Source organism: Pinus tabuliformis, chromosome 6 (genome assembly GCF_031772625.1).
Source record: "Pinus tabuliformis cultivar Carrire ecotype Pingquan chromosome 6, CPIR1, whole genome shotgun sequence".
NCBI lineage: Eukaryota > Viridiplantae > Streptophyta > Pinopsida > Pinales > Pinaceae > Pinus > Pinus tabuliformis.
Window position 1 is genome coordinate 1,233,243,339 of NC_142292.1, and position 72,089 is coordinate 1,233,315,427.

At 38.4% G+C, this 72,089-nt stretch overlaps 1 protein-coding gene across 1 annotated transcript; it reads left to right on the top strand.

Moving 5' to 3' along the window:
* The first annotated feature begins 27,827 nt into the window (after positions 1-27,827).
* On the top strand, positions 27,828-28,400 carry LOC149263148 (uncharacterized). Its single transcript, XM_089386578.1, has one exon. It carries the CDS (start codon positions 27,828-27,830, stop codon positions 28,398-28,400), a length of 573 nt encoding a protein of 190 aa, XP_089242704.1.
* The last annotated feature ends 43,689 nt before the right edge of the window (positions 28,401-72,089 follow it).

Genomic DNA, 72,089 nt, shown 5'->3' on the forward strand with positions numbered 1-72,089 from the left:
GGGTTAACTAGTTGATTACTCAGGACTCATTTTTTTTAAATAGCAACAAAAATGTATGTGTTTTCTTTTGTGGTACCTTTTAGTTTCCAAATATAATTTTCCATGTTGAATTAGTTTCACTAAATTTTAATTTGGATCATAATTTTATTATGGAGTATGACTTCCCTCCAGTTTAAAATACATAGGGATTCTATCAGGAATTTTCTCTCCAATTCTACCCCCACTGAAGGTTAACTATGGCACAAATGAGAGGAGTTACAAAGTGAATTCATGGCTTGAGCCAATAATAGGAGAATCGAATTCCATGAAGGAGGAGTTACTTGAGGAGAAGTGTAACTCATCCCAAGAATAGAGAGAGAGGTACACTTGTCTTGAGAAGTTACAATTCGAATTAGGGAGAGAGAGAGTTACACTTAGACATGAGAGAATGTTTGGTGAGAGTTACAAATAGAATTGAATGAGGAATTACAAGTGAATTTAATAAGGAGGAGTTACACTTTTTCCATAAATTGAATTAGTGACGGAGACTTGCATTCTTTTAAGTTTGGAGTCATTATTTTATTCCAAGAGAGAGCTTTGAGTTTCCAAGTAAGAAATTCTCAATTTAATTTACTTATTCCATGGGAGAATTTATTTTTATTAATCTATTAAAGGTGAATGACTTTGGATTATTTTATAAATAATAGTATCATAATAATAATAATACTAGTAAGGATAAAAGTAATAATTATTGACTTGTATAATCATAATTGACTTTATTTTAAAGTGGATTTCATATGTCGAGACCATCCTTATCATTTATACATTACTTTCTATTTTTGGAAAGTCACTTCCAAATTGAGATGTGAATTACTATTTTTGGAAAATCATATTAGAATTGTGAGAAATGAAATTTTATTATAGGTGGTTCAAACAGAACTGAAAGATATGATTTCTTCTAGGAGAAATTCATCCCTAAGCTGCCAAATTTTAACACTCGCTCTCAGTTAGGGAGGAATTTCTTTCTGCATCAAAAATTTATGCTTCATCTTATCTCTTTCATTCATCTCAACTCAACTCTGCTCTATAACAAATGATGTCACAATCTAAGGAAGAATCATCCACTTGAAACAAATTTGGAAAGGAATGGATCATCACATGTCATATAGACAAGGATTACACTCAAGTAATTTTCATCTAAAAAATTAGGTGATAGAACGCATTCATCCCATATACAAAACTCAAATAAGTCACATAGACAAGAATAAAACACAACCAAGTGTCAAGTGGTGGAACACCTGCATCCTAGACAAGTCACACATACAATTCTCACTACACCTATTGGCCAGATAGGTGGCTCTTCCCATGTCCCAGACTGTGGGTCGGATACATACTGATGCCTACTCTTGTGGCACACACTACATAAGAAGTCCTTCATCCTCAGGAGCTTTCCAACATCATTCCCTAATCCTGTGAGCTTTGGCAAGGGGGAAAGGCATCTCAGTGTTCTCAATCAGCTGTGACAGCTTCCTAGAAGGGTCACGTCCAAAATTCCAATTTGATCTCTAAAAACAAAGAACTTTCCTTTCGGTAAAGGCTTGGTAAGAATGTCAACTATTTGATAATCAGAGGAGATGTGATAGAGCCTCATTGCTCCTCTCTACACCATATCCTAGATATAGTGATACTTTATCTCCATATGCTTCGATTTGTCATGAAACACAATTTTTTTTGCAAGACAAATCCCACTCTTATTTTCACAATGTATAATTGTTGTGTCTAGAACTTGCTCAAATATTTACCCAAAAATATTTCTCATCCAAACTGCCTCACAGCTAGCCATGCTAGCAGTAATGTACTCAACGTCATTCGTACTCAATAAAACAAAATTTTTCTTTCTGCTTATCATGGAAGATCCCAAGCTAAAGCAACACCCAAAAGTTCTCTTTTTATCAGCATAGTTACCAGCCCAATCAACATCAATATATCCATGAAGTCTTGCATTTTTAGCAATGTATTTCAATCCTAGATTGATAGTTCCATGCAAGTATTTGAGTACACGTTTTGCAGCAATACAGTGGGCATGGATGGGATCAATCATATGTTGACTTAAAGTGTTTATAGAAAATCATATGTCAAGCCTAATGTTTACCAAAAGTATCAAGGCACCAATGAGCCCTTTATACTTTGTGGGATTTTCCATATTAGGTCTTGCAGCTTTACCACATAATTTCTTAAATTTCATGATTTGAAATGGAGCATATTAGTAATGTTGTGCTAATTCCCCATTCAGAATAAAACCCAAGATGATTATTATTTTCTTGTAAAGTTCTTAAAGATTCACCATGTTTTCTTAATTAATTGATTCTCGTGAGAGTTTCTTATGTAATTGTTATAAACATTTTAACATAAAACATATTCTAAAAAGCAGCAAAATAACATAAAAGAACATCAAAATACAACACACAACACAGAGATTTGATGAGGAGTTCACCCCTCCTAAGCTACGTCTCCATAGTCCAGCTTCTAATGCTTGGGCCTCTCTATTATGCTTAAAATTACAATAAAAGTGTGTTTACAACGCTCAAATGCCTCTGAAAATTGTCTCAATGAGTTCATAATACTAAAAAATGGCTATCTAGCCTCTTTTTGCATCCAATTTGGATAAGAATTGAAGAAGTTATGAATTCTCCTAGTTCTCCCACTATTTGTTCCACAAAATACTCCAAAACTAGCAGAAACCCACATTTCCACCCCAAAATGCGCTAATCAGGCGAATATTTTGTCGCTCCACAGGCCATAACCTATCGGTCGTATCTCAAATTACAATCGGCATAAAAACCCAGCAGATGGTATTGTAAACAAAGCGACGATTGTGTGATGCGATATCAGTGGACCCGAAGGGAACTTAAACTGTGGCTCATAAATGTATCGCGTCCTGGAACTTATCACTCATCGCAATCGGCGGAGAACCGGGGTCTCAAACTTTATGGCCTTATTTTTCCTGCGATATGTGATTGCAATATCGCGTCGCAACCCAACCTATCGGGGATCTATTTCCGTAATACCTTCCCCTCGCCAATTGCGCTTGCGATTTTTGATTGCCTTATCGCATCGCAACCCTAGTTGTTCTAGGGCTGATTTTGTAATGCCTTTTCGACTGGGACTACGATTAGTGAAATGCAGGGGCTAATGGAAGCCTGGCACTTGGCACCTCCTCATTCATTGAAGACCTTGCCACATCATCCCAATCCTGCCATGTAGACAAGTCAAACTTGAACTTTGACTTGCTCTAACTTCTACATACGAGCTCGGATTTGAGTGTCATTTGCACCATTGGATTTAGAATGAAGCTCTTCAATCTGGAGCTAAGCTTAACAAAATTCTAACACTTTCATTTTTTAGCATAAACTTGACCACCTAATCACTCCTCGCCACTAGAAGCCTTTTGGACCCCAAAAGATTATATTCAGTTATTGAACAGATGAGGGTACTTTTCCCTCACCTTCCCCTCTTTGATCCATTTGGCCTTTGATGGATTTGTACCTTTGAGACCCACTCAAAGATAATCAACATTTACCCTCTTTGATGACCTCATTCTTTTGTTAAGTATGGTGTCTTGCTGAAGCTCATCAAGAAATTCTTGAGAAGAATATTCAATTGATGGAATTTGTACACTTTCTCCTTGATCTTCAATCAAAGGAGGCTCATACAATCTCAAAATTTCAACAATAACAATGGAATAAATTTGCATATATGAAGGCAAATCAAGCTTGAAAACATTATTACCAATCTTTTCCAGAATTTTAAATGGACCATAAAGGATTGGTTTTAGATTTTTACCTTCAACTTGAAGCCTTTCCTTACTAATGTAGAGACAAACTTCATCACCTACTTGAAATTGATGATCCACATGATGCTTATCGTGCCTTGTCTTATACTTGCCTTGACTCTTTTCTAGTTGTTCTTGAACTGTTTGGTGAATCAACTGAACTTTCTCAATTAATTTATTTGCTCTGTCTATGTCGCTATGTCCATCTATAGCTACATCTTTCTCAAACATGAAATCCAAGGCGATTTAGGAAAATAACTAAGACATGCCTCAAAAGGCGGAGTTAGAGTAGAAGAGTGTTTTGCTCAGTTGTAAGCATCCAGAATATAATGCAACTGTTCATCCCACAACTTAGGATGTTTGTTGCAATATCCTCTTAGCAAATGAATAACTGTCATGTTAACCACTTTAGTTTGACCATCTATTTTCGGATGGAAGGTTGTACTTTTATTCAACTTGGTGCCCATCAAGTTCCATAAACTTGACCAAAAATTCCCAACAAATTGGGAATCAAGATCACTTACAATAGAAGTAGGTAATCCAAAATGAACCCATACATTTTGAAAGAAAATTTGAGTTGTTTATTCAGCTGTAATTTGTTTCTTACTAGGCATTAATATGCACATATTGCTGAACCTATCCACATCTATGTACAAATAGTCATGACCTTTTCTTGATAAAGGAATACCTCCTACAAAATCCATAGAAACACTCTCCCATGGACGTGAAGGCACTAGAAGTGGTGTGTACAATCCTAGTTTCCTATTACTAGGCTTACTAACTGCACACAATGAACAACCTCTGATAAAATGTGACACACTTTCAAACATAGAAGGCCAGTAAAAATACCTTTGAAGATTTTCCATTGTTTTACTTACATTGAAATGTCGAGCAATAAGAGAAGTGTGTGCTTCCCTGGTGACTTTTCCTCTCTCTCCCTATGGAACACAAATTTTCCCAATTGATACAACATATTATCATGTACATGGTAGTCTAATTCGTCAACTTGGTGGCCTTGACTCAAGTTTGAATATACCTCTTCAAACTCAACATCATGTGCATATTGTTCAACATAACTTTCAGGAAAAATAGAATTATTCTTGAGTAAAACAGCTACATTAACAACCGATCTAGAAAGCATATCAACAACTCTATTATAAATACCTTTCTTATACTTGATTACCAAGTGGAATTGTTGTAATAATCTCATCCAACGAAAGTGCCTTGATTGCTGCAATTTTGTTTGAGATTGTAGATATTGCAAAGGTTGATGATCGACGTGAATAATGATTTCTTTTCCCATTAAATAATGCTTCCATTTCTTCACACATTGCACCGATGCATAACACTCTTTATCATATGTAAGATAGTTAATAACAGTGCCATTAAAAATCTCAAAATGAAATGAAATGGGCTTACCATGATGTACAATAAATGCACCCATGTCGTAGTCACTTGCATATGTTTGTATTTCAAATGGTTGTTTCAAATCCGCTAATGCTAAAATTGGGGCTGCACTGATCTTTTGTTTTAAAGCATCGAATTCTTTTTGCTATTTTCATCCCCACTGGAAGACAACCTTCATGTTGTTCAAAGCATGTAGTGGAGCTACTATGGAAGAGAAATTGGCAATGAACTTCCTCCAATATTGCACTTCTTCCAGAAAACTCCTTACTTATGTGACTGGTATTGGCTAATTCACAATGATCGAAACTTTAGATGGGTCAATCTTCAACTCAAATCCTCCAACTATGTGACCCAAATACACTAAGGAAGTTTTCCCGAATTCACATTTAGACATATTCAGAAATAATTGTTCTTTTCTCAAGAAATCCAACACTTTCCTCATATGCTTGACATGCTCTTCTCGTGATTTGTTGAATATCAAAATATCATCTAAATAGACAATTACAAATTCATCAAGAAAGGATCTTAAAACATCATTCATAACTCCCGTGAATGTAGCTGGAGCATTGTAAAGATCGAAAGGCATAACCAACCACTCAAACAATCCTTGTTTGGTTTTAAAAGCAGTCTTCCAAATATCCTCCTCAACAATTCTAATTTGATGATATCCACTTCTCAAGTCTAATTTAGTGAAATTTTTTTCATTCTTCAATTGATCTAGAAAATCATCTATTATGGGCAGTGGGTATCAATTATTTATGGTAATTTTATTCAAAACTCAATAATCTACACACATGCGCCAGGTTCCATATTTCTTGAGTACCAAAACAATTGGTGAAACACATGGCAAAGTAGAGGGACGAATTACACCTTTATCTAACAATTCCTAGACTTTTTTCTTAATTTCTAAGCTTTCAAGAATTGGCATTCGATACATACCGATGTTTGGGAGTGTACAGTCTTGTTGTAGTTGAATTTCGTGTTGAATTCCCCTTTTTGGTGGCAATCCCTTTGGTTCTTGAAACATGTCTCCATATTGATTGAATAGATCAACCAATTCAGCTTTCAGCTTCACGTCACAGCCTGCAAAGGATTCATGCTCCATGTCATTCTTCTTCTTGATCATAAGGAGCACAAGACTCTTGTTGGAATTGACTAGTCGCTTCATTTTCCCTACACTTGCCAAAGACAAATTAAGCTTCCTACGATGGGCTCTCACAATATACTCCACTCCGTCTTTGAAAAAATTATATTTGTTCTCAAATCTATGGAAAATGGATTTCCTGTCATACAAATACGGGCTTCCCAACACAATTCCAGAACAATCCAGTAGCACCACATCTAATTCGACTTCATCAACAAAATTGGTAATAATTGAAAACTTGAAAACACATTTCCATGTGACCTGAATATTGGCATCCTTGGTTATCCAACCCAACAGATATGGTTTATGATGAGATATTGTTTCTAGATTCAATTTCTTGATGAAATATTTAGAAATTAAATTGGCCTGCGATCCACTGTCAAACAGTGTATCAATCTTGGTGTGTTTGGAAATAACTTGGATATGGAAAAACTCAATTCTGTTTTCCTCATTTGAAACGTTTTTGGAGTTATTTTCTACACTAGTGCTTGCCACAACTTTCTCTTTGCTTGCTTTTTCCAAAGGTTTTCCTTTAGTGACTATGGTTGCAATCTTGGTTTCATCACCTGAGTCAGAACCCAAGTCTTGTTGTACAATAGTGTTGGTCTTTTGTTTCCCTTTATTTCTAAATTTCTTCCGTCGTAATCCAAGATGAAGCTTCCAGCAATGCACTTCATCATGGCACTCTTTGGAACAATTCTTGCACATGGGTTTCTCCCTTTCTTTCTTGATAGAATCATTTTTCGTCTGCTTTCCTTTAAATCTCTTTCCTTTTTCACCACTCTGGAATGGCTTCTTCTTACCTTCTTCTTGTGCATTTTTCCCTCTTGCTTCGAGGTGTATATCTTGAACATAGACCTCATCAAGATTCATGGGAATAAACATAAGAATGGTGTGTCGAAGATAGCTATGTAAACCTCCTATATATTTCAGCAAAGTATCTTATGATTGCAAGCCTACTCCTAGCATAAAAGCTCTTCTCCTAAACTCTTGAGTATACTCTTGCACATTTTTACCCTTTAACTGTCTGAAATTTTTCCAATTCACGATAGCTTTTTTCATATGGGCTAAAGGGTAGAATTGTCTTTTTATAGTAGCAATGAAATTAGGCCAAGTAATAGAGATCTTACCATGTTTTTTTATCTCCTCTTGAGTCCTTGCTGCTGACCAAATGAGTGCTATACCCTCCATTCTCAATGAAGCCAACTAAATTTTGATATCATCCTCTTGAAGGTTCTGAATTCTACAATACACCTCCAACTGATGAATCAAGGTATCTGGCTTTTCTGCATTAACTTCTCCATTGCACATAGGCAACTCGAATTTAACATAAAGCTTTAGAAAAGGTTATTTACCAAATCCTTTTACAGAATGATGATGAGTATGAGTAAGGGTTGTTTTAGTGGAAGAGTGTGAAGATGCTTGTGAAGTGGAAGATGAAGAAGATGGTGGAGAGGGTGGAGGCTTGTCTCCATTCCCATTACCTCCTTTTCCATTACTTCCTCCTGAAGATCCTTCTCCTTTGGGAGGTTTGGAACTTTCTCCTTGTAATCTGCTATTCCTTTCTTCATAAAGTACCTTCACCATCTCTATCATATCAAGGAAATCCTTTGTGAAGGTCTTCTCATCTTCTAGCATGATAGGTTCTCCTTCATGATACATGGTCTCTAAAGACGTAACAACAACTTCTGCAACTTGAGGATGTACTAGTGTAAAGGACTTTGGCAACCTTTCTCTTCTTCCCCTTGAGCCAACTTCAAGGCTTCCAACCAACTTCCCTTCTCCTCTTTTGAGTTTTAACCTTGTTAGCATCACACAAACTTGCAAACAACTAAATCCTTCTTTCACAAAGAAAATCTAGTAAGAAAAAACTAGTGCTATGATACCAACTTGATCTGAAATGGAGCATATTAGTAATGTTATGCTAATTCCCCATTTAGAATAAAACCCAAGATGCTTATCATTTTCTTATCAAGTGCTTAAGGATTGACCATGTTTTCTTAATTAATTTATTCCCATGAGAGTTTCTTATGTAAATGTTATGAACAATTTAACATAAAAAAATTTATGCTAAATAGAAGCAAAATAAGAGTAAAGAACATCAACATACAACACACAACATAGAGATTTGATGAGGAGTCTGCCCCTAATGGGCTACGTGTCCTTGGTCTAGCTTCCAATGCTTGGGCCTCTCTATTATGCTCAAAATTACAACAAATGTATGTTTACAATCCTCAAATGCCTTTGAAACCTGTCTCAATGAGTTCAGAATACTCAAAAATGGCTATCTAGCCTCTTTTTTCATCCACTTCAAATAAGAATTGAAGAAGTTTTGACTTCTCCTAGTTCTCCCACTATTTGTTCCACAAAATGCTCCAAAACTGGCAGAAACCCACATTTCTGCTCCAAAATCTGCTAACCGGGCGAATATTTCACCATGTCATGGGCCATAACATGTCGATTGTATCATAAATAGAAAGCAGTGTAAAAACCTGTTGGATGGTCTTGTAAACAAAGCAGCGATTGTGTGATGTGATAACGGTGCACCCGACGGGAACTTAAATTGTGGCTCATAAATGTATCGCATCCGGGAAATTATCACTCATCGCAATCAGTGGAGAACTGGGGTCTTAAGGTCTGTGACCTTGTTTTTCTTGCAATATGAGATTGCAATATCGCATTGCAATCCAACCTGTCAGGGGTCGATTTCCGTAATACCTCCCCCTCGCCGATTACGATTGTGATTTCCAATTTCCTTATCCCATCGTAACACTGGATGTTCTAGGGCCTATTTTATAATGCCTTTCCACCTATGACTGTGATTAGAGAAATGTGGGGGCCAATGGAAGCTTGCCACTTGGCGCCTCCTCATTCACTAAAGACCTTGCCACATCATCCCAATCCTGTCATGTAAACAAGTCAAACTTGAACTTTGACTTGCTCTAACTTCTGCATACAAGCTTATATTTGAGTGTAATTAGCACCGTTGGATTTAGAATGATGAGCTCTTTGATCTAAATCTAAGATTAACAAAATTCTTACACTTTGATTTTTGAGCATAAACTTGAGCACCTGATCAAGACTTACATTCAACCATAGGAAATATTTCAAGAAGCTTAACAATATATTTTCCTTAAGGATAAATTTCACCAGGTCTTTGCCAAACCTCTAGACCCAGAAAGTCATTCACCAAACCAAGGTATTTCATTTCAAATTCAGAAGATAACTCCCTCTTACACTAGAGGATAAGAGATTCTCCTCCTGTCAAGAATAAATCATCAACATACAATACCAAAATAAAAGGTACTTGGACTATATTGAAGTAGAGGTTTGGGTTTGCACTTCTTCTTATGAAACCAACCTTTATCAGGTAGCTATTAATGCGAGCATACCAACCTCTTAGAGCTTTCTTCAGCCCATATAAGGCATTCTTCAGTCTACATACATGAGTTTCCCTACCATGCTCTTTAAATCATTGTGTTTATTCCACAGATACCTCTTTCTTGAGTGAGCCATGTAAGAAAGCAATTTTCGCATTCATTTGGTGAAGAGTCCGTCATTGGCTAGCAGTTAAGGAAACAATAGATCAAATAGTAGTATATCGAGCTACAGGTGTAAAAATATCATCATAATATATTGCCTCTTTCTAAGAGAAAACTCTAACTACAAATCTAGCCTTTTATTTTTTAATACTACCATATGCACCATGTTTAATCTTAAACAACCATTTGGAAGTGACAACAGATTTACCTTGAGGTCTAGGAACCACTTCCCAAACGTCATTCTGGATGATGGACTCATATTCTTCAGTCATGGTACCTTTCCAAACTTTTTTTTTACAACTTCTTCAAAGGTGCATGGTTCTTCCTGGATGATGTTTCTCATGGAAACAACATACCCTTGAAACCGACTTGGCTTCTTACTTTCTATGAATGTTCCTCTTTGGGTAGCATGTTGTTCAACATCTTATAAGGTATCTCGCATCCATAATGGTCTCTTTTTGGTAGGAGGATCATGTGGTGGAGGATCTAGAGGATCCATGGAACCCATTGGAATATCAACAAGCTCATTCTCAAGTTCCAGTTCAAACTCAGATGCGACCTCTTTTTCATTAACAGCTTATCAGCAATGATGGGAGGAGGAGGGTCTCTTGCTTTTCTAAGAGTTGCATATTCACCAAATGTTACATCTTTGCTAAATTATATACATCTTTTTCCAAGTACATAAATTCTATAAGCTTTTGAATAATCACAATAACCAATAAACATACCTTTCTTACCTAAATCTTCTAGTGTGTTCCTTTCCTTTTGGAACATGGAAGTAAATAGGACAGCCAAAGATTCTCAAATGAGTCACCTCAGACCTTTTACTAGTGAAGACTTCTTCAGGAGTCTTAATTTTTAAGGCATGATGAGGAGTTATGTTTTGCACATAAAAAATAGTATTTGCATCTTCTCCCCACGAAAACTTTGGTATCTTTTGATCATGCAACATGGAATTGACTCCTTCCATAATGGTTATATTCTTCCTCTCAGCCACACCATTTTTTGTGGATTGTACAACACAGTGGTTTCTTTCTTTATTCTGACATATTTGAAAATATCATTAAAATCAATGGAGGTGAACTCTCCCCCGTTATCAGATATGAAAGCTTTAATCAACTTTCCAATTTGATTTTCAATTAGAGCCTTGAAATCTTTGAACACGTCAATTTCTTCCCCTTTCTTTATCAAAAGGAATATCCATGTCTTGCAAGAAAAATCATCAACAAAAATCATGAAATACAAGTAGCCACATAGAGAAGTACAGACATAGGTCCACATAAATCAAAATGTATGAGTTGAAGTACCTGGATAGTTTTTATTTTGCTTAAAGCGATTGGTCCCTTTATATGATTTCCACTTGCACATCCTAAGAAAACTTCTTCATGACCCATTATGATCTCAAGAATTCTAGAAACCATCTTCCTTACATGAGGTAAGGCTTTATAGTGTAGGTGAGAAAATATTCTATACCATAGCTCACATTGAAGATCGGTATCATGGACCAGTGCATGAATGGGTTTACCATTGACTTTATGAATCCCTTCAAATCTTGATCCAAGAGTGAAGGATTCTCTCATACTTAAGTTCAAAGGCCATGGTAAAACTTTTCCATCATTAAAAGCAACTTTCATTCCTTTATCTTATAGAGCATATATGGATTCAAGATTATTTTTCAAACTAGGTACATACAAAACTTCTTGCATAAAAATATATTTTACATCACCTAACTGAAATGAAACTGAACCATAACCTTTAACTTGGTGAGTAAAATTATCTCCAAGAATAACATTTAAATTAGTCTCCGTCTCAACTAGATTAGAGGGTGCTTCTTTGTAACCAGTAAAATTTTTGGAAGCACCACTATCAACTAACCAACTATCAAATGAATATGCAGAAGAAGAATTGGAAAGAGGAGAAACAAGAAAATATTTTGATTGTGTTTCCGTTGCATTAGTTATATACATTGGATTTCTTGTTTTCTTAGGATTTCATTTTCTTTGATTTTCAAAAATGTATTTTCTATAATCATATGTGATTTTGAATCTAGGTGATCTTCTTCTTTCTTTATAGTCAGAGCAACGTGACCATGCTTTTGATAGTTAAATCATCTAACTTTTGACATGTCTAGATTCCCTTTATTTGATTTGAAAGCGATTTCGTTTTATTACCTTTCTTTCTGTTGTCATAGGCTGAAAATGCAGTAAGTTCCCCTTCTTCATGATGTGAAATTCTCCCTCTGGAGATCATTATGGCCCCTATTGGATACACTTTCCTAGGAGCTCATCAAATGTGGGAATATGTTCATATTGTTGATGGTGATGATAAAAGTCTCCTAAATAGGAGAAAGGCCTCCAATCGTAATCAACACCATTTCTTTATTGGATACAACTTCACCAATTGTTGAAAATTGATTCCTGATTTTGGTCATTCTTAAGAAGTATGCTTAAACCATCTCTCATCTATTCTTCTTGACGTCCTTCAGCTGATTCTTCAAGGAAATAATTTGGTTCAAGTTACTAATTTCAAACATGTCAATTAGTGTGTCACACATTTCTTTAGCTTTGCTCAAACCAAAAACATAAGTAATGAGATTGTCACTAAGAGAATAAAGGATAATTTTTCTAGCTTTATTCTCACCCTTTTCATATTTGGATTTGACAATAACACTTGCATTCTTTGGTGGATCAGCTATTGTGTCTTCAACATAGTCCAGAACTTCGTGTTCTTCAAGAGTGATATCTAGCCTTGATTTCCATGGACCAAAGTTTGACTCAACATTCAACTTCTCCTCTACCTTAAGAAGGATGATGCATCATTCAGTTTCTCCTCTACCTTAGGATGACACATCATTCAACTTCTCATCTTTAGGTGATCTCTAGTCTCCTTGGACTTGTCTTCACCAAGGCTCTGATGCCATGTTAAAAATCTGAAAGTTATATGCAGAAATTTAAAAATTATTTGCATAAACTTGAAAGTTCTATGTAAGAAATAGAACGTACTTTGTAGAAATATGAATGGAACTAAATGTAATTTGCAGAAAGCTTAATGTACTTTACAAAAAACTGAATGTTCTATATTTTTACAATTACTTATAATTCAGATTTCTTCTTCAAAACTTTTAGATCGATAATTATAGATAAAACATAAACTTACGGATCATATGAAGGCAGTCATGCACAAATAGAAGACACCGAGAATTAGGTCCACTGACCAAGGTAAAACCCACAAGGGGAAAACCTTAATGACTCTTCTTCTATTATATTTCTTCAAGTGTTCAATAGAGTATAGAGAGAGAGAAAGAGAGAGAGAATAAGAATGAATAATGCCACCAATGTCTAATCAACTTGCAGCTAAAGTGCTCTTGATCTTTGCTTGAAGATCTCCTTCTCTTGATCAGATCTTGTCCTTCACACTTGCTCCATCTCTTCCCTTGTTCTTACTCTTTTGACTTGCTCTCACACTTCTCTTGCATACACTCAACACTAGCTCTCCTTCTTCACAATGAACGCATGCTACTCTCAACTCTCACTTTCTCTTGCTTAAATAGATTAGAAAGGAGATGAGTTATAAAATGAATTCATGTCTTGATCCAATAATAGGAGAATCGAATTCCATGAGGGAGGAGTTATTTGAGGAGAATTGTAACTCATCCCAAGAATAGAAAGAGAGGTACACTTGTCTTAAGGAGTTACAATTCGAATTAGGGAAAGAGAGAATTACACTTAGACATGAGAAAATATTTGGTGAGAGTTACAAATTGAATTGAATGAGGGAGTTACAAGTGCATTTAATGAGGAGTTGCACTTATGCCATATATTGAATTAGTGAGGGAGATTTACATTATCTTAAGTGTGGAGTTACTATTTTATTCCAAGAGAGAGGTTTGATTTTCCAAGTAAGAGATTCTCAAATTAATTTACTTATTCCATGAGAGAATTTGTTTTTATTAATCCATTAAATCTTAATTACTTTAGATTATTTTAAGTAATAGTATCATAATAATAATACTACTAGTAAGGATAAAAATATTAATCCTTGACTTGTATAATCATGATTTATTTGATTTTAAAGTGGATTCCATATGTCGAGATCATACTTGATCATTTAGATATGCCTTTCTATTTTTGGAAAGTCACTTCCAAATTGAGATGTGACTTACTATTTTTGGAAATTCATATTAGAATTGTCAGAAATGAAATTTAATTATAGGTGGTTCAAAAAGAACTGAAAGATATGATTTCTTCTAGGAGAAATACATCCATGAGTTGTCAAATTTTAACAGGAGACATGTATGTTCTCTCACTCACTTTATTCATCAATTCCATCACTACTTCTATAAACACTAGTTTTACATTATCATTCTAATCTGCTGCGCTTTTATATTGACTATAGATGAACTAAGGTCAATCCACTAGAACTCTATTTATGTCAAGGTGATAACTTCATAATAATCTCGATTCACAAAGGTGACTTTGAAGGTTCCCTAAGACTTGGTGGAAACGCCTCAAAGAGTTGTATGTTGAATTTTAAAGTTGTCCTAAATTAATATCTACCTTCTGAATAGAAAATTAAATATGAGTGCCCTAATTTTGATCCTCCTAATCATTCAATTTGTCAAAATCCTCACCTTTATTTTCAAACAATGCCATTTCCTCTTCATATGATACTATGTTATCTTGTTTTTCCTCCCCATTCCCACTTTCTGGTAGCATTCTCTTTTGCTCATATACATCTAATTCTGAGACACATAGTATTTAGCCTCAATTTCTTGGCTTACATTTTCTTTCATACATTTAACTTGGTCCCCATAATCCTCAATACTTTCAATCCTACACACTTGTTTGTTATTATTATCCATACATTTATTTGTTGACAGTTCATTCTTCCATTATTTCCTCTATTGTTTAGCAGGGCATTCTTGTGTAGTTGAATGTTCTTGTTTGGCATCGTAGCTCTCTAGATTGAGAATCATATCATTTACAATAATTCCAAAGTTTTGTTTCTCATTTCCTTTAAATATTTTGAACTAAGAGAATGTGTATAAACATTATCCACTATACCCTCTAATTCCCAATGATGTTCCTCTATCTTTGAACTTTATTTATTTATTTGTTTCTTGAAATTTTTTTATAACAATTTTCTATCTATCAAGGATGAGATATATTTTGATGTATGGAACACTTGAACTTTGTCAAGAAAAAATCCTTCTAGCAAAAGCTACAACTAAGCTTTCACTCATAATTGCCTTATGTATATTAACTTAGTTGTGATTTTGAGTTCTTTTGCTTTAGAAAAATAATTAAAATTTTGATATCAATCTTACAATGAATTATTTGAATTCCACCTTCAGCAGTTTTTGACATGAATTTTTTTTAATGAATTCAACTATCAGTGAACTGAAGAACTTTTGTTTGCACATACTTTGAAAAAGGAGAGTATAATTTCTTTCTTGATTTTTTACTTGAATAAATCATGGTAGGATTTTACCTCTCTCGATATCAACTCAACAGGTCAATTTGAAATGGAGTTGCCAAAAATATTTCCACTCTTTTCAAACACAAATTGTATTAAATAAGAAATTTGTCAACAATCTGTATTAACTCATCTTTGGGATTTGTTCTAGATTTCATTGCTTCAATTTCCATAATTTATTAACATGTTTATTAATAAATCACAATTAGAAAAATAATGCCAAGTTATGTTGTTAATTATATACCTTTTAATCATGCCCATATTTGTCGACAATTTGTTGCCTCAAGATGCACATAGATTCTATGATGTAGAATCTTCTACTTCATGAAAAATACCCAATTCTTGTTGCTCAAAATCTCCTACCTCAAGACACATGGCCAAATTCTATTGCTCAAAATCTCCCACTACGAGGTGTTCAAATTTTATTGCTTAAAAGTCTATATTATTGTAGGTTTCTTTTCTTCATTATGTTGTTTTCAGCATTCCTTAAGAATTGCAATTGCACTCCCACGTTGTATTCATACTTGTGCCTAATAAATTCTCCAAAATATGTCATTCAACATTTGGAATTTTGTGCTAAGATTGCTATGTGTCAAACAAATTGAGCACAAAAAGTGCAAACTTCTGTGAAGTTTACTATTGTAAATTGAAAATAAATATTTAAAAATCATATTTAAGGTTCATGTCTGTTGCAAAAGTCTTGTTCATACCTATTGTGAAATTTTTGCAAGCTTTTATTGCCTCAAAACTCAAACATATATCAACAATTCACACCTCAAAAATCATGTCTAGATTTTGTTGCCTTAAAATTTGGTACCTGGCATGCATGTCGAGATTCTATTGTGGATAATTTGTTTCCTTAGAATAAGTGCTTAGATTCTGACCTCAAGATGTGTGAAAATATTTTACCGCTCTTAAAAATGTATACCTTTGGATGTGCTCCCTATATCAATTGTTGCTAAAAATATTCTACTAAGGCATGTGTACCCAAATCCATTACCCTTCAAATATTAGTATATATTCTGTTGAAGAAATTGCACTTGCCAATTTCCTCAAAGTTCATGCTTAAACAATTTAAATTCTATGGTTCCAAGCGAGCATTACCGATGATTTAAGAGATATTTTTCTTGTTCTTTGTTAACTTCCTTCCTACTGATTCAATGTTGTCGTCATTCTTGGGCTTAAATTGACTTCGAGCTGTTGACTTATTTGTAACACTTTCATCTCTTTCTTGATTTAAATTTGTATGATTTGCTTTTGTAATATTGGGAATCTAATATTTTTGTTATATGTCACTGCTATATTTTCAATACTTAAATTCCCTTTATATTTAAATGCCACAACCGCACAATAAAATATGAAATTAGGTATTTTGTACCCTACCAATATATCTCCTAACAATTTATTTATTTTTATATTTACATAGATTAATATTAACCTTAATTTTATATTTTGGGAATTGTGCATGCATATATTTCATGAGTTGCACTAGATCATTCCTGAGAGCTTTAATTTTCCAAACTAGAAATAGGTGTCCATGAGTAGTACAAACTCATGTTGGTGGATTTGGGTAGAGATTTTTTTGTTTTTTGCTGAGTGAGGAGCTGACAGTTGGAATCAAAACAATCTCGTCTTCCTTCACTATATCAGTTGATCCATTAATCCACCAATACTAATACCAAGCTCACCAAAATTCATCATCATGTATATCCCAATCGTATTCTTATGTTCATCGTAATCTCTTAGATCTAAATGCTTTGAATTTATATCATGGCATATTCGATTCAATACTACAAGCATTTACCATTCCTTCCTTTGTCAACCTCATATGTTTGACTTTCACTAGAAGTTATAGAACCAGCCTTATGAGTGGATTTACTTTGTGATCATTTCCTATGATTTTCTCCAACTTACATATTGCTCGTCACCCTTCCCAGGTGATCCTACAAAGGTTTTTTCATTGTTACCTCAACCATCCTTCGTATTATTATTTTTATATCACACAAATAGGAGTATGTAGTTTAGGACCCATAAAAGGCCCAATGTTGTAACCTACAACTTTGATACCACTTGTAATGTACCTTATTTGCACATTATTTTTTTTAATATAATTAATTGTAAAGATCATATACATATTTCTATACACTTCTCCTTGTAATGGTTCCTTCATTCTACTATTATAAATGTTTCTAAATTAATTCTAGAAAATTTTCCATTACTGAATTGTAATTTCCCTCAAATCTCCTTCCTTAAGAATGCAAAATTCTCTTTTAAAATTTAAATTTCCCATCTCTCTTCTTAAATGAGTATTCTATACACCAAGGAAGTACTAATGCTTTCTATTTAGTCATTTTCTTCCATTCTAACATACTCATCCTAGGGGTTAGTTCCTTATCTTTACATTCGTGTATCCTCTATCTATAGGATCCTTATTGATGTTTAGTAATTTTCTTACAAAGAAAGGGATGGATTCCAATAGTAAAATGTATACAAGAAGTTTTGTGAATTATATATAATTCACAAAACTTCTTGTATTTATATCATAGATATATGCCAATATATATTCTATGGAGAACATTTACATTTAAACTACAAAATTATTATTTTAACCTCACAAAAGTTTTCAAGGCCCATATATTGTCTTCATGGCCTTTAATTTGTGGGTATGATTCTATACATAGAACTTAGTTGTGAAATGTAGTGTCAAATATTCATAAAATCGTAGAGTTCAATTTTTTTTTAATGAATGTAATTTTATTTATATTGAAATCATAGTTTTTGGCATTGATTTTGTTACGATATACATAATCTTGTATATGTAACCTTTCAAGAATTTTCCATGTATACATGTGTTCTCGCATAATGACTCCATGATAGGTCCTTTTGACCTACCACATCGATGATGGTAAATATGTTGTAGTCATCCATAAATGACATCATGTATTTATTACCATTTTTAGAAGGAACATGCATTAAGCCACATAAATTAGAATGGATGAGTTCAATTTTTCTATGTTCTCTAGAATGAGAATCATGAAAATACTCTGTTGTGCTTTCCTAAGATACAAGCATCACATTTCTTAAGTTTCCTAGGAATTGTTGGCAAACTAGTAACACCACTTTTCTACAACAAAGGAAGGTTATCATAGTTCAAATGTCTAAATCTAGCATGCCATAAAATACTTGATGGAGGTGTACCTTCATCATAGTGAGAACTATATGAAAACATTTTTGCATGAGCATAGGTTCCTTGCAGCTTCAATAGTCTTTATTATTCTATCCTAGTCATGACAAGTGAGTGGTATGATGCTTTTCTGACCTCAACCTTGCCATCAAATGTTGAAAATGCAGTAAGAAATTCTCAATTTTGATTTTTCCTTAATCAAATTGAAGAAATTTGAAATTCCACATCAGCAAGCAACTTGGAGGAGTTAACTGAGGTGACATGGGTCTTGTCACTCATTTAATAACACTCAATTCAAGTTAATGAGTTGAAGTTCAATTTGCTTGAGTTGTTTCCTAAAAAATAGGAGTATAGTTCAGTTAATTTGAGTTAGGGGCATGAAGTTTAGTTGTGTGTAGAGATTCCTAAATTTTAGGAGCCTACGTTGATTTAATTTCCATTGTAGCAATTTAATTCAGTTAAATTGAGTTATGGTCAGTTAAACTAGTTCTAATTGTTGGAGGAACTAGTGGAAGGTCAAGTTGTGGAAGTGTGACTTCAACCACACTCAATGATCATCCATATAATTGATCAATTAGCCTAAATTAGATCATGCATGCAAATAATTCGAGTTACTCAGTTGAGATGGAGATTCCAAGGTAGTGTACTATCAATTCTAGACTATTCCAATGTGTACAGGTTGTGCATGCAGTCAAAGAAAGAGCTTAGAGGAATTGCGCAATCCAATTGAGGGAATTTCCTAATTAATAGGGGCCTATTTCATCGAGGAACAACGCAAGTAAATAGGAGCTTGGAGGGATTGAAAATTGGCTAAGTGTTGGCCAGAGTCAATCAGTTAAGTAGAGGGATAGACTATACACTTGCAGGGTGTGATAAGGCTTGAGCAAGCATATGTATTTCATCTTTATTCTCATATTAATGCAATATATATAGGAAGGGATTTTTGAGCATTTGTTTTCCCCTAGATAAATATTTGTGCATGTACGATGTTTCCTTTTTCATATCTATGACTTGTGTTCTAGATGGTGAATTGACTTCCATAGATTAGTAGAGTAGTTTCAAGTTTTATGATTTAGTAAATTTCATGAGCAGTTTTGAATCTACACTTTAATTTCTACATGGTATTAGAGCAAAATTCATTGTAGAGCAGAGATTTCGAAGTTTTTATTGCAGGAAGATCAAATTTGTAGGATCAATTCTTTAGAGCTAGACAAATGGATGTCTATGGACTAAGGCTCGAGTATGTCCGTGAGGGAAGCTCGGATTATGTTGATTGGAAGAACCGCATGGAGGCTTTTGTCTAGGTAAATCGTCTCTGCGGATAGAGACAATCCCTCTAGCCCAATGAGTGGAACTACCAACCTACGTGGAAATCTACTGGACACTTTCCTAAGTTACAATTGAAAAGAGAGATGAAGAAGATGGCCCACCTCGTTCTGATGCTACCACGTCTTCCTTTGTTGAAGACCTTGAATCACTTGTGCCACAAGCTCGTTCTTATTGCTCACAACATTTATACATCTGCACAAGAGATCAAGACATAACAAGGCATGCAAATAAAAATAGCATATTCAAAAGTAACCTATTTAACATATCAAGAAGTGTTAAGCTAAATGATACATGAGCATACACATTTAGGGAAAATGAACCAGCAATTGTATATTAATATAATAAAGTTGGAAGCATTCAACCAAGCCTTGATGTCAATAGGCTCTCCTTGAATGAATGTCCAAGTCCAAGCTAGGCTCTCCAAGCACTCCTTATCCAAGCCAAATGAGTAGCATATAGACACAATCTTAGCATAAGGGTGAAAATAGACAAAGACTAACCATTTGGGAATGGGAGAGGATGAATATATAGGTAGGGAAAGGGAGTTAAGATCTCTCCAAAGATAGGAGTAGTCCCTCATCTTAAGGAGGTAGCTCATAGGGATAAGACCAAGAGTCCAAGTTGGGAGAACTTGACCTCATCTACATTGAACAACCTCCATCTCACTGCTCTAGAAGCTTCTAGATCACAAAGCTTCTCATCCTGTTTGGGAAAATTTCCTTTTTGGGATCATCACAGGTATACCAGTAAACAGAGCGATGACATCATGGGTCGAGTATAATACAACAGGTGACCATCGTGGTTTTCAGTCTCATAAGAGCAATGATTCTCAAATTAGGGTTTTAGAGTTATTTCCTTCAAGGGAAGCTCAAGGCATTTTCCAATCAATGTCTTAGGAAGGAACTGAGTTTCATATATGAATGGTACATTGCATGATGGTCATATTTCAAGCACTTTGGGGTATGTCACAGGAAGTGCAAGAGGTGTGACAAAATACTGTGTAACAGATGCCCCCTAAAGCATGAAGGCAGAACAGGGAGTGATGTGTTGGGGCCTTTGTTTTTATTTTGCAAAGGTCTTGATTATTTTGGCTTGTCGTGATGAGTGGTGGCAGCAAAGATTAGATTGTGGGGAGGACATCCAGACAGTAAAGCAGGAACAGGCAGTTGCGGAAGGGTTGCCGCAAGGTGTCAACGGAAGATAAAGGCAGCCAAGCAGACAAGAAGGACGAGGGGCAGCCGAGGGAAAGAATAGCCAAGCGGGAACTGGCAATCCAAGCGGCAGGGAAAATATAAAAGGAGAAGGCTCGTAATGAAGAGAGGTTGTTTGATTAAGTTGTGGATGTTAGCATTGCGAATGGGACAATTGATTGTGGTAGGACAGCGCTGGAACGCAGAGACAGAGCCGATCAGGACTCTTGAGTTAGAGATCGAGCCTGTTAGTCTATAAATGGGTATTCCTTGTAATCACCTGTGGCCAATGCCAATGTGTTATGTAATATTTTACGGTTGAATTAATATGAAGTAAAGTCCTGACTGGATTCTTAGCATGATGTGTATGGTTGTTTACGATGTGGTGACCCACTTAAAATTTTAAATATCCTATAAGATTCATGCATATAGTAGTTTCTTAGTAATGGATGGTATGTTGTTTATCTATTATTGATTGGTGCATCCTTGATTCCATGATGATCCCTTCTTAGTTCTAGTCGTGGCACGCCTCGAGTGAGACTCACCCCTTGGGTAAGGTGAAAATGTTGGCGTTGTCCTAGACTACAACGGTCCATTGTTGGCTCTCCGCACTTGAACCCAGGGTCTTCTCCACTGATGACTCTTTCGAGCCAACAAATGTTTTTGTTACCAGGACCAAAATTTACAAGGATTGGTTCAGAACATGGTGTCGAGGATATTCAAGAAAGAGATTAGGGATTGGTGGAATCACAAAATAGATCAATTCATAGCAGAGCAGGCTATCCATAGGAACTAACCGATCAGCAAGGTGAGCGAAGGGATTTTATATGCCAAGGGTGCCAATGACCAATATGAGATATTTTGGTGCAAATTCTAAGAAGACTTGTATAATTGGTTAAGAAGACTTAAAGGACAAAATCAACTAGAGGGGTCGATGTCATCTCACCGCAGTTGAACTTCTTCAAATCTCGTATTGCTCTAGAATCTGACCAGAGTAGTTGAATTTTGGGTAAAGACTATGGTGGAAGGATATATACTCGAGTTTGCCACCGAAAGTTATTAATCCTTCTCAAAGGAAGAAGCAGTGTTTGGATTCGGATTAAGACGAAGGTTAATGAGGGAAGTGTTGTTGTGGATTAAAATGTTTATGGTAGAAGAAGGACTGCTACCCTAACCTACCGCGGAAATGGTAGCTTAAAACCCCAGTACCAGGGGAGGGATCTAAGGGGAGAATTTTATTGGTTGGGGAGTATAGATGTTTCTAAAGGAGTGGATGTAGAACGTTTGAAAAAATCTAGAGACGTGAGAGCACAGAGGAGAGCGTTGTTAGCTAACAAGTGGCAAGCAAGAGTGATTCAGACTCTGAAGAAGAGAAATATGGGACCCCACCAAGTAGGAGTGGTGCCAGGAAAACCCCAAGAGGAAGGGGGAGGGAAAGATGATGCAGAACAGAGAAAAATTGGCAACATATGGGATAGGAGCTAGGATGATGAAGAGGATCCTTCCTTACAGGTTACGGGAGGGAGAGTGTAGGAAAAAATGTCGAGTAGGTATGAAGAGGAGAGAGAAGAGGACATGGGAAGCATCATGAGAAGATTATTTGCCGAAGGAGAAGCATCCACTAGGAGTTAGCAGCAATACCCCCAAGGTATAGGTAGCATTCCTCCTGACCTTCCCCTGGTACCTTACTATAATCTAGAGAAATTTGTTATTAAATTAGCCAAGGAAATACAGGTACACAGTGTCTGCGAGAAATATAAGGCCAGTTTTAATACTCAAAGTAACAAAGGAACCAATGGTATTAGTAACTTGGGATTCCAAGGATCCCAATAGCTAGGGAACAAGGGGTTCGTATTACTAGTTCATACCCAAGTAAGCATGGTACGATCTTTTACCAGATATCTAGAGTTTGAGGGGAGGGGAAACAAAGACGTGGAACAACACTAATAACTATGTGGAGCTATTTAGAGAGCACGACAGACTCCAAACAACGTCAAGACAATTGAGTTCCATACCATGCTGAGGGAGAGACCTCTGCGTTGGTTTATAAAATGGGCAGAACAAAACCAAAATCCCATGATAGATGATATCAAGAGAGGATTCGTACAGGAATTCAAAGTACCTCAAACAAACCAACAAGGGCTATTGAAGCTGTAGGAAATTAAGCAGAAGGAGGGTGAAACTACTTGGGAAATCATGCAAAGGTTTAAGGATGCCATTGCTAAGTTGAGCTACACTCTAGACCCGAATCACCAGCGAGACTTGTTCATCAAGGCACTCCTACCCCTCACAAGAATGCCACTGACGCAATAGAAAATCGGGACCCTTCAAGATGCTTTGGAGCAAGCATCACACATAGAGGCCATGGCTGGATATCCTCATGAATATCGGGGAGGGACGAGTTTGTAGGATCCGTCAATTATGGGCCTTCAGAACCAGATCGCAACTTTAACGAAGAAATTGAAGGATCTTCAACTAGTGTAGCCAGCCAGACCCAATGTATGGTGCACACACTGCATGGTGGAAGGACATGTCGCGGCAGAATGCCCAAGATTGCGGGGACTTAACCATCCGGGGGGGGGGGTCACAGGATCATCAGGGACCCCACCAACCGCAGGAGTTGCAGCAGCAGGAGCGCAAGGATTTTTTTCCCCGACAGAACAACCAAGAATATTGTGATATTTGTAGAATGTATGGACATCTACCACGAATGTGCCCGATACTACAGAAGTACTCCAACATCCCTAATAACAACTACTGTGAGTTCTATGCATCTACAACACATCACACTCGACAGGTCGATGTTCAGGATTAATGAGTCAAACTGGGGAGGACGAGGAGGAAATGGGAGAGGAGGAAGAATGGGAGGAAGAGGCCCCGTAAGGTGTTATAACTATGACCAAGAAGGACATGTAACCAAGGAATGCCCACTCCTTATGAGACCATGGTGCTCACAATGCAAAATTAACACTCATGCCACAGAGGATTGCCCAAAACTCATTGTAAAATGGGAAGAAAGGACAAGACAAAGAGGGGCTAACCTGGTTAATGTCAAACCTCATACCAACGACGGTCTTCCCACAATCAATATCAATATAGTTATAAGAGGAGGAAATAAAAATGGGGAGGATCGTTACACGACGAACCCCCCCTTGATTATTAAAGCAGCATCTCCGAAGAAGTCATATCAGCCTGAGAGACAAAAGAAGTATTATCACAAAGAAGCTAAGCTATTTGAGGGGATGACCAAGATGAAGGAAGACCAAAGGCAGAATGGACACGTGCTAGATAATAACAAGCCAATTGAAGAATGGTTTAAATTATTCCTACAGATCATCGAAGATGAACATATGTTAAAAAAATTGCAGAAAAGTTTAAAGGCTGCACTATCAGTGGAGGAAGGGGAAGCGAAACAATCATCTGACAACCTACGAGAAAAGCATACCAGAAGAGTGCGGTGAAATGAGAAGAGAAGTGGAAAGGAATTCTGAATTAACGCTCAGGTTGTGGGATTCAAAATCAGGGACACATTGCTAGACCTGGAATCAGATGTAAACATCTTGCTTAGGAAAACATGGGAGGCAATGGGGAAGCCGTAACTGAAATACTCACCGATTCAACATAGGATGGTGAATTAGTATTGTATACTACCCATTGGAAGGCTACAGAACGTAGAAGTAGATGTGGTAGGGGTGAAGATGCACACCGAGTTCGAAGTGATCGATTTAATGGGAGATAAGGACCCATACCAAATGCTCCTTGGGATCGATTGGGCCTATGAAAACTATGTTGTCATCGACCTAAAGAAAGAGTTGATGATTTTTGAAGTAGAAGGAATGAGGGTGATCCAACCCTTGGACCCTTATCAAGGACCCAGGTTCATAGAGCCTATAGATGACAGGGATGAGCCAGGGATGCTAGACCAGCTATGCACACTAATAGCGAGAAAAATGGAAGATTACATCAATCCTACTACATGAGGATTCGTCAGCTGAAGGAGTATTCAAAGCTCAAAGACTGGTTCAGAATCTGCATGGGATGCATGGCAATAGGGTGGATATAAACTAAACACTAGAAATTATGCAATGATAGGTTGGGTTAATTGGATAGGAACAGAGGTAAGAAACTATCCCAAATTCTATGGCATTGAGCTAGTGGATGTATTCTTGAACTAGGTAGACAGAGAAATTAGGGAAGATCAAAAGATTCCTTTTCTTGATATCGCTCTCCTAGCAACACTGGAAAGGTGGTGGAGAACACACCGCAACACACTACGAGATTGGGAAGCCATAAAGCAAGCCATGAGGGAAAGGTTTAGCCAGGAGGAAGATCGACCATAAGATAAAATGAAATACAGAGGGAATTCAAGTCCTTAGATGCATGTCAAGGCCTACATACAAGGTTGGAGAAAACAGGGGATCCCAAAGGGACTGTGGGTACACATATTCATATTCATATTGGTACGTGTAAGAGGAACTTCGTAGGCAAACAACGAATTGAGATGTTCTGGAGGCACAGTTTGTTAGTAGCTTTTCATTCAGGGGTGATGATGAATGCATGACTGAGACACTTCATGTGACCAAAAGGGTTATGTTCACCCCAAGACAGTTAGTTCAATATTGTCCTGACATAAGTTTCCTATAGTGTCTGTATGACATGGATTCCCCAAAATATGCGACCTGCGGCAAGGTAGATGCAGAGCTGGATGAGGACGGGTTAGAATGATTGAGACACCTAACCTTCAAGGAAATAGAAGGGGAGAGAGACATCTGAGAGAGTCCATCAAGGGAAGGTGCTCACCTTCTACCGATGAAGATGAGAAAACAAAATTTGGGGATGGAGGATAAACCCAAAATGGCATATGTGGGAGATTATTGGGATGAACATACTACAAAAGAAATTTTTGACCTATTACAGGAGTATCAGGACTTGTTTCCAGCATCAGTAGCAGAGCTAAAGGGGATAAAGGGAGACATAGGGGACATGAAGATTGTTTTAAGACCAGATGCTCATCCGGTAAAGCACATACCATATAGACTGAATCCCAAGGGTGAAGGAGAAGGTTAAGAAGGAAATCGACAAAATTCTAGAAGCCGGGATTATATTTCCGGTAGATGAAGCAGAGTGGATAAGTCCAATAGTCATACAAAACAAGAAGGATGTGACCAAGATCAAGGTCTGTGTTGATTACATAATTCTCAAAAATGCATGTGTGCATGACCCATTCCCGACACCTTTTAGTGATGAAGTCTTAGACAACGTAGCAAGTAGTGAAGCATATTCATTTACGGACGGATTCTCGGGCTACCATCAGGTTCGAATAGCCGAGGAGGATAAAAGGAAAACAACATTCACTACCGAATGGGGGTCATATGCATACAACGTAATGCCATTAGGATTGAAGAATGCACCAACGATCTTCTCGAGGATTTTCATTACTGCATTCTGCAATTACATTCATAGGTTTCTAGAGGTGTACATGGATGACTAGATAGTATATAGCCTGTTGAAGAAACACACAAGATTACTAAGGGTTATGTTTGAAAGGTGTCGACAACTGCAAATTTCCTTAAACCTCAAGAATTATATTTTCGCGGTCCCATTTGGAACACTATTAGGTTATATCGTCTGCAAAGATGGAGTATGCGTAGACCCAGCAAAGGTTGCGGCAATTTTCAACATGGAGCCGCCACACAACGTGAAGCAATTGAGGTCCACTCTAGGCCATACGAGGTATTATCAACACTTCATCAGGAATTATGCGTCAATCACAGCACCAATGGAAAAATTATTGAAGAGGATGGAAGAGTTCGTTTGGAATGAGGACTGTCAAATAGCACTGAATATATTGAAAGAAAAACTGGTAAGCACCCCAACCCTTGTTTATCCATATTGGGACAAAATGTTTCATGTGCACATTGATGCGTCAGGGATAGTGCTAGGAGCAATATTAGTGCAACCAAGGGAGAGAAATATGGATCACCCGGTGTATTACACCAGTAGAAAGTTGTCAACTACAGAAAGAAATTATACGATAACCGAGAGGGAAGCCTTGGCCATGGTTTATTCTCTCCAAAAGTTCAAGCATTTCTTATTGGGGGCGATCAGTTGCCCGATGCTGACTTATTCAGAATAGAGGCAGTCATGGATCACCTAGAAGAGATTTCCACGTTATTGAAAATAGGTCATTGTCCAAAAGGATATACAACAACATAGAAATGGCACCTAATATTAAGGGCATCAAACTATCAACTGATCGTGGGACACCTCTACAAAATGGGCTTAGATCAAGTACTAAGATGCTGCATACTTCAGCATGAAAGAGAAGATGTATTATGGGAATGTCATGCAGGAGTCGCAGGAGGCCATATGGGAGGAAAATCCACTGCAAGGAAGATACTGCAGGCTATGGTGGCAAACTCTTCACAAAGATTCTAAGGAATATGCCAAGAGTTGTGATGTCTGTCAAAGAATTGGGAAACCTTCCTGACAGGATGAACTTCCTTTAAATCTTGTTCACACAGTGAAAATCTTCGAGAAATGGGCAATAGATTTCATTGGACCCATTGCACCACCAGCAAGGCATTCACGCGCAAGATACATAATAACCACTACCAAATACCTCACCAGATGGGCAGAAGCAGCACTCGTCAAAGACTATGCAGTAGACATGGCCGCAAGGTTTATTTTCTAGAACATAATCTCAAGATTTGGAAGCTTGAAGAGTCTCACAAGTGACCAACGAATGCATTTTATAAATGAAACTATTGAGGCTCTTCTGAAGAATTTCATGATTCAGCGTAACAAAAGTAGTCCATATCATCCACTGGCCAATGGAACTGTTGAAGCATTTAACAAAATTTTGGAGAAAGGTCTAACAATGATTATATCAGCCAACAGGGATGACTGGGATGAGAGAATACTAGCAACTCTATGGGCGTACAGAACAACGGTGAAGAGACTTCATAAACAAACACTGTTTCAACTAGTATACGAAAAGGAAGTAGTGGTGCTAGCAGAGTTCATAATACCACGCATGTTCATATCTAAAGCAATGAGAATGATGGACAATACGGCATTGAGAGAAAGACTACGTCAACTAATGGAACTTGACGAATCTCGGTTCTTAGCCAAGTTTCAACAGTCTATGGAGCAGAGAAGGCAGAAACATTGGCACGATAGACATATCAAGAAAAAGACATCTGAAGTTGGGGATCATGTACTACTATACGACAGCAAGTTCCATAAATTCCCAAGAAAACTGCAAATTCATTGGCTAGGCATGTTCATTGTTGCGGAAATCGAAGATTCTGGATGAGTAAGATTAGTGCAATTGGTCGGAATCATGCTGCAGGGATGGGTAAATTGCGCATGCCTCAAGCCCTTCCACAAATCATCAAACACAAATTCAAGATGAAGAGGGTCTCAAAAACGAGCCCGCAAGTATGTAGGAGGTAATAAGAGTTAGTCATTCATGTTAAGCAGCTAGTTAGATTCATGTGTTATATCCATTTCAAAGATAAGAAAAATGTCAATAAGGTTGTGGCAACAATTACATCATGTCGCAACCCATTTCTGGTCGGGGGTGGGGGCAGTATAATTAGCAGTCGCACATGCAATCATCATCAGCAAGTTACATGTAGGCAAAGGATTTTTCAGTCTTTATGGTCACACATTGTACCCATCCTTTTCGTTGTATCAGTAGTCATTTCCATAATAAGTAACCAATAATGCAACTATCAAGTAGGAGCCATAAAATCTTTTCCTGTTAAGAACAAGTTTAGTTAGTAAATAATCCCATCACAGAAAAATTAATATGCCATGCAGCCCACTCTGTCCTTTCCCAGTCCACGTCAGGATTGTCATGTCCAGTTCAGCTCACGGCAGCAAAGCAGGGCTAGAACACATGGGGAAAGTTATTGGAGTAATTAGTTGTTGAGTTCCATTCAGGAAACGTCATGGCAAGCCCTACTACTTAACTTACAAGATAATGAAGGAAACTACAAAGTCCCAATTGTAGATATCAGAAGAAAATCAGGCCCGCTCTAAAGAATAGCTGTAGAAACGCGGAACTGTGAAAGCTTAGGTGAAATTTGTTTACCAGAGATGTAGGGAGATGATGAAGGGACTTGTCTCAGTTCCAGAAGATCAGTTAGATGAACAAATTGCACTGGGCGAAAATCTATATGGGAAATACGATAAGGTGATTCTAGTCGACAACGACCTTACAGATTGCTTCCAATTCCCAACTCTCAAGAGAGAGGTCTACATATAAGACATCCAGAAGGACGATGGCACCAAGACCTCCAGAGTCAAGGAGGAATTCAGAGGATTACAGAGGTTGACATTACTCCATTTGAGAAGCCTACCTATTTTCGGCACTCAATTCGCCGCCATGCAATGTACTAAACTATTGGCCAACAGAATGCATGGGGGATCATTGTGGCTTGACAAAGAGTACCCCATTCATGTAGATGATATTCATTATCTAATAGAGTTGTCATTTGGAGGGAATGTAGTCACCACAATGTTCCAGGCAAGTGCTAAAAGAGCCAAGAAGCAAAGTGAAGATAACTACTATGCAAGATATAGAACTAAACGAGGTGGAAGATGAGAAACGCTTGATATGATAAACAAAGTCGACATCATATTTTCCTACTACATCATAGCAGGCAAAACCATGAGACACTTCTCGAGAAATGAATGCACACTAGATGCAATTTCGGTTGTGGAACATTGCTGCAAAGGGGAGGTACTCAACTGGTCTGCTTTTGTTCTTAACAAAATTTTTGAAGCATGCGAACATGTGTATAGGAAGAGTACCAATTTTTTGTTTGGGTAAATTCTAATATATTTGGCCATGTGGAAATGGAAGCTGCTGAGAGAGTGAGAAATGATGCCCACTGTCGAAGGACAATCGATAGCACTCCAGTATGAACCATGGAGAGCGTCGGGGAATCCAAGCACGAAGGAGGTAAATGAAATGGCTTTTAGAGACTAGTATGAAATGATACTAAATATAGTAAGATCGACATAGAGGATACCCAAAACTCTGCTAGATGAGTTTTCTGGAGAAATCTGGTTCAAAGCCTCACATGGGCACACCTACCTTAGACCACAGTGTGTCCATCCAGAAACTTTCAAGATGAGGCCACATAAATTTATTCTAGACGAAGCGGCACTACATACCGAGGTGGGATCATGGTTGAGGTTGGCCTACGAGATTACTGATGGGAAGTGAAAATATCTATTCAGCACCTTAAAGCCATGGGAGTAAGAGGGAGAGGTAGAGGAAAGCATCAAAAAGAGACCAGCCAAAGATGTGCTCCACCCAATTGTACTGCAGATGGAGGAGAAAATGTTTTCGTTGAGGCAAACAATTGCAAGTTTCGAAGGCCAATCAGGTGAGAGTAACCCACCCTTGCAATATCAAGGTTCCACCATGTTTTTTCCCATCATCACAACTCCATTTTCTATGAAACTCCCCACTGGAGTCACTCACACTCTATCCCAGCCAACAGTCCCCAAGCTGAAGAAGAAAAGAGTCATTCGCAATCGGCTGTTAAAAAGCCTAGAACTACTCCACAACCTCCAATTGTCAACCTTACTGATGAGGTCCAACACTCAGTTTCTACATCCCCAATAGTTGAAGAAATTCCTCCCACCACCTCCACCACCTTACATCAATCGCGAGAATCTTCCCCACACACAACCTCCACTTCTGCGACCCTGTCAGAAACCCTCATGTTCAGCCGATGACCAACAACTATGGAAATGGAAGTTGAGTCGGCAGAGTGGGATAAGGGAACCACCTCTGCCAGCAGTATTCAACAAGCATCATTAGCATCACTACTTGTTAGGTCGGACCCACTATAAGAGAAAATCCCAAGCACAACCACTCCATAGGGGAAAAGGAATGAATTGTACTAGCCACTTTTTCCTATAAATCTCCCAGTGGTCCCAAACCCTATCATTGTTCCCCCTACTCCTGAGTTCACTCCATAGTCACAGCCCGTTCACTCAACTGTCTCGCACTCTGAAAAATACATAGCAAGCGGCCTACCCATACAACAGCATTTTCTAGAGCCTAACACAATGCAAGCCAACACACTACAATGTTGGTTGTCGGCGCATCTATTTTCATTCATGCAATAATTAACAAACAGGGCCGAAAAGATCCATGATGATCTCGCCAAAGAGCATAAGCAGCAGACAAAGCAACTGCAGGAGGTGACAGAAGAACGAGATCACCTGAGACAAGCAAACACAGATTTACAAGCCCAGATCGACCAGGTCACGCAGAGATTCTAATCGTTATGGCCAACGATCACTGATGCAAACATGGAAGCCCCAGTGGATATCGCAGCCTGCACACTAGTAAGTTGTTACGACCATATCCAAGCGGCATGCTCGAATCTAGTAGCCACTAATGCTGATATGAAAAGGAAACTAGAGACAGTAAGATCAACACTGTCGGGCCTGGTTGAGATATACGCAAGGACAGTCGAAGGAAAAATCACCGAAGTAGAAGAAAAAAGGCAAGCACTAGCTGATGCCCTCGTGGATGGCTACGCCCTGATGAACAGATTCCACAATTGGCCAGGAAACTTGGCCCCTAAAATCATTTGGTATACCCCATGAGAGAGTAGATACAGTTATTGTTCACCAGCACCAAGGATCACATGGATCTGGTACACCTACAATAGATCAATGAACAGATTGACACAATCCAGGCATAGGGCGATCAGATCAAAGAAGAGTCAGCAAAAACAAAGAAGGTAATTAGATACCTATGCCCACCAGTCTATACACAGGTCCTGAATCTAAAAGAGGTTTGCAACAAAAGCATAGAACAATGGTACAATCTGCAAAGCCAACAGCGAACTAAGTTAATGTCAAATACAACCGAGGACTTTACTCAACGAGCTAACACAATACTCGCTGGATGGGAAGCCGCCCTTCAGAAGTACAGAGAGTTCAGGTAGCAAACCACAGTAGTTGCTATGGAGTTGAAGCCTTTGTTTGAAATGGGGTAGCCTCAGAAGGAAAAAAATGCAAGCGGAGCAGATGCCACCCTGCAAGTGTTGGTTGAAATAAAGGAAGAACCAGCCTAGCAGTTAGTAGAACCAGCCCAACTAACAGTGCAGCCACCAAATGGAGCACCCATGGAGATACCAGCAGGTCCAGTTGAGATCAAAATGAATTGACTTGGGGACCAGTCAAATAATTGTGGTCAAGGCTTGTTGGGGCCTTCGTTTTGATTTTCCAAAGGTTTTGATTATTTTGGCTTGCAGTAATGAGTGACGGCATCAATCGTTAGATTGTGGGGAGGAAAGATGGAGAGTAAAGCAGGAAGAGGTAAGTTGTGAAAGGGTTACGGCAAGGTGTCAATGAAAGAAAAAAGCAGTCGAGTGGATAGGAAGGAGGAGGGGTAATCGAGGGAAAGAATAGCCGAGCGAGAACTGGTAGTCCAAGCGGCAGGGAAAATATAAAAGGAGAAGGACCGTAAGGAAGAGAGGTTGGTTGATTAAGCTATGGATGTTAGGGTTGTGGATGGGATAGTTGGTTGCAGCAGGACAGAGCTGGAATGTAGAGATAGAGCTAAGAAGGACTCTTGAGTTAGAGATCGAGCCCATGAGTCTGTAAACGGGTATTCCTTGTAATCACCTACGGCGAATGTCGATGCCTTATGTAATAGTTTATTATTGAACTAATATGAAGTAAATTCCAGACTGGTTGCTTAGCATGATGCGTATAGTTGTTTATGATGTGGTGATCCACTTTAAATTTTAAATGTCTTGTAAGATTCATGCATATAGTATTTTCTTAGTAATGGATGGTATGTTGTTATCAAAACATGAATCCACGGTATGGACGCAACCATCCATATAATAAGGAATATATGAAAAGATCCATGGCATGGGTGCAGCCATACAAATGAAAAGGATCATCTGTAAATCTAAGATCCAAGGTATGGACGCAACCATCCAATATAGAAGGATCATCATAAATGTAAAGTCCCACAGTATGGTCATAGCCATCCATAGCAGAAACATGTGTACAATCATGAATAACACATAACTGCATGCAATCTGAGTCATATCATACAAGACTCGGGGTCTTTCTCTCCATCCCAACCCAATCAAAGTATGAATTCTAACATGTGAATGAATGTGTTGAAGTCGAACATGCTAGAAAACCGCCTGATTACCGGGCAATGATGTGCACCGTTAACAAGCACGAGAGAAACCACCAATAATGACAATGGCTCTCAAGGTATGACAATACAATCCGTGAATGTGATAATGAAGTTGAAGTTGAAAACTCATGGAATCATCTGATCAAAGGCCAATGATGAAAACATGTCATCGAATGTGAAGAAATTGCCATTAGGGCATGCAAGCTCTAAAGTACTGAAAGGGATTCTCTAAGTTATCTTCCTGGATAATGAGCCGAAGTAGACAAGAAGTGACCCATTGAAGGAGGGCCATAATGAATCCCCCATCATTGACACGAAACAAGGAATAAAGTGGAATGAAATGAATAAGATCCAAGACTGTAACAATGGGTCATACAGTGTATAGGTAAATAACTACAGATAGGACTTCCCTTGAACATATTGGCGACACAACTCCAGAGTATGGCAACATTTTACTCAACATAAGACCAAGGGTCATAATGATGAAGTGAAATAGTCAGATGAGAGGCAAAATGGATCACCCAAACCTAGAAGGACAAGTGACTAAGTGAGGATATCCCAAACCCGACACAAGAAATAGATGAGTGTCATGTTCAAGAGCGACATGTTGCCTATACAAGAGATGTTTCACTTTCATTTTCCCCACTATTTCTAGTGAGTACCTATTTATTTTTACACAAGATTGAATAGGATACCATATGCTTGTCATATAAGTTGACCCTTCGGATGAATCTATCCTAGTAAGTTTTACAAGTCCTAGGAAGGAGAAAATCGGTCTCGTCATGATGACAAGTCTTTTGTCGTTTAATTTTTTATGAGACCGACAGAAGAGTAACTTGATGTATTTTTCATATTTAGAGAGTTTTAAAAAGAGATGAAAAAGAAAACTCCATCAAACCCCTTTTCCTAATTTGTTTCTCGAACCTGAAAAGGTAGAAAACAATATTCGACAGAACCTCTTGACCTTGTCGACCAAGGTGTTCCTTTTTCATAAATAGTCTATCTCAGTCCTAAAAAGGGTTAAGCATATACTGAGTATATGTAATTTCATTTATTTTTATGAGTTCGAAACAACAAGTACTTGGCAATCTTTTCATTTTTCAAGAGTCAGAAAAGAGCTGAAAGATGACTCTGTCTAGAAGAACGAGTGGTATAAAAGGATAGCAACTAATTTCGTTGATGATGGAACTTCTCAAAATATGTAATGGTCAAAAGGCTAGCTAATAAGACCACTCATCACAGATTTTCCTCAGGCACAGGGTAAAACAACCAAGTGAAAGCATATGATTGGCCAAAGAGATGGTGACAATGGAAGGAAAAAACCAAGGCTCATCTAGAAAAACAGGCTGATAAAAACAACAACCACGAGATGTAAAATGGGAATGGTTTCATTTTTACACAAGCTTGAAACATGAGAAACTATGCTCGAGTAGACTTGAGGATGGTTTCATTTTTCACAAGCTTGAAACATGAGAAAAACTATGCTTGGATTTGGTTTCATTTTTACACAAGCTTGAAACAAAGATAAACTACGCTTGAGATAAGTTTGCATGCCCCCAACGCAATGAATCAATTTGAGGTACATGCCCCCCAAGCTTCATCTCATTCACCTAAGTATACTATAGGTTACTAACAGGTAGATGGAATGAAGGTTTACTTACGAGATCAAGTGAAAGACTCCATTGGGATTTTATGAGATCTAATCAAAGACTCAAATTAGAACGAGATTTGTTTCATTTTTTAATGAGCTTGACATAGGAAAAGAACCATGCTCATGACACCTTGTTTTATTTTTAATGAGCTTGACACAAGTAAAAGAACTTTTCTCATAATCTATTTCATTTTTTAATGAGGTTGTCATAGTAAAAGAACTATCATCCTATCCCTTGTTTCATTTTTTAATGAGCTTGACACAAGACAAAGAACTCTGCTCCATACACCTTTGATCACAAACCAAAAGAGGCCATGGCTTCTAATATTTTCTCATCAAATAGGAGAACATAACTCTGGAAGGGATACATGTCCAGGGATCAAAATGAAAAATCGGGCTCCAATGCCCCAGTACAAGGTGTACTACATCACCTACTATATCATTAGTAGATGAGGGCAAGGAACAGGTGGCCACGTAATTAACCTATGGCAGGGGTGATATTGCTTGCATATAAGAACCATTTAGGGATGATGGTTGAGTGGGAGTTGATTCATAACCAATGAATGTAAGCTGATCAATGATCACAATTCTTCCTTCATGTCGAAAACACATCACTCAAAAGAGAGAAGATACAAGAGCTCCCATGACATAAACATAGTCACGGCCAAGGAGTAGATTAAAATATAAAGGGCCTTGGACAACCATCATGTCTATATAGAAAACCTTTCCTCCAAAGTAATAGGAAAATTAGGAAGGATACCTAACGGTTGACTAGCTCCTCTGTTAAAAGCTAACAGATTCTGGGTGACGGGGACAAGCTGCAGAGAACCTAAATCTTTCCAAGTAGTTGAGCACAAGATGCTAACAGAAGTGCCCTTGTCTATGACTGTGCTAGGTATGGCCATATGGTAAACCTGTACTATACTCTGGAAAGGCACATAAGATGGAAGGTGATATCCTGCCAGTCGACTCCAATCAAAATAAGTGACTAAACTACTTGAAGGGGGTGTCTTAAGAACGTGAGAACTACCCTCTTGCTCTATGGGAACATGAGAACTACTCTCATGCACCTCAGAAACAGGAGGATCTCCCTCTAGTTAATTTGAAACTGAACAAACCAAAAGAACCTGAGCAGTACAAGGTTCACTCTCTACCGAAAAGGTACAGTTAACTGAAGGTGGAGCCAGGTCTACCGTTTTCTCAACCAATGGTTGGTCGAGAATGGACTCATGAGACTCACTTTCAGAGAGATTGGGGTTTACCAAAGATGACTTTTGATCAATCTCATGATCAGCTAGTGAAGGATTAGGGGAAATCTTTCGATACCCAATCAAAAAATGAGGTTGAAAAGATGAAAGGTTTTCCAACTCTTTAGAAGCTTCATCCATAAGAGGAAAAAGGTGAATGGGATGATTACCTTCACACAACTTATATGGAAATTTGATTTTTCCCTTTTTCCCGTGGACCTTATTATTACTAGTGGAAGGTTTATCATTAGCATGACCTCCATACGCTGATGACAAAGGTTGATGTGAACCTATGGACCACACTTCTAAGACCTTGGGAATACCAAGACAATTCTGAAGAAGGTGGTCACCTTTACATAACATGCAAGGGAATTTTACTTTCTGGGACTATTTGGAAGATTTTTCTTCATTAGTTGCATTGGTAACAATAGTTGTTTGGTTTTCCCCTTGCTTATTTCGCTTCTTCTTCTTCATCCTCTTATTCTTCTTCTTAGCTTCCTAGTTACTAGAATCCATACTTTCACCAAGCGAAGAGGAAGAACGAGACGAAGAAGGCGAGGGGTCAACTTTAGGATCAACATGAGGTTGATGTTGTTCAAGTGGAGGAGAATTTGGTTGAAAAGCAGTTTCGACACTCAAAATCACCGAGGTCGAAAATAACCAAATTGGAAGACCAATGGTCAATCTAGGAAGGGACAATGTTTCCATATAGGGAGCACCAGTATTTCCGAAAGAAGGAAAAGGACTAGGATTCCCGTCAGAGGGGTTTCCTTTACTAGTAGACTCAGGAAATGTTGCCATTGGTATCAAACTAAGATCTACTAAGGAGAAAATACACAGGAAGGATGTTGTTCCACGTTCAATTAATTTATTTTAGACATTTAACAAAAATAAATCAAAAAGGGGTAATCTAGGCAAAAGGGTTTACCAAGTATCTGTGAACTGCAATATAGACCCTAGTCGAAACCAAGGACTTAACGTATGGCAGCCAATCTCCCCAAATGTTGTGTTTGGTGTATCATGTTTACAAGGTGGCTGACTCGGTTACCTATGGCTAAAGGATATAAACCTAATGGGGTCTCCCAATATATACTCGATGGTACGAGGAGCACAAATCTATGTTAGCATTGTCTAATGCAGAACTATTCAATGAGAGAATCCCTATATACTTATCATACTAAAGTGCCTCTGATATACCTGAAATTACTAGAGAACCTTCTATATATTTGAGAGAATAATTTCAGCAAAATCACATAACGTATCGCTCAGGTTTGATCTTCAACTTGTCCTGACAATGAACCACACTGGTTGGTTCGAAACGTGTCGACAAATGATTTTTTATGTGATTTTGCTAAAATTATTCTCTCAAACATATTATGGATCACAGAATCTCAACTCTATAAAACCTTCTATATACTTCCATACTGGGATGGGATTTCACCCCTGGGATACACTGCAAGCAATTAGTGATAGTTGCTATGTTTAAATACATAGGAACACATCTCTAGCCTATACCTCTAGATATTTGCGTTAAGTTCCAAATGCTCCTTAGGTTAATTGAGGTAAATTTAATGTTTATCTTCAATTATGTTTCAGTTTTAAGGCTCAAAACAATGTCCCCTAAACACCTATGATGCAACTATATGAGTAAAGGAAAACTTTTCATTTCAATGAAAGCTAGACTAATCAAGGGAAGAAATTTCAATCAATAATGCATCAAACAAAATGCATCATGTGAAAATTCCTTTCACTAACTTTCATTTTTATCTTCTAAATGCAATGCCAAAAGTAAAAATCATTTTGACCTTTCACTATCCTAAATGCAGCGTTTTTGAAAGCAAAACGATTTTGACTTTACTAAGATGCATTTATATGAATTATTCTTTTCTTTTCATTTTGAATGATTTGATGCACCTAATATAGTCTTTAGCTTTCAAACACCAAAAATGTGATTTATTTTCAATGATGAATCTCAAAAAATAACTTTTCAATGCAACTAATCTAATGCATTTTCACGAAAAGTAAATTTCAAAATACAAGCTAAAACAAATGCAAAATGATGTTTTCAATGATTTCCACATAAAACAACACTCAATCAATCAACAAAACAAACATCTCAATGACACCAACAAGCAGCAAGTGATGACCAATTGACTAGAAACCCTAGAACTCAATCAGATTTCACTTCAAAGCCAATGAGACAAATTTTGCAAATTAATCAAGACAATCAATCAAAAACTGACAAATCCAAGCATACAAGATAGGAAAAGACCTTAGGGGCCAAGACACACTAGATTCTAAGGAAGAAACCTTAAAAATTCTCACATTCAAGGATCATCGCTACTTTATATACCCAAACTCGTGATGATTGGGTTATCATCGCTACTTTGCATAGCCAAACCTGCGATGGTCGGGGTCATCAGCACTACTTTGTATAGAAAAAGTAGTGATGATTTCAGCGCGACCAAATAGTGAAGAAAAAAAATTTCATCGCGATTGTACTAGTAAAAACTCGTGATGCCATCACGACTGTCACTATGAAACCCACGATGGGCATGGAATATGGGAAAAGACAAAAAGTATTCCAAGAAACAATCCAGACTTAGAATTCTAAGGCAGTAATCAATGATGGTATAAACCCATACTGATACAGACAAGTCAAGAAATCGATGGTTGGTCTAACTAGTCAAAGGATCTGATTAAAGGAATGGATGGAAAGGGTTATAGCATTCCCTAGTGGAGTCACCATTTTTTTGTCTTGGTAAATTCTCTCTACGAACAAAGATGATCCCTCTAGCCTAATGAGTGAGACTAATAAGCTACGTGACAATCTACTCGACACTTTCCTAAGTTACAATTGAAAAGAGAGACGAAGAAGATGGCCTACCTCATTCTGATGCTACCACATCTTCCTTTATTGAAGGCCTTGAATCACTTGTGCCATGGGCTTGTTCTTGCTACTCATAGCATTTATACGCCTGCACAAGGTATCAAGACACAACAAGGCATGCAAATACAAATGGCATATTCAAAAGTAACCTACTTAAGAGATCAAGGAGCGTTAAGCTAAATGATACATGAGCATACACATTTAGGGAAAATGAACCAGCAGTTGTATATTAATAGAATAAAGGAGGAAGCATATAACCAAGCCTTGATGTAAATAGGCTCCCCTTGAATGAATGTCCAAGTCCAAGCTAGGCTCTCCAAGCACTTTGTCTCCAAGCCAAATGAGTCGCATATTGGCACAATCTTAGCATAAGGATGCAAATAGACAAAGACCAACCATTTGGGAATGCAAGAGGATGAATATATAGATAGGGAAAGGGTGTTAGGATCTCCCCAAAGATAGGAGTAGGCCCTCATCTCAAGGAGGTATCTCATAGGGATAAGACTAAGAGGCCAAGTTGGGAGAACTCAACCTCATCTACGTCGAACAACCTCCAACTCGCCGCTCTAGAAGCTTCTAGATCACGAAGCTTCTCATCCTCTTTGGGAAAATTTCCTTTTGGGGGAGATCACAGGTATACAAATAAATAGAGCAATGACATTGTGGGTCTATTATAATACAACAAGCGACTATCACGGTTTTCAATCTCATAAGAGTGATGATTCTCAAATTAGGGTTTTAGAGCTATTTCCTTCAGGGAAGCTCAACGCATTTTCCAATCAATGTATTACGGAGGATCTGAGCTGCATATATGAATGAGTACACTGCATGATGGTCATATTTCGGGAACTTCGGGGTATGTCACAGGGAAGTGCAGGAGGTGTGACAAAATATTGTGTAATAGAGGCAGTGCTGGAAGATAATGGACTGAAGGAATTCATTGATAATGATATCCCGAAAGCAGCAGCATTTGATGCTTAGGATCTACCATAATGGAAGAAGTGTGTAGCAAAGGCAAGGAGAATCATATTAGAGGCAATATGATATATTGTCTCAAATATCCATGGGAAAGAGACTTCGTATGCAATGCGGCAAGCATTAACAAATCTTTTCCAGAATAGTAGTGATCACAAGAACCGGGTTCTCAAGGATAAGCTTTGAAGTATCAAGATGCAAAAGAATGACACAATTCTGCAATATCTGAGCAAGTTTACATAGTGTTGTGATGAACTTGGTGAGGTCAATGTTACTGTCCCTGAATAAGACTTGGTAGCTCTAGCCCTTTTAGGCCTTCCCAAGAGATGGCATAGCTATCAAGGTTCGGTGAATGAGAGGCAAAAACTACCGATTTGGGAGCGCTTATGGTTTGACCTAGTACAAGAGGAAATAATGTGAAATACTAGAGATGGGACCTCATCCAAAGAAGAGGAAAAAGACTTTTCATTAGTTAGCAAAGGAATGAAGGCTAAGGGAAATAATTCCCAAGGTGAGTTTGAATCCAGTCAAGGGGACTAGAAGAAATACTTGTCCAAAATTAATTGTCTCAATTGTCATGAATTCAAGCACTATGCCTCAAAATGTCCACAAAAGAAGGAAAGCAAGAAGGAGATTACAGTAGTAGCAGCAGGTAAAGCTTTTGCCTCACAATTTGAGCTTGACTTCACTCTCATCACATGCATTCTAAGCACAGTGATGGGAGTGTGTGGTACTTGGACAGTGGTGCCTCGTTCCACATGACGGGGTTTACAGGCATTAGGGTTTTTAGAAAATTTATTTCCCTATAGAAATACTTGTTACATTTGTGTTATTTCTTCTTGCATGTCTGATATTTTTGTTCTAAATTGTGAATTAATGTCCACAGGGTTGTACAGTAGGTTTGTGCCTTGTGATTTTGATTAAAATTTAATGAGGAATTACAAATTTACAACAAATTTCTACATCAAATATGTGAATGGAGTGTCCTTGTTGATGGATGTGAACCAAAGGCAACAAGTTTCTCGTCAACTCCGGTAGGTATATAACATCATGTAGAAAAAAGTATGGAAGACCAAGTAATTTGAGCCTGATGGTGCCAAGCCATGTTTGCTTGAGTTTTGACTTATCTACAAAGTAGATTGTTCCATCAACATTGTTAGTGAATTATTCAAAGAAATATCTTCTAAAAGTAATGTGGCAAGTTGCTTCTGAATCAAGCAATCAGACATCTTTTCATGAAGCAAGTGAAGCATTAAATAAGTCTTCAATTACTCCAATGTTGCAATGCACCACAACATAATGAGTGGATTCGGGTGCTTTACCTTTCCATTTATTTGATGATTTTCCTTTCTCTTCATCCCTTTCCTATCTAATCTTGTCCCGTGAGAGAGTAACTGTAGAATCATCATGTCCATTTCTATTACACTGTATGTAATGAAGATCATACCTTTCTCCTTGGAAATATTTGTCCCCTACCTCTAAAATTCTTCCTTCCTCATCCTCATCGGCCACCTCTTCATCTAGAAGAATCATGTCTTTGATTCTTATATTTTTGTGAAAGGCACACAACTTATTTAGGAGACAAAGCAACGGTCTTCTTCTTCCCAAAATATTTCTCTTTTAGAAAACTTGTCAACAAGAGAGTCAAAAGAAATCTCTAAAATTTTGACACTAGCTTATAATGACTCAAGATAATGGGAATAAGTGGGATACAATGCCTTGACAAAATCATTGAGAGCAACATACATTTTAATACCAGTGGCTTCTATGCCATTCATAATGGTTCTTATTTCAAAAGTTAAGGCAAGGGGATCATCATCCTTCAATTCTAAATTAAACAGTTTGATCATCAATCAAACAACTTCTAGCTTAGAGTGTGAGTCATATAATTCTTTCAGCTTATTTAAAGCACAAAAAGCATCTTTGAATGGCATAATATGAAGACTCACCTCTTCATTGACATATGTTGCAATCAAGGCATATGCCTTTATATTCTTGTTCTCCCATATGGCAAGATCCTTGTCATAAGTGGGCTTCTGAATAGGATTATCTCCTCCTTCACAAACTCCTTTCCACAACTCATTAAAAATCAAAGTATGATTTATCTTCTTAGACCATTCATGGTAGTTCTCTTTGCTAATGAGAACTACTCCCATAATAGAGATTAAGGAGTGAATTGTGTATCAAAAAACACCTCAACTCAAAAGTTAGAAAATCTGTCCAACTCTTACTAATACTCACACCATATGTTAAACATCACATACTTTTGAGCCATACCAGTCGAACCATACTATATTCATACCATACATGTGGACTTCGTAAGGAGAACTCAACGTATAAATTATAGATCCAACATATAAATTATGGTCTTAAAAAAACACTCCATATATGGTCTTCAATAAAAGAGAGCTCATCCCATACTTCAAAGCATGCATCTCAATTTTTTTTTTTACACAGCATACATATAAAATGATATTGCAGAAAAGAACACTTGCAGCTCACTATAGTTGATTTTTTTAGTCTTCTGTAGAGAGCATACACCATACTGTTCCACGATCCTTGGTCAAACAGTTTAACCAATTCACACTAACAGATCTTTCCTCACACAAAATTTTAGCAACGTCCCATGATGATGCCTATCAATGTTGGAACCATGGAGAGCAACTTCAAAATAAAGTTCTCTGTAGTGACCTCTAAAGCTTGATCCCACAACATAATGTTATAAAGAATATTACAAAGACTGTTGATGGTCCATCTTGAAGCTGCATATAGGAAGTTAGTCCTCCACCCACACACCACAACAATTAATTCACATAACTCATAGAATGATAGTATGCAAAGAATCCATGCCAGGCAAGAACCGAGGTAGATAAATTAAAAATAATCGTATGCAGATAAATCACAAAAATGGTAGAGCTGCAAAAAATTGCAGAAGGTAGTTACTTGGACAGAAGGACTAAATTGGGAGTTGGCTCTGATAACATGTCAGGCTAGTGAGTAAATCCACAATGTGATTTGTTTATTGCATTAGCCAAATCATGAATATATAAATTAGTGGAGAGACTCTTGGGATTCCAATTCCAAGGTCTTTTGGTTTTCCCTAACTCGTAACTAAAATTATTTACAATATTTACAATAATCTCGATCCTTTCGAATTTTGTTACACAGAGATACAAAGGACATCGTTTTCGATTAATTTGTTCCTTTCTGATGCCTTGATGACTATTTACTCTGAAAACTTTGTTCTCATGGTATTTATTCTAATATGGAATTGTTTTACTGAGTTCTTCTCGCCATTAGATGAATTACTAAGTTCCATGAACTATCAGTGATTCGTTCTGTTTGAATTTTGTCAAATCTATATTAAAGGTAAATCTACAATTAGTTATGTGAATCTATTTCGCATTGAAATTGAATATTTCGTGAATATTATTGGATATTTACATTATCTTCAATCTCATGTTGATATTTATATATGTGTTGTTTTATCTTCAGGGTTCTTTCAGCAAATATTATGGAATTCTTCCAGTAACATTTTTTACCAATACACTTGGCCATCAGTTACAAGATTACACATGTATTTAACCATTTTTTGATGTTTCTCGTCAAATAAGCAACCTTTTTTATCTCATACACCGACAACCTCAGGTAAATAAAAAACCCTTATCTTCTTCCGTAATTTCTCTGATTCCAGATTCAATGCATAGACAATGGTGATGGAAAACCAATTCACAGTTTTCCCTTTTTAGTGTAGGATTTTTAACATTATTGGAAGTAAAGAAATTACAATTTGAAAACCCTGTTTCTTGTTCTATGTAGCTTGTTCTATGACTCAACTTCCAAAATTCCTATAACCCAATATTTATATTCAAAAATATTTTATAACGCTCTGTGGTCTCTTTTCTCTAATAATTTATCGTCTTTCTCTATAACCCATTTTGAATTTAGTCTTCTTATCAATTGTGAACATTGTAATTTCACATATTTTGATTTTTATTTGGGTTTGGGGTTTCTCAAACCCTGGTAATCAATTAATAGTGTTGAATTTCAAATATGATTACAATCATTTGCATGAGAATCATGTAAATGCAGTAAAAAGTCATATAAATGTAGTAAAAAGAATATATAGATACTTGTAGGCTACCATAAATTTTGGCTTATGGTATCCAAGGAGCGAAGACCTTACTCCTGAAGCTTATACAGATGTATATTGGGCTCGTAGTGTTGAGATAAGAATAGCACCAATAGGGGAGCCTTTTTTTTAGTCATATGTTTGGTCTCCTGGCTCAGCAAGAAACAAACCTCCATTTCTCTAACCACAGTTGACGCAGAATGTAACACCCTCCTCCCACACTTACCCAAGTTCACCAGTCCCTGGGGTAAATATGTGATGAAGATGTACTATGATATGACTCAATCTCCTAGGTACAGTTAAGGAATTGGAATCACCTAACCAAAACTTTACTGAACTTCCTTAGGAGATACAGGACCTCCAGGAGCTAACCAACCACTACAGGTGCCCAAACCCTGAGCTAACTTACTTTTTCACTGACCTAGGTTGTCAGTCGCATGCATAAAAAGGCATGCTAGAGACTGCAAGCCTCAAGTCGTATGGATAACCCTAACTCCCAATGACCGAAGTCTAATTTACTCAGTTTTGTGCCTGTGACCCCAAGATCTGAGCCACTTTTTCAAGGCTAGGATCTAGACCTTTGCCCATAAATAGATAGAAGTTTCCAAAATGATAAGACGCATCAATACAAAGATAGATGTACAAAAATTAGACAAAAAAATTGACCTAACAAGGCACCTTGACATACATTTTGTCAAACACATTGTGAACATGTAATCGACAGACTATAAAGGCATATCTGAACATAGGGGTCTCATATTTATCTAAAAATAATCAAGAAGGTCTTATGCCCTCTCACAATAGTTGCAATAACATCTATTAGGTCATGCATTCATTAACCATTCATTTCTTAATCAAACAAGATGAGATCCATAACTAAAGTATGTCATAAAACCATGCTTATAACCAGCATATGACTAGAATAATAACAATGATAAAACAACTATCAAATCCACATAATAACAAGTATAAATACTCATAAAATACAAGAGGAAAAGAGATCTTATTAACATATGCAAAATCCAACCACGTCAAGGACTTCCACGTACCACCCGACCATAAATTGGGTTGAACCAAATCTTTCTTTCAACCAATCACCCGTGTGCCATATTCTAAGCATGAATGTGGGACTCACAACAAAACAACCAGGGATTCCTTAGGCTTTACCACATATCTCGCCATTACCAGTTAAGGGATTTTTAGGCCTAAAACCCTCATCTATACAACCAGGTTTTACCACACTCTTGCCATTACCGGTCAAGGGATTCCTAGGCCAAACAATAAACATACACTATGAGGCTTTACAGTAATCCCAACATTACTGGTCAAGGGATCACTAGACCCTAAACAAGCATCATTGCCTTTGGATTTCTTCACTAATACTTTGAGGAATTTTCCCGTCTCCACCCTCAGGATTTACCTTGTATCCCGTCATTACTGGCCAAGGGATTCCTATGCCCTTGGGAATTTTCTTGAGACCACCTCACACGGTTCCAAAACCATTCAGAAATCTAGATCAACTAAATGAAGGAACCCCTTCACACCATGCTTATCCGAAAATGGAAAGTCAAAGCTTAAACCATTGTCACACCTGGAAAATACCATGACAATGACAGCAAGAGAACCAAATACACAGATGTGTGTACCATGGATTCCAAAACTAGCAAGGAACTCATACATACAACTTGATACATGCAAGTAATCCTGCTATAGGGCTTGATCCAACTCTTCCTTGCTTGACATTTGCTTCCCTTTGATTTCTTTTCCTTCCTTCCTCCAATGCAAGAATGCTCCAAAAATTCTCTAAGTGTGCAAGTGTATGAGAGAATAGGGATAATAGAGAGAGAGAGAGCTCCATAACTGAACTAACAAAAGATTGACTAGAAAAAGTTGTGATTTGATCCTCATAAGCCTTTTTATCATTAAGACCTCTATTTTCCTCAATTTCCATTATTTTTCCTTCAGTTTCCTCCTCACAAGAAACTTATGACCTTTCACCTTCCTTTTCTCCTATTTTCCATTATTTTCATAAATAAATTCCAATTAATGTCTCTTTTCCTTTTCAATTCCTTTGTCATTTCCTTTTCCAATTTCCTCTTAGCCATAATAAACCAAATGAACACCCACTATGATGTTTTTCCACATTCATCTTGGAATAAGTGTCCCATGTCCTTGGTCTTATTTTTCCTTTATTAACTTTATTACATGAACTCTTAACCCGGGGTTGTTACAAACCCCCTCCTCCCCCTTAGGGGTGTTGAAAATAGCAACAAGAAATGATAATAAAAAAATAGAATCTAGAAATTCCAATTTTAATTTGTCCTTGAATTAAAATTGTGAATTAAAATCGAATTTAGTCTCACCAACTACTTGGAATTAATTAATTAATTAATTATGGATTAATTAGTTGGAGAAATTCAAGACAGAATTCTTTCTGAAGTCATGCAACAGTGATCCCTTAAATTAAGGAGATTATCCCTTAATTAAGGAGATAATATTGAGTTATATTTTAGTTGTAATTAGTTAACTCAGTTTATTGAGTTAAGTCTAGTTAAATTAGTTCCAAACTGTTTGAGGAACTAATTCTGAGTTATTAGTCAGTTGATGCATGCATGCACTCAACCAATGTACTCCAGATAACTGAATATTCCCTCGTTAGAAACTCATGCATTTCTGTTCTAAGAAAGAACCAGTTGAGTTAAATGTCAAGGATAGTGTACTATCAGTTTCATGTTTTCTCCTATAAAGGAAACTCATGCATGCAAAAGGATTAAGGTTCCTTGAGGATTGTGCAGTTCTGACAGTGTGTTAGAGCAATTTTACACTGGGTGAAGGAGATCATCCCAGAGGTAATTGCGCAAGGAAATAAGAGCTTGGAGGGCAGAGGAGAAGGCTTGTGAGAAGCTTTGATTGCCTATGAGCATCCAGGAGGATTGTATTGAGAGCTAGCTAGCTGTGAGAGCTAAGGCTTTGTATAATTCTGATGTATTTCCACCTTGTATGATAATACAGATAGTGGGGTTTTTTAGCTGAGGCTTTCCCCTAAGTATTTTCTGTGTTTCATTTGCATTGATTCTTCTTCTTCTGGTTATATCTGTTCAACTCTGATTCAGCTCAATCTTTAAGCTTCCACAAATTGATAGTAGAAGTAGGTTATAGTATTTTTCTTTGGTTATATTGCATTATCGAATTAATCTACAGCCATATTTTCTACAGAGATCTTAGAGGTAGATTTGTAAAGAATTTTCAGAATTTCTACACAGGGAACACCGTCTGTTATAGACATTTTTGGGCACTGCAACCCCAATCAAACATGTCCATAAACCAAGGGCTCCTAAGTCCCTAAAATTGTTGTTCCATCCCCTAAAAGAACAAGGTCAGCTAATTACATCATCTCCCAGAAGTTCTCCATGAAAAACTACTCAGAACTGGTCAAAATTGGACCATCTCACCTGCTCCATGGTCAAAGTGCGATTCATCCCACCTAAATGCACACGGGAGGTGCGATGCATACTGAAAAGCCCTTCTATGGGGTGCAATGGGTGAGAGTGGATAAATGGCAGAGACAGTTTACGAGATGGATGATCATGGAATCTTCCAGAAACTTCTCTTGTGACACTTGCCTCTCTAAATTCGCCCAGGGATGAGTAAGAGATCATCAATATCCAAGTGGAATCAAGAACTATCAGAGAGAGGACAATAATCAAATCCCAGAAGCTGACTCACCCCCCTGCAATCATCTATATATGGATCCCCCATCCCAGAGATCCAGAGGCTGGAATTTTGTATCTTGTAAGGAAGTGTTGTTGGTTTCTTGCTGGAATATCATAGTGTTGGGTGATCTAAGCTTTTCATGAGGTGAAAGAAGGGCTTTCATGCTGGAGGATGACACTGGGTCAGAACAATTGGTTGTAATCCTCTTTTCTATTCTTGATTATTAATAAAGATATTCAATTTTTCCTCCACATTCTTGTATGTTTGATGATATATGCATTTGTGTGGTCAATATACATCTGGTCCTATATTGTTTATGATTTTAGATCTCTGTTCTTCGATAGTATTATGCTGCTTTGATCCCACAGGTGCTCTTTGAAGCTGGGTAGATGAAGGAGAAGCAGCAAGGATCTATCAAAAAGGAGAGGAATCAAGCAAGGAACCAAGCGCAAGACTGAGGTTGGTATCCTTCATTCCACTCTTATCTACTTTTCATAAAGGAAAAAGAAAGTGGTTTTAGTTTGTTTGTTTCTAAGATAGCTACCAGTCTTAGTGGGACCAGCAGATCCGAGTGGACACTAGATTTCCCGATAACAAAATGGTGACTCCACTGGGGAGCGAATAGATTGTTTGTTTGTCTATATTTGTTTGTTTTATAAACTTACAGACAAAGCCTGAAGTCAAGCCAGCTAGCCTTCGAACTACATTTGCTATACAAGTGAAAAGTTGATCAATGTTGCTTCAATCTATCTCCGGCTTTTGTTTATAAACTGAACAATCGATTTACAAACTTTCTAATTGCCCTAGTGGTGGCTCTAGTAACCTCATTAGATCAGCCCTTGTGATTTCTATTTACTTTACATCATTTGCTCGGCCTAAATCCCTGAACTGAGTTGCAAACTATGATCAAGAGCCAAGTAAAGTCTCGTCCTGGTCCCATCGCACCCTCTCTTCAAGGAAATCTGGATGCATCGCACTTCCTGTGTGCAGTAGGTGGGATGCATCCCTGTTTCCCTGTGTTACAGGTGCGATGATCAAAAAAGGCTAATTTTGCCTCCAGGTCTTGGTTTTTCTTCACTCTTTTCAGCTCTATTCTGGAGTTTTGTTGTCTGTGATCAGTATACCATTGTGGAAACCCCCTTCCTTTCCATCATTCTGCCTCCATTGTGCAAAGAAATGTGAATGTTTTATGTATTTTCCGCCATTTTCAGTTCTCTTTTGCAAAGTAGTAGCATAGTCGAACTGTCGTCTTTTGATTTGAAAGTGTCGCAAGTGTCGTTTTCAGTCAAAGAAAAGAATTCCATTGTTATTTATGGTCGATTATACATTTACTCTTGTATTTGATTTGAATTAGTAGTTTTTCAAGTGTCGAAAGCAGTTTTCAATTCAAAATACGAAAGTGTCATCATTATCTTCCTTTCGTTTTTGAAGAGAATCTGTTAGTATTGTCGCTTAGAAAAGATAATTCATATTTGTACTTAGCATTCTTCTTGTCATTCACACATTAAGAAAGCTGAAAACAAATACATGCATGTGCATTTACATTTAGACTGCTTGTTGGTTTGATTTAGGACAGTGCATCTAGTGTGTGCTTCCTGCTCTATGTTGAAAGAATATCGTCTCTCTTTCTTTAGTAGCTAGGATTTTCATTGCAAAAAGAAGATTAAACGATTGTTTATCATCTTAGATTGCATTTTAGGAATTGTACATCTACATTACGCGGTGAACCTGAAAGGAAAATTTCTTAAGAAAGATCAACTGTAAAATAAATTTAATGAACCTAAAAACGCTTTGGAACCTAACGCACAACATTTAGAAGTCTAGGCTAGAGACGTATTCCGACGTCGTAAAGCCTGGTAACTGTCGCTTTCACTGTTGGTTGGGTGATTCCTCCTCTTTGAGACGACAAGTGCTAGTACAAACTTGTGCTCCCACGTACCATCGAGTATATATTGGGATATCAAAATAGGCTATATCCTTTATCCATAGGAAGCTGTGTCTACCGCCCTATCGATTGCAATGCACTGAACACAGCATTCGGGAAGATTGACTGTCGTATCGTAAAAAATATTCTGCAGTTTTGCGATTAGTTTGGTAATCCCTCTGTCTAGATTTCCATAGCAGTCTCTTTCGTTCCTTTTCAGACTCCTTAAAGGAAAAGGTCCATCTGAGCACTTGTCACTTCAAGCTCATTAAAAATCGAAGGCGACTAGAGTCATCTTTTGTTTTCTCTCGACTCTTAAAAATTGAAAAAACAAGTTGTGTCAAAGCGTCTAAAATTTATTTTAATCGGAATAATATCACCATTCCCGCGTTGGTCTTAGGTTGAGAAAATGGAGTCCACCAACCAAGGAATCCCCCTTGGAGGAAATCCTAGTCCTTTCTCTTCTTTGGGAGATGTTGGTGCACCTCATATGGCCACATTGTCACTCCCAGGATTAACAATTGGTTTGCCCATATGGCTCTTCTCGACCTCCGTCGTTCAGAATACCGTGATTCCTGAACAGTCAAGTTAGCAACTAGATGATACTAGAGTTACCCCCCAACCTTCTACTTCATTAGATTCTCCCTCTCCTCCTTCCTCTTCGCTTGATAAAGCCGGTAAGGCCCAAAACCAAGTAACTAAGAAGAAGAAGGAGAAGAAGAAGGAAGAGCCAAAGGCGAAAGGGGGAAACCATGCATCGGCTAACGAAAATCCACACACTACATCGTCCAGGCCTAAATCGCCATGTGTCATTTGCAAAGGAGACCACTACCACCGAGATTGTCCCTGCATCCCTCAGATCTTAAGGGACTGGTCTCCTCATTTGCACAACCCGGTGTCATCAACCTCTGAGGACCATGTTGAGAGTACACCATCAACTAGTGAAAGCAAAGCACCTGGACAAAAAGGAAAATGTAAATTTCCTTGTAGACCGTGTGAAGGCGATCATGCCCTCCACCGTTGTCCCTTCCTAGACGAAGCTAAAATAGTTTTGGATGACTGTCCAGTTTCACCGTTACGGCTTCCTCCTGGATATAAGAAACTCTTGCCAGGTCCATCACTGGTTGAAAATCCAACTGACACGCCATTGTGTCTGGTCGAAGCATCTGTCATTGAATATAAACCCGCTAAACCCATACCAGACAAAAGTCAAAAGGTTGAGAAGGCAGTCAACCTGGTCTTGTCTTCGAAAGGTCCATCTTTAGATAAAACAATCACCGAAGAGAATGAGGATGATGCCGTCCAAATTCTTTTCATAAACACAGACTCTGATGAACATGAGGGCAGTCTACCCGTTCCTTTACCGCAGGAAGGAAGTTCGTTAGAGTCATATCCGGCCGTCTATTCGGTCCCACCTCCAAGCAACCTAGTTGTCTCCTTCGATTGGAACCTACTAGGCAGACCCCGTTTATCAGCTAGTGTACCATTTTGAATCATTATACAAATATACAGAATGGTCATGGCCAGTACCATCATAGATGAAGGGGCTTCTGTGAGTATCCTTTCCTCAACTGCTTGGAAAGCGCTTGGTTCACCATCACTTCTGCCTGAGATGAGAAATCTGACAGGCTTTGACAAAGGAACCAGTCGACCGTTAGGGATCCTTCCCAATGTGCTGATAACATTGAGAAAGAAAACCATTCACATGAATGTAATGGTAGTCCAAGGACCTCTGGATTATAATCTACTCCTTGGACGTGACTATATTTATTGCATGGGAGCCATTGTCTCCTCACTCTTTAGAGTAATGTGTTTTCCGCACGAAGGCAGAGTGGTCAAGCTCATAGACCAGCTGTCGTTTCCCAGCTCACACATAGCAAATAGTCAAATACCATCCCTAAATGGTCTTTTCATGCAAGGAATGTCTCATCAATCTCCAGTCCGTCCACCTGATGAGCGCGAGTGATTCGGGAGGACATGACTGAAACCCAGGGGGCATGCACCCTGGTCTGTTTCGGCAGGAAAACCTTGGGTATAGGGTAGGTTTCCATGGAGGATATATGACTAGTCTGACACACCCATCCGTTTAGGAAAATGGGATTAGACTGGAATAATATTCCCTCGTCAAAGTTATGTGAGTGAAGGCGACTGCGCCACTCACCTTTGTCTATTTCGATAGACATCGCCAAGGAAGCATTTTGTTTGCAACGTGGATGGAGAGCTTTCATATGGTAACCTGGGACTTTTTTTCTATACCTGGGGGCATGCAAACCTTTTTGCATGCAAGCGAAGAGCGGCCATTTATTTTCTTAGTTTGTAGTTTTTCAACCCTTTAAGATCATAGGATTGGTCGTTCCTAACTTGCATAAAGAAAGGATCCGGGGCAAAGCTTTGTAAGGTGCAAGCTCCATAAAAAATGGCATATTAGATGAGACATCCTTATTATACAACTGGCACGAGTAGTTTTAACGTGGAATTCAAGCTTGTTAAAAAATAAACATAAGCAATGAGCAAACGTTCTCCCAGAGTTTAAGCTCATTAAAAAATGAACCAATTCCTGGTAAATAACCATTGTGAATGCATTATCATCAGCTTTTCAGCCTTGGTCGTGTTCTCATCATCAACTCCACTCTGTTTAGCCGATCATTCACCTCCATTTGATTGTTTACCCATTTTGAGGAACAACTACAAAGAGTGATCCTGTTAGCCATCCTTGTGACACTACCATGACTGGAAAATTCCAAACCTTACCTGGAATTAGCTACTACCCGAAAATTATCACTCATTCCTCAAAAACGAGTCTCCTTTAAGCTCTTTTCAACTGACTCGTAAAATATGAAAAGATTTCCGAGCAATTGGCCTCTCCAGCTCGTTAAAACAACCGGAAGTGCTATCCCTCCTCTAGATTTTAATCTTTTTGGACCTGAGGGATTATTACACAAAAAGATCGAGCGCTTGTCTTGTTCGGCTCGTTAAAATTACCGAAAATTCATCCCTTTTGTATTGTTTTATACTTTTTCAGGCTTAAGGGATTATATGACGAAAAAGGATCATTGGAGTTTCCTTTACGTCCCTTTTTAGACTCTCTAAAATTGAAAAGGACCGAGTTATCTTTGTCGTTAAACTCGTTAAAACCTAATAGCAACAAACTTGTCCGTACAAATAAGAACGAGTTTCACTGTCACTAGGCTCGTTAAAATATAGCGACAGGTTTGCCCGAAGGGCAAATTATAGAACAAGCATATGTTATCCTCCTCAAGCTTGACAAAAATAAAGAGGTACTGGTCAGCAATGACTAGGAAAAATTGGGAAGAAAACTTGAAGAAACTTTATTGGTAGCAAGTCGCTCTTGAACATGGCACTTTCACTCCGCGTCCGAGTTGGGTTGGGTTGTTCCATTCACTGGTCATATCACCATTGGTCCATCACACCATCCACATTTGGGGTTAACGCTACCAATCCATCATGTTAGTGTCACCGGTATGTTCAAGAGAAGTCGCTTAGAGAATTCACCTGTGTCTCATCCACTGCAATACATTCACGCTCCATTCTTTCATGACCGACACCCTGAACCCTATATCATCAAACCGTTTTCACCTCCAAAATGATTTACTCCATTCTGTGTCATATATGTGGGATTAATTAAGGCCCTCCTACGGCAGGTCGCTTCTTGTCGACATCAACTCATTATCCAAGAAGTCGGACTTAGGAACAACCCTTTCAGTACTTTGAAGCTTGCATGCCTTAATGGCAAGTTTCTCACTTCCGGCGACAGGTTTACATCAATGGCCTTCGACCGAAAGATTTTCCGTGGTGTTCAACGCCAAGTCCCTTATTCACACCCCGTGAATTGTACTGTAGTACCTTGAGGGTCATCATCATTATCAGTGATTCCTCTCGCGCCTGTTAACAGCTTACATCATTGGTTGGTAATCAGGCGATGTCTTTCCATGTTCAACTCCAGAACATCTTTCACATGGATCGACTTGTACTCCGAGTGAAGATTGAACGAGTTTGAAGACCCCGGATCTAGTTTCATCCATCCGGGCTGCGATATATTCAGGAAAATAAAGACATCAAATGTACATTGTTGCTGCACAGATGATCATCCGAATCAAAGGATGATGATTCTATCAGGATCATCAGTCTACCGCACAGATGGTTGTCTGTCTTATGTACATAAAAATGAATTTATAAAGCTGAGCATGGGAATGCCTGCCTCAGCTAGATCATGAGAAATATTATGAAGATAATGTATTGTATTGTATCTTATTACAGGTCTCCTTCCAGCTCGAAAAAACTTCGGATACTCATGATAAAGCATTTCACCCAACATCAAAAGATTAACGACCTCATGCTTTAGGGGGCAACTGTTATAGACATTTTGGCTATTGCAACCCCAATCAAACATGTCCATAAGGGCTCCTAGGTCCCTAAAAGTGTTGTTCCATCCCCTAAAAGAACAAGGTCAGCTGATTACATCATCTTCGATAAGTTCTCCATGAAAAACTACTCAGAACTGGTCAAAACTGGACCATCTCACCTGCTCCATGGTCAAAGTGTGATGCATCCCACCTAAATGCACACGGGAGGTGTGATGCATACTGAAAATCCCTTCTATGGGGTGTGATGGGCGAGAGTGGACAAATGACAGAGATAGTTTGCGAGATGGATGATCATGGAATCTTCCAGAAACTTCTCCTATGACACTTACCTCTCTGAATTTGCCCAGGGATGAGTAAGAGATCATCAATCTCCAAGTGGAATCAAGAACTATCAGAGAGAGGACACTAATCAAACCCCAAAAGCTAACTCACCCCCCTACAATCATCTATATATGGGTCCCTCATCCCAGAGATCCAGAGGCTGGAATTTTGTATCTTGTAAGGAAGTGTTGTTGGTTTCTTGTTGGAATATCATAGTGTTGGGTGATCTAAGCTTTTCATGAGGTGAAAGAAGGGCTTTCATGCTGGAGGATGACGCTAGGTCAGAACAATTGGTTGTAATCCTCTTTGCTATTCTTGATTATTAATAAAGCTATTCAATTTTTCCTCCACATTCTTGTATGTTTGATGATATATGAATTTGTGTGGTCAATATACATCTGGTCCTATATTGTTTATGATTGTAGATCTTTGTTCTTCGATAGTATTATGCTGCTTTGATCCCACAGGTGCTCTTTGAAGCTGGGTAGACAAAGGAGAAGCGGCAAGGATCTGTCAGAAAGGAGAGGAATCAAGCAAGAAACCAGGTGCAAGACTAAGGTTGGTACCCTTCATTCCACTCTTATCTACTTTTCATAAAGGAAAACGAAAGTGGTTTTAGTTTGTTTGTTTCTAAGATAGCTACCAGTCTTAGTGGGACTAGCAGATCCGAGTGGAAAATAGATTTCCTGATAACAAAATGGCAACTCCACTGGGGAGCGAATAGATTGTTTGTTTGTCTATATTTGTTTGTTTTATAAACTTACAAACGGAGCCTGAAGTCAAACCAGCTAGCCTTCAAACTGCATTTGCTATGCAAGTGCAAAGTAGATCAATGTTGCTTCAATCTATCTCTGGGTTTTGTTTATAAAATGAACAATCGATTTACAAACTTTCTAATTGCCCTAGTGGTGGCTCTAGTAACCTCATTAGATCAGCCCCTATGATTTCTATTTGTTGTACATCATTTGCTCGGCCTAAATCCCTGAACTGAGTTGCAAACTGTGATCAAGAGCCAAGTAAAGTCTCGTCCTGGTCCCATCGCACCCTATCTTCAAGGAAATCTGGATGCATCGCACTTCCTGTGTGCAGTAGGTGGGATGCATCCCTATTTCCCTGTGTTATAGGTGCAATGATCAGAAAAGGCTAATTTTGCCTCCAGGTCTTGGTTTTTCTTCACTCTTTTCAACTCTATTCTGGAGTTTTGTTGTCTGTGATCAGTATACCATTGTGGAAACCCCCTTCCTTTCCATCATTCCACCTCCATTGTGCAAAGAAATGTGAATGTTTTATGTATTTTCTGCCATTTTTAGTTCTCTTTTGCAAAGTAGTAGCATAGTTGAACTGTCGTCTTTTGATTTGAAAGTGTCGTTTTCAGTCAAAGAAAAGAATTCCATTGTTATTTATGGTCGATTATACAGTTACTCTTGTATTTGATTTGAATTAGTAGTTTTTCAAGTGTCGAAAGCAGTTTTCAATTCAAAATATGAAAGTGTCGTCATTATCTTCCTTTCGTTTTTGAAGAGAAATCTATTAGTACTGTCGCTTAGAAAAGATAATTCAGATTTGTACTTAGCATTCTTCTTGTCATTCACACAATAAGAAAGTTGAAAACAAATACATGCATGTGGATTTACATTTAGACTACTTGTTGGTTTGATTGAGGACAGTGCATCTAGTGTGTGCTCCCTGCGCTATGTTGAAAGAATACCGTTTCTCTTTCTTTAGTAGCTAGGATTTTCATTGCAAAAAGAAGATTAAACGATTGTTTATCATCTTAGATTTCATAATTTTTAGGAATTGTACATCTACATTACGTGGTGAACCTGAAAGGAAAATTTCTTAAGAAAGATCAACTGTAAAATAAATTTAATGAACCTAAAAACGCTTTGGAACCTAACGCACAACATCTAGAAGTCTAGGCTAGAGACTTATTCCGGCGTCGTAAAGCCTGGTAACTGTCGCTTTCACTGTTGGTTGGGTGATTCCTCCTCTTTGGGATGACAAGTGCCAGTACGGACTTGTGCTCCCACGTACCGTCGAGTATATATTGAGAGACCACAATAGGCTATATCCTTTATCCATAGGAAGTTGTGTCTGCCGCCCTATCAATCGCAATGCACTAAACATAGCATTCGGGAAGATTGACTGCCGTACCGTAAAAAGTATTTTGTAGTTTTGCGATTGGTTTGGTAATCCCTCTATCTACATTTCCATAGTAGTCTCTTTCGTTCCTTTTCAAACTTCTTAAAGGAAAAGGTCCATCTGAGCACTTGTCACTTCAAGCTCATTAAAAATCGAAGGCGACTAGAGTCATCTTTTGTTTTTTCTCGACTCTTAAAAATTGAAAAAACAAGTTGTGTCAAAGCGTCTAAAATTTATTTTAATCAGAATAATATCACCATTCCCACGTTGGTCTTAGGTTGAGAAAATGGAGTCCACCAACCAAGGAATTCCCCTTGGAGGAAATCCTAGTCCTTTCTCCTCTTGGGGAGATGTTGGTGCACCTCATATGGCCACATTGTCACTCCCAGGATTGACAATTGGTTTGCCCGTATGGCTCTTCTCGACCTCCGTCGTTCAGAATACCGTGATTCCTGAACAATCGAGTCAGCAACTAGATGATACTAGAGTTACCCCCCAACCTTCTACTTCATCCGATTCTCCCTCTCCTCCTTCCTCTTCGCTTGATAAAGCCAGTAAGGCCCAAAACCAAGTAACTAAGAAGAAGAAGGAGAAGAAGAAGAAAGAGCCAAAGGCGAAAGGGGGCAACCATGCATCGTCTAGCGAAAATCCACACACTGCACCGTCCAGGCCTAAATCACCATGTGTCATTTGCAAAGGAGACCACTACCACTGAGATTGTCCCTGCATCCCTCGGATCTTAAGGGACTGGTCTCCTCGTTTGCACAACCCAGTGTCATCAACCTCTGAGGACCATGTTGAGAGTACACCATCAACTAGTGAAAGCGAAGCACCTGGACAAAAAGGAAAATGTAAATTTCCTTGTAGACTGTGTGAAGGTGATCATGCCCTCCACCGTTGTCCCTTCCTGGACAAAGCTAAAAGAGTTTTGGATGACCGTCCAGTTTCACCATTACGGCTTCCTCCTGGATATAAGAAACTCTTGCCAGGTCCATCACTGGTTGAAAATCTGACTGACATGCCATTGTGTCCGGTCGAAGCATCTGTCATTGAAGATAAACCCGCCGAACCCATACCAGATGAAAGTCAAAAGGTTGAGGCGGCAGTCAACCCAGTCTTGTCTTCGGAAGGTCCATCTTCAGATGACACAATCACCGAAGAGAATGAGGACGACGCCGTCCAATTCTTTTCATAAACACAGACCCGATGAACATGAGGGCAGTCTACCCATTCCTTTACCGCAGGAAGGAAGTTCGTCAAATTCATATCCAGCCGTCTATTCAGTCCCACCTCCAAGCAACCTAGTTGTCTCCTTCGGTTGGAACCTACTAGGCAGACCCCATTTATTGGCTACTGTACCATTCCGAATCATTACACAAATATACAGAATGGTCATGGCCGGTACCATCATAGATGAAGGGGCTTCTGTGAGTATCCTTTCCTCAACTGCTTGGAAAGCGCTTGGTTCGCCATCGCTTCTGCCTGAGATGAGAAATCTGACAGGCTTTGACAAAGGAACCAGTCGACCGTTAGGGATCCTTCCCAATGTGCCGATAACATTGAGAAAGAAAATCGTTCACATGAACGTAATGGTAGTCCAAGGACCTCTGGATTATAATCTACTCCTTGGACGTGACTATATTTATTGCATGGGAGCCATTGTCTCCTCACTCTTTAGAGTAATGTGTTTTCCGCACGAAGGCAGAGTGGTCAAGCTCGTAGACCAACTGTCGTTTCCCAGCTCACACATAGAAAATAGTTAAATACCATCCATAAATGGTCTTTTCACGCAAGGAATGTCTCATCAATCTCCAATCCGTCCACCTGATGAGCGCGAGTGATTCGGGAGGACATGACTGAAACCCAAGGGGCATGCACCCTGGTCTGTTTCGATAGGAAAATCTTGGGTATAGGGTAGGTTTCCACGAAGGATATATGACTAGTCTGACACACCCATCCATTTAGGAAAATGGGATTAGACTGGAATAAGATTCCCTCGTCAAAGTTATGTGAGTGGAGGCGACTGCGCCACTCACCTTTGTCTATTTTGGTAGACATCGCCAAGGAAGCATTTTGTCTGCAACGCGGATGGAGAGCTTTCATATGGTAACCTGGGAATTTTTCGCTATACCTGGGGGCATGCAAACCTTTTTGCATGCAAGCGAAGAGCGACCATTTATTTTCTTAGTTTGTAGTTTCTCAACCCTTTAAACTCGTAGGATTGGTCGTTCCTAACTTGCATAAAGAAAGGATCCGGGGCAAAGCTTTGTAAGGTGCAAGCTCCATAAAAAATGGCATCTTAGATGAGACATCCTTATTATACGACTGGCATGAGTAGTTTTAACGCAGAATTCAAGCTCGTTAAAAAATAAACATAAGCAATGAGCAAACGTTCTCCCAGAGTTTAAGCTCATTAAAAAATGAACCAATTCCCGGTAAATAACCATTGTGAATGCATTATCATCAGCTTTTGAGCCTTGGTCGTGTTCTCATCATCACCTCCACTCTGTTTAGCCGATCATTCACCTCCATTTGATTGTTTACCCCTTTTGAGGAATAGCTGCGAAGAGTGATCCTGTTAGCCATCCTCGTGACACTATCGTGACTAGAAAATTCCAAACCTTACCTGGAATCAGCTACTACCCGAAAATTATCACTCGTTCCTCAAAAACGAGTCTCCTTTAAGCTCTTTTCAACTAACTCGTAAAATATGAAAATATTGTCAAGCAATTGGCCTCTCCAGCTCGTTAAAACGACCGGAAGTGCTATCCCTCCTCTAGATTTTAATCTTTTTGGACCTGAGGGATTATTACACAAAAAGATCGAGCACTTGTCTTGTTCGGCTCGTTAAAATTACCGAAAATTCATCCCTTTGGTATTATTTTGTACTTTTTCAGGCTTAAGGGATTATATGACGAAAAAGGATCATTGGAGTTTCCTTTACGTCCCTTTTCAGACTCTCTAAAATTGAAAAGGACCGAGTTATCTTTGTCATTAAACTCGTTAAAACCTAATAGCGACAAACTTGTCCGTACAAACAAGAACGAGTTTCACTGTCGCTAGGCTTGTTAAAATATAGCGACGGGTTTGCCCAAAGGGAAAATTATAGAACAAGCATATGTTATCCTCCTCAAGCTTGAAAAAAATAAAGAGGTGCTGGTCAACAATGACTGGGGAAAAATTGGGAAGAAAACTTGAAGAAACTTTATTGGTAGCAAGTCGCTCTTGAGCATGGCACTTTCACTCTGCATCCAAGTCAAGTTGGGTTGTTCCGTTCACTGGTCATATCACCATTGGTCCATCACACCATCTACATTTGGGGTTAACGCTACCAATCCATCATGTCAGTGTCGCCAGTATGTTCTAGAGAAGTCGCTCAGAGAATTCACCTGTGTCTCATCCGCTGCAATACATTCACGCTCCATTCTTTCATGACCGCCACCCTGAACCCTGTATCATCTGACCATTTTCACCTCCAAAATCATTTACTCCGTTCTGTGTCGTAGATGTGGGATTCATTAAGGCCCTCCTACGGTGGGTCACTTCTTGTCAACATCATCTCATTATCCAAGAAGTCGACTTAGGAACAACCCTTTCAGTACTTTGAAGCTTGCATGCCTCAATGGCAAGTTTCTCACTTCCGGCGATAGGTTTACATCAATGGCCTTCGACCGAAAGATTTTGCGTGGTGTTCGACGCCAAGTCCCTTATTCACACCCCGTGAATTGTACTGTAGTACCTTGAGGGTCATCATCATTATCGGTGATTCCTCTCACGCCTGTTAACAACTTATATCATTGGCTGGTATTCAGGCGATGTCTTTCCATGTTCGACTCCAGAACATCTTTCACATGGATTGACTTGTACTACGAGTGAAGATTGAACGAGTTTGAAGACCCCAGATCTAGTTTCATCCATCCGGGCTGCGATATATTTAGGAAAATAAAGACATCAAATGTACATTGTTGCTGCACAGATGATCATCTGAATCAAAGGATGATGATTCTATCAGGATCGTCAGTCTCCCGCACAGACGGTTGTCTGTCTTATGTACATAAAAATGAATTTATAAAGCTAAGCATGGGAATGCCCGCCTCAGCTAGATCATGAAAAATATTATGAAGATAATGTATTGTATTGTATCTTATTACAGGTCACCTTCTAGCTCAAAAAAACTTCGGATCCTCATGATAAAGCATTTCACCCAACATCAAAAGATTAATGACCTCATGCTTTAGGGGGCAACTGTTATAGACATTTTTGGGCACTGCAACCCCAATCAAACATGTCCATAAACCAAGGGCTCCTAAGTCCCTAAAAGTGTTGTTCCATCCCCTAAAAGAACAAGGTCAGCTGATTACATCATCTCCTAGAAGTTCTCCATGAAAAACTACTCAGAACTGGTCAAAACTGGACCATCTCACCTGCTCCATGGTCAAAGTGCGATGCATCCCACCTAAATGCACACGGGAGGTGCGATGCATACTGAAAAGCCCTTCTATGGGGTGCGATGGGTGAGAGTGGACAAATGGCAGAGACAGTTTGCGAGGTGGATGATCATGGAATCTTCCAGAAACTTCTCCTGTGACACTTGCCTCTCTGAATTCGCCCAGGGATGAGTAAGAGATCATCAATCTCCAAGTGGAATCAAGAACTATTAGAGAGAGGACACTAATCAAATCCCAGAAGCTGACTCACCCCCCTGAAATCATCTATATATGGATCCCTCATCCCAGAGATCCAGAGGCTGGAATTTTGTATCTTGTAAGGAAGTGCTGTTGGTTTCTTGTTGGAATATCATAGTGTTGGGTGATCTAAGATTTTCATGAGGTGAAAGAAGTACTTTCATGCTGGAGGATGATGTTGGGTTAGAAAAATTGGTTGTAATCCTCTTTGCTATTCTTGATTATTAATAAAGCTATTCAAGTTTTCCTCCACATTCTTGTATGTTTGATGATATATGCATTTGTGTGGTCAATATACATCTGGTCCTATATTGTTTATGATTGTAGATCTTTGTTCTTCGATAGTATTATGCTGCTTTGATCCCACAGGTGCTCTTTGAAGCTGGGTAGACAAAGGAGAAGTGGCAAGGATCTGTCAAAAATGAGAGGAATCAAGCAAGGAACCAAGCGCAATACTGAGGTTGGTATCCTTCATTCCACTCTTATATACTTTTCATAAAGGAAAACGAAAGTGGTTTTAGTTTGTTTGTTTCTAATATAGCTACCAGTCTTAGTGGGACTAGTAGATCCGAGTGGACACTAGATTTCCCGATAACACCGTCCTCAGTGTTCTATGACACCTAACACTAGCAAAACCATTGTAAACCAAAACGTAATTCCCATGGAGCTTTATAACTTAGCTTGATGTAGTGTTTAAAATGAACAACCTACTAAAAAAAAAAACCAACATGACAAACATGACGACATGACAACCATACCACTTATTAGAGGTTTATAACACACCTCGTTGTGGTATTTACAATAAAAACCATACATAAATATGTACATATACCAAAACTCATTTGCCTTCACGGGAAAATAATAAAGGATACATAGTCTGCATCTGATCAACCATCTCCCATGTAGCTTCATCAGGCCCAAAGTGCTTCCATTGCACTTTAACTTGCTCAATTCCTAGGTTTCAGAGCATGAGTTGTTTCCACTGCAAAATGCACTGAGGTTATGGCTGGAATTCTCCTTCTAGCTCCACCTGTAATACAAACTAGTCAATCACATGATTAGCATCCTTTACATATCTTTTAGGCAATGAAACATGGAAAATGTCATGGACTTTCACAGTTGGAGGTAGTGCAAGTTTGTAGGTCGTTGGTCTAATCCTCTCTAGGATATCGAAAGGCCCGCAATACTGAGGTGCCAACTTCACACATGAATCAGTCCTCAAGGATATCTTCTTGGGCTTGATGTGTAAGTACACAAGTTCCCCAACCTGAAATTCCCAAAACAACCTGTGTTGATCTGCATGGCTCTTTTTCCTGTCATGTGTTGCCTCTATATTCTTCTTGATAACCTACATCTCTTGTTCCATCTCTACCAACATGTTTGGTCCAATTAATACCCTATTAACTGTTTCAACCAGCTAATAGGAGTATTACAACTCCGTCCATACAGTGCCTCAAACATACACATCCTCAATGACTCCTAATACCCATTGTTGTAATAAAACTCCACCAATGGAAGACACTCTACACACTTTCATTGTCGATGCATAACATACATTCTCAACATGTTCTCCATGATCATGTTTACCCTCTCTATCTGTCCATCTTTCTAGGGATGATAAGTTGTACTGAAGGCCCACTCTATACCCAAACCTGCAAATAACTCCTTTCAGAACCTAGAAGTGGACTTAACATCATTGTCTTACACAATCTTCTTAGGAATACCATGTAATCTCACTATCTCCCTAATGAAGACCTGTGCTACCTCACTAGTTGAATAAGCAGACTTAATTCGAATAAAATGGGCTACCTAAGTTAACCTATCAATGTCAACCATGATTAAATTATGATGTCTAGATGTTGTCAGCAGACCTATAATGAAGTCCATGGAAATGACCTCCCATTTCCACTCTGGAATCAGAATCAGTTGTAGTCGACCACTTGGATGCTTACATTATGCTTTTACTTGTTAACGATCCAAGCACCTAGCCACAAACTCTACCACCTCTTTCTTCAAATTCAGCAATAGTAGAATTTCTTCACCACTTTCAATGTCTTCTTAACATGAAATTCCCTCAAGATAAGCTTCTTAAGTTGATTGTTTCCCAACACATATATCATGTCCCTAAATATCATTAAACAATCTATCATAAGATGATAATCTACATCTTTTTCACTTGTACAATGTTGTTGTAACCTGTGCCTGAGATCCCTGTACCTGTCATCCTGTTGTCCTGCCTATAAGATCTAATCCTGTAAATCTGTCCCATATGAACTCATTGTTGTTATGTGATTTACATATACTCTTTTGCTAACAACATTTGCAACCATCTTCTCCTTAGCCTTTATCTACTTGATCTTGAAATCAAACTCACTAATCGTCGCCAACCATCTAGCTTTCCTAGCATTCAGATTCAGTTGGTCAAACAGGTACCTCAGCCCATTGTGTTCACTCATCAGAATGAACCTCCTACCAATAAGATATTACCTCCACATATTCAATGCATGAATGATCGATGCACACTCAAGATCATGTGTCACATAGTTTTTCTCGTGCTCATTCTATTTCCCTGACTCGTAGCATACCACCTGTCCCTCTTACATCAAGGCTCCACCAAGTCCTCTCTTGAAAGAACTTGTACACACCATGAACTCTTTATCCAAATTTGTAATAATGAGAACATGATCATTTGTCAACAACTACTTTAACTGCTCAAAACTAGTTTCACCTTCCTCTTTCCATTAAACTTTCGTTCCTTTCCTCTGCAATGATGTAATAAGATAGGAAAATTATGAAAAGTTCTTGATGAATCTCCTGTAGTAGCCTACTAATCTCTGAATGATATAACCTCATCCACTTCCCATTCCATGATATCTTTTATCTTTCCCGAATCCACAGTTATGTGTTCCTTGGAGACAAGATGCCCCAAGTAGTGTACCTTTGTCTGAAATAAACTGCATTTACTATGATTTGCATACAATTGATGCTCTCTTAGCAATCTCAATATTGTTGCTAAGTGTTTGGCATGCTCTTCCTCATTCTTAAAATATATCAATCTATCATCAATGAATACAATAACAAACTTGTCTAGATAAGGACACAACACACTATTTGTCAAACACATGAAAGTAGTAGAGCATTAGTCAAACCGAAAGGAACTACAACAAACTCATAATGCCCATACCTAGTCCAGAAAGCAGTCATGTAGATGTCCTCTTCTTTGATGTGTGCCTAATGATATCCTGATCTCAAATCAATCTTCATGAAAATTGTTGCTCCCTTAAACTGGTCAAACAAGTCATCAATCCTCAATAATGGATACATGTTCTTGATGGTCACCTTGTTTAGTTGCCTATAATCAATGCACAATCTAAGAGTACCATCCTTCTTCCTCACAAACAATATCGGTGCACCCCACGACGATACACTTGGCCTAATGTATCCCTTATCAAGCATTTCCTTCAACTGCAAGTTAAATTCCACTAACTTTGGAGTGCTCATCCTATAATGTTCCTTCGATTTTGGTGCTGCCCCTGGTACCAACTCAATAGAAAATTACACTTCCCTGTGAGGTGGAAACTTTGAAATGTCTGTTGGGAATACATCCTGAAACTACTACAAGACTGAGTACATCTTCAAGACTTTTGCATCCTCAACATCCTTACCTTTATCTCTGGAGATATGAACTACAAATAACACACATCCTTTCCTACAGACTATGCTTCGTCTACATAGTTGTAACCATTATAGTTGATGTTGCTTTCTTATTACCCTATAAGATTATTTGTTCTCCATTTTCATCCAAGCACTCAGTAGCCTTTGCATAACAATCCACCTTAGTCCTGTGAAGATACAATCAATCCCTACCCAAAATCATATTGTATTATCCTAATGGAAGTACATTTAGATGTATTGATGTAGGCATACCAGTCAACTAAAATGCACAATCTCCTACCAATGATGAACCATTTTCTTAATACCTATAGCCAAATGTACCAACCAAGACTTTGCATGCACTTATTTTCTCAAACGACACTTATCCACCAGGTCAAGTTTAACATAACTATAATTAGATCTAGGGTAAATCAAAATAGAAACAACTTGATCACAAAGCTTACAATCCATCTTGATAATAGATGCCATGTGTAACAGCGCTGGTAAAAAGTTTTCATGTAATAAAAGTTAACAAAGGCAAAATAAGACCATGGTTAAGGGACACTTATTCCAAGCTAAATGTAGGTAAAATATATCCTAATGGGCATCACTGGATGTGTGTGTTGCCTGAGGAAATTGGGAAAGGCAAAGACAAAGGCATTAAAAGGAAAAAAGGCATTTTGGCACAATTATTTATGAAAATAAAGGAAATTAGGAGAAAAGTAAGGTGAAAGGTCATTGGTAGCATGTGAGGAGGAAATTGAAGGAAAATAATGGAAAATGAAGAAAATAGAGGCCTCATTCATAAAAAGTCTTTTGAGGATCAGTGGGCAAGATTTTGTCAGTTCAAGTTTGGAGCTCTCTCTCTCTCTCTCTCTCTCACTTATAGTTTTCTTGGAACACTCTAGCTTTGGAGCAAGGAAAGGAAAAGAAACCAAGGGAAAGGAAGGAAAGCAAGATGAAGCAGCTTTAGCAGGAATACTTTCAGGTAACCTTTTGCATGTGTGATTTCCTATATGGTTTTGACATGCATGGCTTTGCATGTTGGTCTATGGTTCTCATGATGTCTGTGGCATGGTTTTTATGGGTTATGGCAGTTGTTTTCAGCCTAGCCTAGCCTTTTTCGGATGCCATGGTATGTTGGGATGTCATTTCAGTTTTTGATCTTTGGAATTGTCGAATGGATTTCAGAATCCAGGGCAGAGGTGGTCTCAAGGTTCATTTCCAAAGGCATAGCAATCCCTTAACCGGTTTGGGCAAGATACATGATAAATCCTAAGGGAGCAGTCTCAGTTTAGGGCCTAGTGATCAGGGTTTGGATTGTGATAAAGCCTTAGAGACAAGGAGATGGAAAATTCCTCAAGGATAGTGATGGATTCCGAATGGCATTCCGATTTATGTTCGGTTGTGATCAGAGCACCAGTTTTGGTGTGATCATGGTTTGGTGAGGGTGGAGGTGGTTTAACCTCTGGATTCTCCTGGTTGTTCTATAAGATCCCACATTCATGCTTGGAATATGGCACGGGGGTGATTGGATGAAAGAGAGATTTGGTTCAGCCATGTCTATGGTCGGGTGTTACATGGAAGTCCTAAACCTGGTCAGATTTTCCTATGATTAATAAAAGCACTGATTTATATGTGGATTTAATGGTTGCCATATCTCTAATATTTATATGGTTTCATGCTAGTTGTAAGCATGGTTGAATGATTGGTTTATGTCATGGTTATTTCATATATTTACTTGTAACTGTTAAATGGATAGATGCAAAGCCTAATTGATGATGTAGTAGTTCAATGGAGAAGCAGGTGATCCTTATGGTTATGTTTCATAAGTTGTTTCAGTCATTTATGCTATGTCTTGTATCCTAGACATGTAGGTTGCATTGATGCCATGTGTTTAATAGAATGTTAGTCCCGGTTGGGGATGCTTAGGACTAGTCCTGAGGGTGATTTTGATTGATCAGCATTGTTATCATATCTTTAATGAATTTTGAAAGTTACAACAAGTTTTGGGTAGAGGCCAGGATTCTGGGCTAGAAAAGTGGCTTAAATCCTGGGATCACTAGCACATAACTGGCAATTTTGGACCACAATCGTTGGAAAGCATTCTTGTGAGAGTGAATTTGGGTTTCTGGTCACTCCCTTGCCCATAGCATGAGAGCAACTATGGCCTAAGAGTTGCAAAATAACAGTGGGACCCAGGGACAAATTGTCTTCGTGGCTGACTTGTCTTCTGAGGGTTCTGTTGATGATGTTAGATGATTGTATGTGATGTTCCATCGATTCCACTTCCTTAAGGTGACATAGGAGGTCGAATCTAATTGTAGTAGCATCTCCCCTCATGTTTACCCCAATTGGCATGGTTATTTTGGGTAGAACTGGGATGGGGTGTTACAGATTGGTATCAGAGTTAGGTTGTGCTCTCTTTGGGTCACATTTGGTGCTACAAATATGGGTGAATGTGTTGGTCATGCATGCATGTCAGTTGCATGTGTGGCTCTTACACTTGTGTTCTATGTGCTTGTTGCACTGCATATATTGATCATGGTAGTAGTAAGGTTATCATGAGGAAATCGATGTCAATTTTATGGAATGCATCGTCATTAGTATATGACTGGTTATACAATTATATGCAGCTTGATTACATCCTTGTACGTTAGGTTGCATTCTTGGTTATTTTATTACATGCATTAGTCTTGTAGGTTTATTACAAGAATTGATTGCTTATGCTCGACTACATGAAGTTATGCATATGTGTAGTTGATTAGGCATTTCTTATGCAGGTGGATAGTTGAATGAGGCAATGTGTATACTAGAGTAATGGTTGTTGTCATGCATGAGTTCTGTAGCATGCATTGTTGATGTGGCCTTGCATTGATGACTAGACCCTAGTTAGTATGATGGTTGTAGTTGTTCCAGCTAGGGTACTAGACTGGACTCTATATTTAATATCGATCGAGGTGCGTAAGCTTAGAGGCGTGGTCTAAAATATATAGACATAAAGAATCTCTGGCCAAGTGAGTAGGATGTAGGATACAATGCTTCTTTACGGAAGACCAGAATATGTAGCCTATCATTCACACACCTAGATTACCCTACTGATATGCTTGATTACAGTGCTTGTTATGAGATGCATCTATCTAATCAAATCATGAACCTAAGTGCTGTATATGACTGTGGCAATGATTCTAACCTCCTTACAGAGGTATCACTTAGAAAACCCTTGCTTGGTAACCACACACAGCATGCAAGATATTTATACTATCAAACTATATAAAGAAAGCATGAATGAACTGTAAAGAAAAACAGAGTTTATGAGATAATGTCTCTATGAGTCACACAGGGATCGAATCCCTTACAAGACTCCCTTCCAGATCCTAGTGCTGACCATTCAACATAACCATAAACCGTTCATAAGCGCACACCATATCTATGTAATGAAATTCAAAGGTTGTAGGAATCGAAAGCTTATATAAATGTTATGTAACCCGTATGCTATGCGAATCAACAGCGGTGTAAATCGAAACTGAGATGCAAACCATGTGATATAAATCGAAAGCTATGTGAATACTGTGATGCAAACCATATGCGATATAAATCAAAAGCTATGTGAATACTGTGCGAACATATGATAACTGGAATGTAACAAAACAAGTGAACAGTATACCAATCAGAGAACACAGGGCCCGTCCGCGCCTAAGGGTATACTGGTTATCACCATTCAGCAATCAAAACCAATGCAAAGGGTATACACACTTCGTGACTGTAAATATGTCCTTGTATTAAAAGTAAAACTCTGTTCTGAGAAAATACGATTCAACAATTCAACAACTAAACTCTAAACATAACCCTGACTGTATTTACATATGCGTACGCACAGCCATGTCATCGATACAATGAATGTACATAGTGTTGTTGCCGCGTTTATTACATAGCCTTTTCAAAATGTTTCCATGCCAAGTGTTTCAAAAATCAAAAAGACTAAAATGAAAAATGGAACGATGCTGTTTCTGCTTTTGCCTGTCAGAGTGCCCTGCTTTGACTTAAGTTGACCGCATGCATAGGAGGCTCGATTTGGCTGGGTGAGAGGTGTTTGTCCATGCTTGGACATTCTGCTTTTCGCCCATGCCTTTCGTTCTGGCTCATCTGCTGCGCCACATGTCAAACGGTAAGCTCATTACAGGATGTGGGTACTTCCTGTAATCATGTCATCAAAAACCTCTAATTCTGGAACATAAAACCCCTAAATTAATTTCTATGCAATTTAATAACTATAGAACAATTAATAATCAATATTCAAGGATTTTGAGGGATATATGATGAAAATGTATGGATAAATGATATGTTTTTGGGAAGGAAAAAGGGTCTTAGGATGATACCAACATCTCTCCCCGACTTAAGGACTTAGCATGTCCTCATGCTACCCCAGAAGTACTCCCCTTGAACTCTGTGCCTGCATGGATCTCTGCTGCCTTGAGCAAGGTATCTACATTCTTCTTCACCTGGTGATCCTTCTGTCCCTTGAGCTCCTGCTTTAACTTTTTATATTTCTCTTTAAGAGCCTTCTTCTGATTGTACCACTTAGTGGCCCAGTTGGAAATCTCAGATTGCTCAGTCTCCAACTCACTGATTCTTTCCTTGAGCTTTTCATTTGTCTTCTGTGTTTCTTTGCTTTGCGCCCTGAGCATTTCATTTTCTCTTTTAATAACCTTTTCCAACATGTTAGCTTCCATGAGCTCTTCTTTCAATTCTTCAATTTGTTTTTCTAACTTCTTCTGTCTTTTGGTGGGAGGTGGTGAACATTTTTCCTGTTTGTTATGGCTTTCCACCTCTATGTCAACTTCTGGTGCTGGTGGTGAATGATCACCACTTTCAACATCCATTTGTGCAGGGGCATGAGATTCGAATTGGTCTTCTTGCAGCTGAGTTTTTGGTGTCCTCCTTGTTCTTCGGGAGTAGGTGGTAAAAATTTTGTCTTTCTCAGCCCTCTTGGCATCCTCTTTTTGCATGTTCCTGGTCCTTATGCTGCCCACAGGTTGAGGTGCTCTGCTGGTCTTGGACACTGGAATTTCCTCATCTATGTCCTTCATAAACCCAGAATCTTCTTGCACTTCTTCTTTTTCCTCCTCATCTCTGATTTGGTTGACAGTTAAGAATTCTTTCCATGGCTTCTCTCGCTTCTGCAACTCATGTTCAATGAGGATTTTAATCAGGCCAAAATGGCACAGGCTTTTATCCTCATTCCCTTTTTGTTTCTGGATAGTTTTGGCCATCTTTGTTAAACTTTGCAGCAGAAAATATGGCACACTGATTACACATTGTTTCTTTAAATGGAGGAGTAGCTTGATGTGATATAGATAAACAATGTTGTATCTACCTTCACAGGTTATGAACTTTTGGATAATGTAAACCATTTCATCCCAAGGATGAACTAACCAGCTTCTTGGAACTCCCTTCTTCCAGTTTACTGAGGAAACTCTAGACCTGGACATGAACTGTGTCCATGATTTCTCCTTGAATTGTTTAGTTTTAAAGTACTTTTCTCCCTCAGGGCTGAGTCCAATTGCCTGAGCTATAGTATCCTCTGAGATTCTGAAGGAGAAGGTGCCTATTAGGGCCTTTTCTCCATTAAAGGTAAAGGCAAATTGTTTTGTGACTTCTTCATTACTCCCATGGAATTTTTCCAGAAAAGGTAACCACTGTGCTTCTCTAAGAATCTCAATGCAATCGTTATGGTATTGTGAGCTATCAAATGTACTGGGTTCGACCCTATTAGTCATGGTGATGGCAGAGGGTTGTGCCTCGAACCCTTCTCTGTCTATGCTCTTTAAAATTTAAACACAGAAGTGTCAAGTTGGTTACCTGGCATATATCGCTTCCTTCAGTCTTCAATTATGGTGCTTGGCTGGTCGATGTGACTGTGGTGGGAGTTAGAGACAGAATGGTGATGCTTCCCTTTTCGGCGCTCACCGGTTTCACTGTGTAAACCGACCCCGAACAGTGATACTCTCCTCGGCGCTCCTTGTTCAGATTTTCACTCTGTAACCCCACTCAAATGATAACAATCTCCTCGCGCTCCTTGCTTCACTCTTTCACTTTGTAAGTTATGGGAACCGAGGGTGGAAAGGATGTGAAATAACTTGTACTCACCTTACAATATAATCATTCGTTTAAAAACAGAGTGTTGTACGCTTGTATGCATGTTAGCATAAGAACGCTGAGAGCGTACCCATAGTGCTGAGCTATAATGCTGGGTGGCGAGGTTATGATTCGGGTGTGTGTGGTGTAAAACATATAGGCCGCTTGTTATGATTTGACTGTATGGGGTGAAGAATATATATATATAGGCCGCTTCTATCTCATCCTTTGTATTTAAAAAAAAAAAAAAAAAAAAAAAACAACACACAGCTCACCACGTGCCCTTTTCAATTATACTCGGTCATGTAGAGAATGTTGGTATGCCTGTAGGGTATATGACATGGTGAATGTGTTGGTGATGGGTTTTAGGGATAGGTTGATGTAGGGAAATGATGAAACTTGGTGGGATAAGGGGGATAAGTGGATGTATGAAGGTGTCCTTGAAATCAATTACAACAGCTTATAGTCACCAAAATTACATTAAAAACTAATCTAGGAAATTAAATGCCCAAGAACAGAAATACATTACTCTTTTGTTGATCATTTGACATGCTGAGTTGCTAATCCTTTTAACTGTTCTTTTTGACAGGTCCTCTGAGGGAGGTTGAATACACAGGTCCTTTGAGAAAAGTTTTGAAGATGTAACAGGTCCCTCTGAAAAATTGGAATGTACAGGTCCCTTTTTGAAGACTGAAGATGCAATAGGTCCCTTAAGAAAATTTGAAGATACAGGTCCCTTGGAAAAACTGAAGATGTTCATGCAGCTCTTTGTATTGTTACAGGTTCACTGAGCTTGCAATTTGCTGGAAGTCTTGGTGGAAGTCTGTTGAAGTAGCCTTTGATGTCAAGAATTTTTTTTAACAGGTCCCAACTGAATGTTTTAAACAGGTCCCTTTACTGCTGGTTGGACTGTCTCAAACAGGTGTCAATTGCTTTAACAGGTCCCAACT

What these genes read in the sequence shown, in the direction of transcription:
- LOC149263148 (XM_089386578.1), top strand. Translation starts at nt 27,828, where the DNA reads ATGCATTTTATAAATGAAACTATTGAGGCTCTTCTGAAGAATTTCATG.